The sequence below is a fragment of the Rousettus aegyptiacus genome, unplaced genomic scaffold, assembly GCF_014176215.1.
Source record: "Rousettus aegyptiacus isolate mRouAeg1 unplaced genomic scaffold, mRouAeg1.p scaffold_m13_p_9, whole genome shotgun sequence".
Lineage (NCBI taxonomy): Eukaryota > Metazoa > Chordata > Mammalia > Chiroptera > Pteropodidae > Rousettus > Rousettus aegyptiacus.
In genome coordinates, this window is record NW_023416312.1 from 104,363,392 (window position 1) to 104,423,814 (window position 60,423).

The 60,423-nt window shown below is 52.0% G+C and overlaps 2 protein-coding genes, 1 non-coding gene and 1 pseudogene across 9 annotated transcripts; 3 read left to right on the plus strand and 1 right to left on the minus strand.

The window, feature by feature from the left end:
- Nucleotides 1–2,944: 2,944 nt before the first annotated feature.
- LOC118608254 lies at nucleotides 2,945–3,062 on the plus strand (annotated as a pseudogene).
- Nucleotides 3,063–4,096: 1,034 nt separating this feature from the next.
- DLG3 (discs large MAGUK scaffold protein 3) lies at nucleotides 4,097–51,457 on the plus strand. 7 transcript variants are annotated; one of them, XM_016132618.2, is made up of 20 exons: nucleotides 4,358–4,794; nucleotides 7,890–7,940; nucleotides 8,365–8,489; nucleotides 8,685–8,854; nucleotides 9,128–9,264; nucleotides 9,555–9,699; nucleotides 10,175–10,334; nucleotides 11,889–12,045; nucleotides 12,426–12,528; nucleotides 29,700–29,814; nucleotides 41,082–41,258; nucleotides 41,481–41,556; nucleotides 43,806–43,851; nucleotides 45,268–45,309; nucleotides 46,448–46,498; nucleotides 46,983–47,084; nucleotides 47,352–47,524; nucleotides 47,899–48,008; nucleotides 48,291–48,382; nucleotides 49,382–51,457. In XM_016132618.2, exons 1-20 carry the CDS (start codon nucleotides 4,438–4,440, stop codon nucleotides 49,486–49,488), a joined length of 2,496 nt encoding a protein of 831 aa, XP_015988104.1. In that variant the 5' UTR covers nucleotides 4,358–4,437; the 3' UTR covers nucleotides 49,489–51,457. The 7 variants fall into 7 exon arrangements, with proteins under 7 accessions (XP_015988105.1, XP_015988104.1, XP_015988103.1 ...); XM_016132616.2 differs by lacking the exon at nucleotides 43,806–43,851 and adding an exon at nucleotides 42,261–42,360 and having other exon boundaries at nucleotides 4,361–4,794; XM_016132619.2 differs by lacking the exon at nucleotides 45,268–45,309 and having other exon boundaries at nucleotides 4,097–4,794.
- On the plus strand, nucleotides 31,658–35,782 carry LOC107503832. The gene is given in 3 exon segments (XM_016132623.2): nucleotides 31,658–32,185; nucleotides 32,389–32,422; nucleotides 32,425–35,782. Coding segments are annotated over 3 exon segments (963 nt in total). The 5' UTR covers nucleotides 31,658–31,750; the 3' UTR covers nucleotides 32,919–35,782.
- Nucleotides 49,102–49,220, minus strand: LOC118607884. The gene has a single exon (XR_004952905.1). It is a non-coding gene; the product is annotated as a 5S ribosomal RNA (ribosomal RNA).
- Nucleotides 51,458–60,423: the final 8,966 nt, after the last annotated feature.

The following is a 60,423-nucleotide window of genomic DNA, read 5'->3' on the forward strand; positions in this document are numbered from 1 at the left end:
CACTTGATCCTCCTTGCTGTCCCTTGAACAAGCCAGATGCACTCGTCGCCCAGGACCTTCGTGCTGGCCGTTCTCTGGCTAGGAATGCTCTTCTCAGTGATGCCACCTTGATAAACCTATCTAAGGTGGCCTCTATTCTAATGCCCAATTTACAGTACAGGGTGTAGAGAAATGAGATAAATGACACCATGGGGGGGGGACAAGTCCACTTCGTATTCTCCAAAAAGCCAGTATCATTAATTTAAAAAAAGAAAGATTGCTAGTTCTGGACCCCGCTGGAGGAGACCCACTTCTCCCTATTCCTCCTCCTAAAACCCCTGACATTATGTATAAATCAGAGATAAAACTCTGAAAGAAGGAGTTCCTAGCAGTCCAGGAACTCTAGTGACCTGAACTCACGGTGCTGAGTTCCCCAGGATTCCGTGTTGACGCATGAATCCTGGACTTGGTGCTGGGAAAGGAGCGGCCTGGAACCGCCAGTGGGTGCTGACCAAAAAGCCTCAGTGAAAGCCTGCCTCTAGCCACAGGCCCACGAAACAGGAGGCGTAGCCTGACAGCGAACTCTCAGACAATAACCACTCTACTGCAACCGAATGTCATGGAAAAGCCTCCAGCACCGCCCCCCCCACACACACACACAGCAGCAAAGGCCAAGGAGAGATGCAGACTCTCCCTCTCATCGGCTCCTCCCTACACGGTGACAAGGTCTCCCCTCCCAACCTGGTGGCATCGTGTGCCAGAGGAAGCCTGCTGGAGAGTCAGGACCTTCTCTCCTGCCCTCTCCCTTCTCCCCTCGCTACTCCACTCCTCGACCACCCTCACCCCCACCCATGGTCAGTAGAAGCCACCTGGGAATCAGGAAGAAGGCACTTCTATTCCTCCCAGCCAGGGAAGTGTCAGCAGAGAGCTGGAACTCCCAGCCCTGCCCAGGAGTAAGTAGGAGCACTTGCTGGGGGGTGGGGGTGGGTATCAACCGATGCCAAGGGGAGAACTGGAACTTCTACCCCTGCCTGGCAATAACCAGGCAGGCACCCCTTCCATTGGTGGCAACAGTGTCAAAGAAGCCTACCAAAACCAAAGATTTAAATACGTTTTAGAGTCTCATAACATTATATTCAAAGATGTCTAGGATGCAATAAAAAAAATCACTCATCATACCAGGAACCAGGAGACTCAACTTGCATGAGAAATAATCAACAGATGCCAACTCCAAGATGACAGTAAGTTTTCAATGATCCAACAAGGATTCTAAAGAGTCTAACATTTTATATATACACACACACACACACACACACACACACACACACACACTCATATATGCGTATATATATATATTTAAATGAGCAGTTACAAATAAGGTCAAAACAAATGAAAGGAACAGAAATAGAGATACAATGAAGGATCAAATAGAAATTTTAGACCAGAAGAATACAATAACCAACTTAAAAAACTCAGCGGATTGGCTCATAGGCAGGGTGGAAGAGAACAGAAGGAAGAATCAGCTAATTCGAAAGTAGAACATTAGACATTACCCAATCTGAACGACATGGGAATAACGGAGAGAAAAAAAAAACAGAACCCGAGAGAGACATGTGAGACTATAACAAAAGACCTAACATTTGTGTCATTGAAGTCCCAGGAGAACAGAAAGAGGGTGGGGCTGAAAAAGTCCTCAAGAAATACTGCCTGAAATTTTCCCTAATTTGGCAAAAGACACAGACCTACAGATTCGGGAAGCTGAACAAATCCCAAACAGGATAAACTCAAAGAGATCCATGTCAAGACACATTACAATCAAGCATTTGAAATCAAGACAAAGAGAAAATCTTGAAAGCAGTAAGAAAGAAGCAACACCTTAACTACAAGGGAAAAAACAATTTAAATGTCAGTGGATTTCTCATCAGAAACCATGGAGATTATGTAGGAGAATATATTTACTCCTACAAGATTCACGCTGAAGTATTTGGAGAAGTGAAATGAAATCAGTAACTTAAATTTAATGCTTCAGGAAAAAGTGTAGATAAATCGATACAGGAAATATAACAAGAGATTACCAGTTGTTGACTCTGAGGAAGATCCATAAGGTGCTCATTGTACAATTCTTTAAACATTGTGTATGTTTGCTAACTTTCTTTTTTAAAAAAGTTGGAGAGGGTATGTGGAGGAAAGATGTGACAAAGCAGCTATGAAACGCTAATAAGAATCTAGGCAGGAATTAGGTGTTTGTTTCCTGCTTTTCTTTTTTTCCCCGCAGCATTTATCATCATATGTACTATGTAATTCATTTATTTACTGTGCTAATTTCTGTCTGTGTTTTCTCACTAGAATGTAAACTCCCCAAGGGTAGGGATTTGTTGTGGGTTTGTGTGTGTGTGTGTGTGTGTGTGTGTGTGGTTGTTGTTCTGTTCTCTGCTACATCCCTAAGGCTTAAAATAGTGTCTGGCAGGTGCTCAATGAATCTTTGTCAAATTAAGGGTGAATTTTTGTATCCCTAGGACCTGGGTCAAGGTCTGGCACAGAGTAGGTGTGCAATGAATGTTGAATTGAAGTGAGATCTAAGTTCCGCAGAAGAGCTTAGAATAGACCTGTAGTACCAGAGTGGTCCAGAGCATCGACTCAGGGGGCAAATGGCCAGGATTTGCATCCTGATTCTGTCACTTCCAGCTGTGGCACCCAACTGTATTAATCCCTCCGAGCCTCAATCGCTCATTGGTAAAGTTGAGATAATAATAGTAGCACGTTGGTAGGGTTTCGGTTTGCTTGTGAAGCACTTAGGACATTGTAAAGACTGAAAGATTGGTAGTTACTGACAAAACGAGAACCAGATTAAGGGGGTTGAGGGGCTGGGTGAACAGAGGAAGGGATTAAGGAGTACAACATGGCACTTAGAAAATAGTCATGAGGATGTGAAGCAAAGTTTAGGGAATCTGGTGAATAATATTGTTCCTACGGCCGCACCACCCTGAACACGCCCAATCCCGTCTGATCTCGGAAGCTAAGCAGGGTCGGGCCTGGTTAGTGCTTGGATGGGAGACCCCTTGGAATAACAGGTGCTGTAGGCGTTTAAAATAAAATAAAATAATACTGTAATAACTATGTACAGTGTCAGGTGCACACTAGACTCATCGGGGGGATCACTTTGTCAGTTATATAATGTCTCACCACTATGCTGTACACCTGAAACTAGTATAATATCGAATGTCGATGTACTTGAGAAATAAAAAAGAAAGAATGACAAAAAGATAGAGTCTTCGTGGCCTGTCACCCTTCCTCCACACCCCAGCAGGCTGAGCCAGGAAAGGCTAGCCCCTAGCTCAACCCTAGCCTTGGGCTAGTATTCTCAAGTTCTTCTTCAGCCCCCCGGAGCGGCTTCTCGGACTTAGACCTCTTCCTGCCTTTCCTCCTGTACTGGACAATCTTTCCTCCTGGCATCCTGAAGCGCTTTCCGCCATCCTGACCACGGGGGAGTGGAGGAGACGGGGAGCCTGAGGGCCAGGGACAAGAGCTTAGAGCGTTCCTTTCCTCCCGTTCCAGGCTTCATGCCCTCGCTGGTGATGGGAGCAGGTTCAAGTGGGAGGTCGCGAGCGTTTCAGGGCCTAGAGGCTCCGAGAACAATAGTCCGGAGGAGGCGGCGCTGCGGGGAGAGCAACCCAGTCAGCTGCCCTGCTCCCCGAGCCCCTGTTCCGAGAGAACGCCTGCCCAACGTCCGTTCCGTCCGTTCTGCCGCCTCAAGTCTTTACTTCTGGTGGCCCCAGCTCCGAGCAAGCCCAGGGACCCATTGAGCATCTCCCTGCAAACTCCCTCTTGGAAGTGGGGTGGGGTGGAGTGGGCGGCAGATGCGCTGAAATTGAGGATACGGGGCACGAGGTCAGGGGCCGAGCTCGCCCGCGACCCCAGCCCCCTGTCCCCGTCCTGGGGTCGGCTGTACCCCAGACATCTGGGGAGCCGGGGCTGAGCGAGGGGGCTCCGCTGCCTCTGTTCCTTTAAGGAGCCGCTGTTTAGCATTCCTGCCGCTGCCGCTGCCGCTGCCCGACTCTGCACGCTGATTGGCTGGAATCAACTGAGAAGGGAGCCAGGGAGAGATGCTCTTGACTCCACTCAGATCCATCCCGGGGACCAGTGCAGGAGCGGTCCTCACAGCACCCAGCCTCTGCCCAGGCTCCCGCTTCTTCTTCACCACTGGGCCTCGGCCCAGGAGCCACGACGGGCGACACGGAGCCGCCAGTGCTGGAGGGGGAGCCGTGGGTGCGGGGCGGCGTGGGGGCAGAGGCCCCGGGACGCCCGCCCGGCCCCAGGCCCCGCTCCGCCCGGGCGCCCCCACGGGTCCCCCCGCCTTCCTGGTCCGAGCAATGCGAGTGTGCCCGGGAGCCCGGCGGCGGCGGCGGCGGCGTGGAAACCGGCGTGGGCTGGGGGATCCGGGCCGCAGGGGGCAGTGCCATGCACAAGCACCAGCACTGCTGTAAGTGCCCCGAGTGCTATGAGGTGACCCGCCTGGCCGCCCTGCGGCGCCTCGAGCCTCCGGGCTACGGGGACTGGCAGGTGCCCGACCCCTACGGGCCAGGTGGGGGCAATGGAGCCAGCACAGCTTACGGAGGCTACAGCTCGCAGACCCTGCCCTCGCAGGCGGGGGCCACCCCCACCCCCCGCACCAAGGCCAAGCTCATCCCTACCGGCCGGGATGTGGGGCCAGTGCCCCCTAAGCCAGTCTCGGGCAAGAGCACCCCCAAACTCAACGGCAGCGGCCCCAGCTGGTGGCCGGAGTGCACCTGTACGAACCGGGACTGGTATGAGCAGGTACGGACCAGCGGAGGTGGGGGGTCGGGAGTGGGGTCCAGCGGGGGTTCACCCCAGGCGTTCGTGGGGCCGCGAGCCACTGGACCCCAAGCCCTAGCGTTGCAGCCGGGCCAGGAGAGGCGGTGGGAAATGTGGGTTTCCGTGTGGCTGTTTGGGGGTCTCCGTTCGGAGGGGATCGGGAGGAGCCGCGTGTGCCAAGGGGCGAAGGTATGGCGGAGGGGCACATTTTCCTGTGTGGGGGAGTCGGCTCGTCTCAGCGTGGGGGTTTAGCGGTGTCTCTGTGTCTGGCAGGGGGCGGGAGGCTCTGCGGGGGCCGCGTGTGGTGTGTCTCCGCGGGAGGGGAGGGGGGGCACGGCGCTGTGCGTAGGGGGACATGTGTGTGTGTGTGTTGGGGTGTGTGGAGGACGGCAACAGAGCGCCTGTGAATCTATGTAGAGCCCATGTGCCCGGCTCGCTGAGCTTGATCCCTGGGTGCCACGAGTCCCTCTCCGTCCCAGTCCCTTTGTGTGTGAATGTGCACATGGACGTGTGAGGATGTCTCTGAGCGTGCAGGTGTCTCTGTGGATGAGGCTGCAGGGGTAGCCGCGTTTGCCCGTGCATGTGGCTACATGTATGTGTGTGAGCATGTGGCTGCAAGTGTGTGCACGCATGTGCATGTGTGTGTTTGTGTGAGAGGCGCTTGACAGGCAGGGGAGAGGAGGGGGAAGAGGAGAGAGACACGTCCCAAGCAAGGCTGAGAGGCTGCTGAGGAGGACGGGCTCTTTGTCCAAGCAGCTCTGAAGTCGGTGTGCGCCGGGGGTGGCGGGGGTGGGGGCTGAGGCAAGCTCCCTCCTCCAGGGCAGCCATGGGCAGCTGCCCTGGTGCGCCAACTGGCCCCGGTAGGGCATGTCCCCCTGAGGTCCCCCCAGATGTGGGAGGACTTGGCCCCCCAGGCCTGACTCGGCACAGCTTGGGAACCCCTGGGTGCTGGGCACAACTCTGGCTTCCACTCCCAGCCTGAACTGCCAGCTTAGAAAATGGAAGGAGCATCTGTGGGAGAAGCAGCAAAATGGAGGCTGGGCCGACAGAGCCAGGTCCCTGGCACGCATGGCGGAGGGCCTGTCTGGTTCTTCAGCTCTGCAGCCCCCAGGGTAGGCACAGATGAGGAGGTTTTGCTGTCCGGGGCAGGTGCCGACTGCCCCAAGCTGGTGACCATTCTGGCCGCCTCTGTCATCCTGTGGGGATAGGATGTGCTCTCACTCAAAAGCGAAGGTGGGGACTTCCTGGGGAGAGGTGTCCTCGGTCTGGCCTTCTGTCTGTCCCGTGTCCCTTGCCTTGGCCCCTTGCCCTCTCCAGCATGTCCTCCTTCTGTGCCTTTCCTCTCTATCTTGGGGTCCTATCCTCGCAAACAGTCTCTCATGCTTGTCCTGCTCAACTGGGAGATGGGTGACAGTTCCAAGGCTGGGCCAGTTGGCCAAGATTTCTCAGCCAGGGCTGATCCCTGGATGGCTCCAGGCCCTGGGAGCAGGTTCCCTGAGGCAGGCAGTGGGAGCATGGCTTATCACATGTGAGTGCACATGGTACCCCAGATGCATGTAAGGAGCTGCATGGGTGTCCTTTTGCCTGTGTTTCTGTCACATGGTACTTCAGGCAGCTGTGTTCGTTCGGGGACTCTGAAAGGCCATCGGTTCTTCTTCCGGAGATCAGGGACCATAGTGAGGCAGCAGCTGGAGTCCTCCCACCAACTCCTGGGGCTGCAGGGCATGAAGTCTCAGGGCCATGCCTGGGAAAGGCAGAGGCATGACCAGCCAGCCCTCTCCCCAGCCCCCTCCTCTCTGCTTCTTGAAGCCAAAGCTGTGGGGTGGGGGGTGGAGGCGGGAGGAGAAAGCAGAGTAAAGTGTGTGGAGAAGCCCCCAGACTGGGTTCCCAGCTCCCCACTTCAGAGGAGGAGACCAGGGTTCAGGGAAGGGGCAATGCAGCCAGAGCAAGATGGGGGAGGGCGGTGGGGTCACCCGGGGCGAGAGGCGAGAGGGCTCCTCTGTCCTTGGGGATGATGAGAGTGGGAACCAGGGAGCAGGTGCTACTAGTCTGTCCACAATCCCGTTTTTGCTTGACGGTGGTCACGGCGTGCCCTGTCTGGGAGGCCACCTCTGTGCACTGGTCAGATCAACCCTGGATTCCTGTTCCCCTCTCCTGTGTGTCCTCCCATGACTGCTGCATGTTGAAGGCCATGGACTCTGCTGCCAATCCGCCCGTGGCCTTCAGCTTGTCCATCAGGGAGAACCGTCTCTACTCTGCTCCTGTCCTCCCCCCCTTTGGTCTGTGTGACCTAGCCGGACCCCACACAGCCCTGTCTACTGGGGAACACCAAGAGCTCAGGGCCCAATGCCTGTTTGGAGAAAACAGATGAGGACTTCGAGTCCTGCTCATGTGAGGATTTGGGCCTCTGGGGACAGCGGAGGAGGTGTAGAATGAGGGTTCATGAGGAACTCTGAAGGGCGCAACTTGCCTTTGTCCCTTGAGCTCTGCTGGGAAAGAGGATGAGTGGCCAAAATATTAGTGGCCTTGGCAGCTCACTTTAATCAGAAGAGCACCTGGAGATCTAGGTTTTAGGACCTGCTCTGCCACTAACTCCCACTGTGCCCTACGCGCGACCTGTGTCCTCTCTGGGCATCAGTATCACCATCTGTCATGAGGGGGGTCGAACAAGATGGTGACTGCTGTGTTTCTAGCTCGGACGTGGTGGGAGTCTGAGATCCCCAAGTCAGAGAGAGCTGTGGGTGAGGGGGGAGCGGGTCCCTGTCCAGATCTCGGGTGCCGCCATGGAGGCTGGGTGCAGTGTGCGTTACCTGGCCCGTTCCCTCTCTGCCACTCCCCTCAGGCCAGCCCTGCACCCTTGAAGTGAACCCCAAGGCCCTGGAGCCCGGCCTCTCCATCTCAGACAATTGACCTGAAGGGAAGCAAGGGGAGGGGTGGCCTCCTCAGGGTTGGCCTGTCCCCATCTGGGTCCCTTTGGGCTGTCCTGCTCTGTGGGGAGTCGGGGAGGAGCAGGCTGACCAGGGGACAAATGGCTGGAAGGGCAGGAGACCGAGGGAACTGCCTGTGTCTTCCCCCAGGTGAATGGCAGCGATGGCATGTTCAAGTATGAGGAGATAGTACTTGAGCGGGTGAGTCTGCTGGCGGAGGCGGGATGCAAGTGGAGGGAGGGGTGGAGCCAGAAGAGGAGAGGGCTCGAGCCCTGAGGCTGGGTCTTCATACTCAGGGGGACCAGCACTGAGAGGCCCGGGGGAACAGCGGCCCTCACAGGCCGCACCGCTGCGTCAATCAATGAACCGACTAACAAATATTAATTGACCTTGCTCACGGAGGCCTGGGGAATTGGGGAGGGGATGGCGTTGGTGAGGCCTCTACGCCAGAACGGTCAGCGCGGGCTGGGAGGCCGCCAGCTTGCTGACGGATGAGCCCCGGCCTGCCTTGGCCCCTTCGGAGGCCTGGCGCACCCGCTCTTTGGGGTAGGGGGAGGTGGGGCACCAGGAAGCCTCCCTCTGCCCTCTGAGTGAGCGGACTGGGCCCCTCCGCTCCTTTCTTCAGGGCAATTCCGGCCTGGGCTTCAGTATCGCAGGTGGCATTGATAACCCCCACATCCCCGATGACCCTGGCATCTTCATTACCAAGATCATCCCTGGTGGAGCAGCTGCCATGGACGGGAGGCTGGGGTGAGGTGGCCTGGGAGCAGGGCTGGGCGCAGCAGGGGCAGGATGGAGATGGGGCGACACCCGGCAGGAGGATGGTTCCATTCAACCTGAGAGGAGGGAGAAAGGAGCAGGAAGAGGAGAGGGGCGGGGAGCAGAGCGGAGGAGGTGGGCGAGGGGGCGGAGGGGCGGTGGCGCAGTGTCCCGCTGCCCCCACAGGGTGAATGACTGTGTGCTGCGGGTGAATGAGGTGGACGTTTCGGAGGTGGTGCACAGCCGGGCCGTGGAGGCGCTGAAGGAGGCGGGCCCTGTGGTGCGGCTGGTGGTCCGGAGGCGACAGCCCCCACCAGAGACCATCATGGAAGTCAACCTGCTCAAAGGGCCCAAAGGTGCGGCCCCCGGTGCCCGCGCCCCGGGCAAAGGCTCCTGGTTGGCACTGTGGGAAACCGAAAGGGGTGCCTTACTCCTTGCCCGACTCCCCGTTCTTGACCTCGTGTCTCACCCTTAGTGACCTTGAGGTGGCAGCCTAGTGTTTGGGATCCCTGGGGAGAGCTGCTGTGGGACCAGTGGGTCGCCTGAAAGTGGGAGGTCGGGATTGGGGTTGGCCGAGCATCCTAACTTCTCCCATGGCCTTCTCCCGCTCCCCGGTGGTCCCCGCCCAGGCCTGGGGTTCAGCATCGCTGGCGGCATTGGCAACCAGCACATCCCAGGAGACAACAGCATCTACATCACCAAGATCATTGAGGGGGGCGCTGCTCAGAAGGACGGCCGCCTACAGATTGGGGACCGGCTGCTGGCGGTGAGACAGCCTTGGCGGGGAAGCCCACATGGTGGTGGGGGGGAGTCGGGGCGCCAGCAGCCTCTCACTCTGCCCCACGTCACGGGAACTTCAAGAGCATCACGGCAGTGGGCTGGACCAGATCCCAAGGCTGTGGTCTTTTCCGTGGCCGGTGGTCCCTTACATGTCCTGCCCCCGCCTCAGGCGTCTGTGCCCTCACGGCACTGTACCCGGACCCCTGTGAGAGCGCTATTGAATTTTGCACAGAGGCCCTGTCCTCTCCGGGGTGCTAGCTCTAACGCCTCTTCCAGGTGAACAACACCAATCTGCAGGATGTGAGGCACGAGGAAGCTGTGGCCTCCCTCAAGAACACCTCTGACATGGTCTACCTGAAGGTGGCCAAGCCTGGCAGCCTCCACCTCAACGACATGTATGCACCCCCCGACTACGCCAGCAGTACGTACCCCTCTGCGCCGACCCTGGGCCACAGGCCCTGTTCCCGGTTTCCGGAGAGGAAGAAGTCATAGTCCTTGCTAAGACAGAGAGAGCAGAGGACGAGAGGTCAGGAGGACTGCGTCTGAACTCCAGCTCTGTCCCTTCTAGCTGGTGCCCTTGGACAAGTCCCTTGCATGTGTCTTTAGTTTCCTTGTGGGCCTGCCACAAGGACCACATGAGATCACGGGTGAGGAAGCCTCGGGAAGAGTGTATTAAGCTAGAGACGTGAGGGATTATTATTAGTCATGCCTTTCTTTGTAGACTGCTTTGACTTGGGGTTCAGAAAGGGTAGGAACCGTGTGGGGAGGGGGGAAAGGCCTGCGGAAGCAGCACCCCTTGTTCTCTTTTGCATCTGAGGTGGGTGTAAGGGACAGTTCTTGGGGGTGGGGCCTACGTGGAGTGGTCTCTGAAATGTCCTCTGCTTTCTGGATCGCAGCTTTTACCGCCTTGGCTGATAACCACGTAAGCCATAACTCCAGCCTGGGGTATCTCGGGGCTGTGGAGAGCAAGGTCAGCTACCCGGCTCCTCCTCAGGTCCCCCCGGCCCGCTACTCCCCGATCCCCAGGCACATGCTGGCTGAGGACGACTTCACCAGGTGAGACCCCCGCCCCTCCATCCCATCTCAGGGTGACAAGGAGAGGAATCTGTTTCTGGCTGGCCGCAGGCTTAGGGCCGTATGGTAAAGGACAGAGAAGTTTCTCGTTGCTCCCATCTCTGGGGTCTGAGGCCCTCACTCAGCCCTTGGGGCGGTGAGGAGGGACAGAGGTGACTGCAGGGACCAGTTCTACCATCAGGGGGAGTGTCAAGAGTGTGGCCCCGATCCGAAAGTGTGAGAAAGGGAGGGGTGGGGCGCTTAGGGGGCTGAGGAGGTGGGGGTTGCGGGGGTGCCTGCCCCGAGCTAGTGGCAGCACCCTCTGCCATGATCAGGGCAAATTACAGTGGAAAGCCGGCCAGCCGGTGGGGCTGGCAGGACGCGGGGAAGCTGGTGGGTCGGGTGGCCTAATAGGGACGGGCCCCGCCCCACTCTGGCTGTGGAACTGGTCGGGCAGGCCGGGGTTCCGGGGGACAGGTTTGCCACGGGGTGGGGCCTGGGAGGCTGCAGTGGGGCCGGAAAGGTAGGCTGCCGGGGCACAGCTGCAGGAGCCATGGAGAGGGCGCACAAGTTCTCGGGCTCCAGCCTGACCCTGGGCTTGGGCTCGGCCTCGGCCTCGGCCTGGAGGAGGGCTTCGCAGAGGTGGGCTTGGCCACTTCGCTCGCTGCGGCCTGGAGGGGACGCCAGGTAGGAGGAGAGGAGGGCTTGGAGCAAAAGCATCCGAGACTCGGGGAGGCGGGGGTTCCTGGCGCCTGCAACCCGGAGCAAGAAAGCAGCAGTCTTGGACTTGGGGCTCCTCGGATGAAAGATGCTTAGAGGGAGGGCGGACGGCTGGGACGGTGGGCCAGAGGCCCGGCGCTTGGGTGTCCCGAGCGCTGTCGCCCTCCCCTGCTGACACTGTGACCACCGATGCAGGGCTCTCCTAGACATGGCTACTCGTAGTCCAAGTTCTCATGTGTTCATTCCCTGTGTTCGGTTAGGCTCCTAAGCCCCTTTGGGGACCTAGGGGTTCTTTGTCTGCCACATCACCTCTGGTGGTAGTGGGTGACTATATCTGTTCTTGGGGAGGGTAGGAGCGGTCAGAGTTGGTGGGTGGGATTTTGAGCGGCAGAGCAGGCTGTGGAAAATGAAGTACGCATGCCGTGTGGACGGGGGCGTAATCGACCCCAGGGTGAATCCACTGCTCCTGACTGGCCTCCCCGCCGTGGCCTGGGGGCTGTCGCACAGGTTGGCAGGATGGAGAATCTGGGGAGGAAGAGCACCAGCGAGTGGGCTCCAGAGCCCGGGGTAGGGGTTTGTCGACCTGAGAGCGTGGGGGACTGTCTCCTGGGACGCTGACTCCAAGCCCTCGGGAATAAGGGACGGAAGAGGAACTGAAACTTGGCACTTGGCAGAAAACAGCAGCCGAGCAGGTTCCAGGAGAGAAAGGGAGGAACGCGGCATCATACGTAGGGACCCGAGTCCTTCCGCAGCTGTGGGACCTGTTCCAGGCTGGCCCTCGTAGGGGCGACAATTAACATCTCACTCGTCCTGACCCTTCGGCTCCTTCCCCACCAGAGAGCCCCGCAAGATCATCCTGCACAAGGGCTCCACAGGCCTGGGTTTCAACATCGTGGGAGGAGAGGATGGAGAAGGCATTTTCGTCTCCTTCATCCTGGCAGGAGGCCCAGCCGACCTGAGTGGGGAGCTGCGCAGGGGAGACCGGATCTTATCGGTGAGGAGACAAAGGCGGGGTGGGAGAGTGGGAGCCCTGCCAGTCGGAGGGAGGAGGGGAGACCTTGCTTTCTCCAAGGAATGCTTCTTGAGATGGGGGAAGGGCTAAGAGCTGGAGAAAACTCTACATATATTTTTAAGGATGCTCTCAGTGGGGGACAGGGACCGACACCAGACACCCTTGAGGAGGACATGAATGTCTCTTGGCTCTGAAATCTGGTTGCCCTTTGACCCCATAGAGATAATGGGGACAGCAGAGATGCCATATCCTTTGGTTCCCCTCTTAGGGGCGAGGATGGGATGTTGAGACGGGCATGCCAGTAGGCTCGGCAGAGGCCTCTGTTGCTTTTGGGGTGGCTCATAGCTCCTCTCTTTAAACAGGTGAATGGCGTCAACCTGAGGAATGCAACTCACGAGCAGGCTGCAGCCGCTCTGAAACGGGCTGGCCAGTCGGTCACCATTGTGGCCCAGTACAGACCCGAAGGTAGGAGGACGGACAAGTGATTTGCGGAGTTTATACTTGTTCTAAGTGTTGGCTTTTTGCCACCTTATGTATCAAAGCCACTTGGCCAGGTCCCTTCTAGCTTACTGCCGTCTGGGCTCCCTTTCAGACGGGGGCATCCGTCACGGCCGTGCTCAGAACCCACGGACCAGAGCTGCAGTGCAGCGGACGGCCGGTAGTGGGCAGCAGCCCACGGGAGGAGGCGCAGAGACAGGGGACGCTGGAAAAAGGGGAGGGGGAGGAAGGGGGCGGAGGGCTCAGAGGCGAAGAAGCGGAACCGGGTGCTCTGGAATAGGAGGAGGGCACTAGGTTAGAAGGACTTCAGGGAGAACAGAGCTGACCACATAAGAGATTTTGGCCCCAAACTCTGTGATGGCCCCACACTTCCCACCCCACATCAAGGGGACCACGGAAGAGCCATAAACGCGTGCAAAAACGGATGCCGAGCCCCCGGGGTGGGGAATCGCGGCGGACGCCCTCCCCGCGCGGGGGGCCTTCTTTGTGTTCTCAGTGCGCAGTCCCCGGCGGGGCGAGGGGGCGGGGCCGGTTATGCAAATGAGCGCGTTTGATTGGCTGGGGCCCGCCGAGGCCCAGGTGCCGAGGTGAGCTGCGGGCCGGCGCGCCCCAGCCGGCCGGCCGGCCGGGTGGCCATTGGCGGGTCGAGCGCCGCCCGCAGCCGCTCGCCCCGCCCCCGGCCCGGGCGGCGGGCGCCCCTCCTTCCCCCCTCGCGCGCCTCGAGCGTCTCCTCCTCCTCGGTGCCCTCCCCCTCCCCTTCTCCGCCTTCCTCCTCCCGCGCGCCCCGCTTTGTGTCCGTGGTCTCCCGCGCGGGACGGAGGGCCGGCCGGAGCGGGCGCTTTCTGTGCCTGAGACCTGGACTCGGACCCGGCGCCAGGTGAGGTGCGGCGGACGGGGGTCAGGCCCCCTCCCAGTCCGCCCGAACCTCTCTACGGTTCTGCTCTCAGACTCTTTCCCAACACTGCGCACCCCACTCTGCGCTCTTCCCCGAGGCCCGTGGCCGCGGGTCCCCGGCCCCTCGGGGCGCAGCTCGGGCGCCCCTCCTGGGGGTCCCTCCTGGGCCTGGGGAGCACCCCCTCTCCTGTCACTGGGTCCGGTCTGCGCCCCTCTCTGCCGTCACCTCTCCCCGCCGGCTCTGTCCCCTTCTCGCCCCAAGGCCTCGGCCGCGCCACAGCACCCTGAGCCCTAACCTCGGAGGAATTTCCTACAGCGCCCCTCCCCCACGCATGACTCCACCGAACCTGGCTGCCTCTGGGAGCACCCGAAGTGGACTTGGCGTCCTCAGGCCCCCCACCCCCGCTGTTCTTTGCCCCGACTTATGTCCCCTCCCGTCCTCTTTGTTAGCCCGGCCTTTGTCCCTGAGGGCTGCAGCGCCCGGCCTCCGCGGACACCTAGGTCCCGTGGGCCGTTTCCTAAGGCACAGGAAGGGACTTCTCCTGCGCAGGTGTTCTGGTTCCGTGATGATGAAGGGAGAGGCCGGGAGCCCTGTCGCCAAGCCGTAAGGGCTCGAAAGCACCTACCTTTCGCCCTTTCTGCCCTCCCCCTGCTCTGGTTCGGTACCTCAAGCCCTGAGCCCGAAGGGACAGGACGGCGGGCCTGCCCCCTTCCGCGCTAGGCTCCCGTGAGCGGGACAGACGGACAGCACAGCGTGCCGGTCCGAGCTAATGGGGAAGGGATGCGACTGGACTGTGGAGTCATTTCTCTCCGTGTTGGGGCTTCTGCGTGAACACACCCCTCCGGGGTATTGTTTTTTTTTTATGATATCTGCGTGTGCTGTTTGCTTCTCAGCGTCGAGCTAAACATCTGATTTCTATTAACCACCAGCATTTATCCATTTCGTGCCCACAGCTTTGACAGTGGAGATTCTGGGGAGAAAATGGTTTCTCTCGCGGGTGTGTGTGTAGGAGAAATTGATGTGTTTCTTTCGGTTTTGCGCTCGGACGTTAGGCACATGGAAATGATACTGTGCGTTGGTCTGCGGGGAGGATGTTGGAAACCTGTGACCACATGCTTCTCTGAGTTTTGCTGGAACGAAAGTGGTAAAGGGCCTCCCGCGGTGTTCCCTGACGTCTGAGCACCCCGCCGAGTTTACATATTGAGGTGCTATCTTATCTTAGGTCTCTAACACTTGCTAAACAAAGACCTTCTCAGGACTTAGGGACCCGCTGCCACTGCAAGCTGCTTTCTTTGCTTTGGTGAATCCAGCGGGGGGCCGAGCATGCAAAAGCTTCTTTTTCCATTGGAAAATAGACCCTTGGAGACAGGTCCAGAGGGACTGTCAAGCGTTTCGTGTGGGGCTCTGGATTTTCTTTCATAAAGTGATAGTTTTTAAAAATAAGGACTCCGCTTTGATCATTTTTTAAATATATTAAGCCCCGTTCTTTGGAAGATTGCGTCATGTGAGCATTTGCAAAACGAATAATCCAAATATATGTCTGTTGGCTAAAATGGCGGAGACTTTCCCTGTGATTGGCCAAGTAAGCATTCGTTACTTGAAATTTTTTTCACATAGAATGTCCGAGCTGGAAAGGATCACATAGTCCAGCCCGTCATTGTGCAAACCAGAACAGCGACAGGAGAGCAAGGACGTGACTTGCCTAAGGTCACTAAGGGTAGGGAGGCGGTAGAATCCTGAGGTCTACAAGTTGGGACAAAGCGTGCTTGGGACTTGAGAAACTAAGGCCTAGTTAGAGCAGAGGGACAACGGGAAAGACACTGGGGAGACAAGAGAAGAGAGACTGGGGAAGGAGCCTTAGGAAAGGATGGGGAAGAGCAGAGTGATCGCCATGGCGGCCCCTGAGGCACCATTGCCAAAGCAGTGCAGCCTTTAAGGACATCCTTCAGCAGGAGGGCTTGAAAAAACAGCTTTGATTAATTAGGACCCAAACGGTTCTTTTCCGCCCCCTCCCTTTTTTTAATGGCCAAATCCATATAGCATACAATTCACCCAATTGGGCATATGACTCAAGGGCTTTTACTGTATTCACAGAGTTTGTGCATCCATTCTTAGAGTCAATTCTAGAACACTCTCCTGACCCCTGTCCTTTTAATACATAGAGAGGATGCAGGTGTTGGGGCTTGGGGGTGTAGGTGTAGGAAGCAACTGTCCTAATGTTCTGCCCCTGGGCACTGAGGGGCTGGATGGCAGCTCGCTGGGAATGCCCTTTACCTTGACATTCTCTCATAGACCTGGTTTGCTTAATGTGGGTTAAACCCATAATGAAGATAGGAAGTGCGTCTGTCTATTTGAACTTTGTACTATGCCTAGCATGAGTGCTTTACAAGTATTTTTATGATGAAGCTTTGGAAAATATTAAAATAGAAATGGAAGTACTAAGTGATAAAGGTATCATGGTGAGAGATGTCGTTTAATAGTTTCATTCCTGATTGCTCCAAACTGTTGTGGACACAGCGGTCCTACCTATTAGCTAAAAATAGCGTGACGTTCTTGGGCATGTATAATCCTGCTTAAAATTCAAATTGAAAATTTAAACAACTGGCTCTTGGCAAAGGCTCTTTTGCAATCTATTCTAAAATGAAAGTTTTCTGTGACTTGTGGAATTGCTCCACCAGGGAAAGGATGGGCTTCGTGTTAACAGCAGTCTGGTTTAGAAAGGGTCCCCCGCATTCCCCGCGTCCCCCCTCCTTCGTGTCAGCCTCTGTTTATAAACTGAGCTGGTGTTTCTCTGGAGAGCCCTCTTGTTTATACAGTAGGACCTGAACCCCAAATCAGGAGGCGAGCCAGAAATTGGTCACTAAGGCAGCTAAACTGGGAACTGGTCCTTCGTGACCACTGTTTTCAACTGGAATGTAAACCCAGCCTCACTGGGGGTCTCGGGGGTAGGAGTTTTCCATACTTTCCTCCGTGGAGGCGTCTTCAGGTGAGGCCCGCAAGAGTTAAGGATCAGTGTTGAGATCGCTAGAGCACATAAAAGGGATGTTGCCTCGTAGCATTTAAGTAACCTTTCCATATCGCCTTCGGGAATGGAGGACATAAACATAGCCACCGCCCTATCGCAAGATCTCTCCCGAGAGCAGAGACTTCTCAGTTTATCAGGGCAAAGAATCAGGGCCCTGAAGTGCCTGTTGCCGTCCCCAAAGAATGCTAATGTTGGGAAGGGAGGACAGAGCCCCGTTGCTGCAGGCTTTCTGTGCCCAAGGCTTTGAAGGCAGCTGGCATTGTATTCATCTCTCGTCCCCCCACCCCCACATCTCGCCCAGAGCATGGCGGCGAGCGTTTTTTAACTTTTATTTCATTTTTTATTTTTTTAACTAATTACTTTTTTATGGTGACACTGGTTAACTTGGCGCGTGCTTTTTCAGCTGAATGACTGAGCATCGCTCCCTTCCAGATGGCTCCGTAAGCGTTAATCTTCAGGATATCCCTGTGGGATGGGAGGTCTTCTCCCCATTTTACAGATGAGGAAAAAGAAGGTCAGAAAGGTTGGGTGACTCGCCCAAGGTCACCCAGCCAGTAAAGGGCAGAGGCAAAATTGCAGGCAGGTTGTGTGAGAGCTCCGGGTCCAGGGCTTTCGCCGGTAGGTCACAGCCACCTCCCAGCACGGCAGAGAAGCCGTGAGCCCGCCTCCCCACGCAGATGCACCTGGACGCCGCAGAAGGCACTGCTGGGGCCCCACAGGTGCCGGAAGCCGTTAGCTAATGGCTAAAACCAACTTCCAGATGTCACCTTTTGAGGCTTGATGGCCACAAAACTCCCGCAGCAGAGAAGGAAGCGACCTGGTGGCATGGGGCTACCGGAGGCCTGAGGGAGGACCCCGGGGAATAATGTCGTGGGGGTCCAAGGGGAGCCCCAGTGGCAGTTGGTTTGCTCAGCATCGGAGATGTGCAGGCTTCAGGCCATTACTATGGCCAGTAGCATTTCTCATTTCTTCCAAGTGAAACGGGTTGTATTCATCACTCATTGTTTACGACCTTCGAGTTCGCTCATTAAGGGTGCAGTGTAGTGAGTGGTGTTCAGAATGATCAGAGTTGGGTAACTGCCACCACCCCAAAAAGGGACTCTGAACCCTTCTGCTATCTCCCCCCCAGCACTAGGCAACCACTAATCTACTTCCTGATTCTCTAGATTTGCCTACTCTGGACAGTTCGTATAACACACGGTCTTCGTGACTGGCTACTTCTACTTGACATAGTGTCATCAAGGTTCATCTGTGTCGTGGCGTGTGTCTGTGCTTCATTTCCTCTTATGGTTGAATAATATCCAATTACGTGGAGACACCACGTTTTGCTTATCCATTCATCAGTCACTGGGGATCTGGGTTGTTGCCACTTTTTGTGAATAATCCGTGTGCAAGTTCCCGCTTGGATGTTTGTTTTCATTTGTGTCGAGTGTGTAACACATACACACTTGCTCATACGCGACTCCGCGTCGACCCTTCCAGGGAAGGGCCAGGCTGTCTTCCATTTCATGTTCCCGGAGGCAAAGTGTGAGGGTTCTGCTCCGTCCCCGCCCTCTCCAACCCGTGTCAGTGCCAGTCTTTTTGATTCTAGCCCTCTTCGAGGGTGCGAAGTGCATTGTCATTGTGGTTTCATTTGCATTTCCCTGATGGCTACGATGCTGAGCACCTTTACACGGACTTACTGCTCGTCATTCAGTTTTGCCTTGCTTGGTCCCCCGATTTGATTCTCCATTTCTAGATTTACTTGAGACCAGAGCAAGACAGCCGTGTTATTAGTCATGTGATTAGAGGAACCGCGAGCATAAGGGACTAAGTTCCACTCTTGTCACTGCGCTGGAGGGGTTTAAGGATGGGGTATGGCTAATAATAGCTACAAATTCTGGCCTGAAAAAGATGGTAAGGCTCACCTTTTTTTTTTAAAATAACTTATTCACCTACCTTACAGTTCACCCGTTTAAAGTGTCCAATTCAATGGTTTTTAGAACGTTCAGACTGGCGCAGCTGTCACCGCAGTGAATTTTAGAACATTTTTCTCACTTGTCTCTACAAAGAAGTCCTGTCCCCTTATCGGTCACTCCCCATTCCCCTCCCCAACAATCCCCTCCCCAGTCATAGGCAGCCACTAATCTACTTTCTGTTTCTATAAAGTCACCTTTTCTGGCTGGTTCGTAGGAGGGGGCTTTTGTGTATGTAGCACTTTATTCTTTTTTAAGGCTGAATACTATTCCATCCTATGGATACCATGTCTCATTTATCCGGTCTTCAGTTGTTTTTTGATGTTGTAAATGCTGGTGCCTTGCTTGGTCATCGTTTCCAGCCCTTTGGGGTGGGTGTATGCCTGGGGGCGGGAGTGCTGGGTCTTCAGGTCACAGGCTTTTTCTTGGCACTGCCAGACTTTTCCCCAAAGTGGCTGCCCCCTTTGAGGCCCAGCCTGCATTTGAAACTTAGAAGAGAAAAAATGTTAGCTTCTTTCAGCATTTCCCTCCTGGGGCTGAACTTTGCCTCCCTGGCCCGGCTCCTCTGTCTTCCGTGTAGCCCGAGGCCATGGTAGCTGGGCAGGTGCTTTCATGTCCTTGCTAGATGGTTTGAGGCAAAATCCTAGGAGCTTTGGTGTTTGTAAAGCCTTGGTTCGGGTGGGGTAGCTTGATTAGAATAGCAGATGGCAGTGAGAACCAATTCTTCTGTGGTTATAGCTTTTTAGGATTTCTTTTTAATTTTCTTTTTAACTTGCCATTTATTAAAGAATCCATCATTTCCCTACTGCTTTGGAGTTGCTCGTTGAAATCTCGACTCTGATATTTACACTCTTGCTTTGTTTAAAGCGTTAGACTTCTGTTCCACGATAGGATAATCGTTTTCTTGTTTAAAATAGAGAAATAGGAGAAGTAGAATGATTGGAGTTTATCGTCACCGATATTTAGAAAATTGTCTTTTCGCTCCTTTTATGTTGAGAGAGAGAGAGAGAGAGAGAGAGAGAGAGAGAGAGAGAGAGAGAGAGTGTGTGTGTGTGTGTGTGTGTGTGTGTGTGTGTGGCAGCCATCTTGGAGGAGTAGCCAAGGCTCTAGGTTCTAGTGCTGTTTAGGGAGATGAAAGACCTTGTACATGACCTCTTCGGGCCTCAGTTTTCTGTTCTCTGTATTGAGGAGGACTGTGCAGGATGATCTCTGTTTCTTCTAACTCCAGTTCTGTGTTGGATAAAGGGAAGCGAGTTGTGAATTCAGGTTACAAGTTCCTATTTACACCTAGACTTACTGAATCACAGCCTTGAGCTAATGGCGGCCTTGCTTTAACGAGAAGGGTCTCATCTTCCCCTCTTCTTGCCTGTGGTAAGCCGTTCATCCTCTACAAATGGACCTGAATTTAGATATCTTGAAAAAGCAAAGGCCCTAGAGATTTGGGGATTTTTCCACTTGATGAAATTCAGTGATAAAAAATTTGAATAGATCCATAGAAGAGTCACATATTTTGTATAAATATGTACATTAGGGATCTGAGTACATGTCTTTCAGATTTTCTGAAAGAATAAAGAGAACTTGGCACAGCTTAGGTTAAGTTCCAGCCTAGGTTATCCAGAGTTGTTTTGTAAACACTCAGAAAAAGAAGAGGTGAGCACAGGAACCAGTATTGACTCACCAAGGTCAAATAAGTCATGTTGGGTTGGCCAGATGGCCTTGGTGGACAGGGTTACTGGATGGGTCGATCGGGGAAGTAAGGTGTATGTGGCATGTCTAGATTTCAGCGAGGACCTGGCGAGCCGCCTTTGGTCCTCTCTTGGGTAAGATGGCCAGACGATCACAGTGATGACACGTTTAAGTGGGTTCGTCTGTAACCGGTTTGAATGCTCAGTCCCAGGGGAACGTGATCACTGAGCTGGAAGCAGTGTTTAGATTCTTTCTGCCTTTGTACTTGGGCCTGTCGTGGTCATTTTGCCTCCCCGCCCCCCTCCGATTATAGTTATTTTTCCCTGGATGTAAAAAGTATTACATTTATATTTGTAGACAATTGGAAAATATAGAAAAATGCAAAGTAAAAAAATTCAAAATCACCTGTAATCACCTCCAGAAATAACAACTGTGTGTATTTCCCTCCAAACTTTTATACTATGTCATGTAATCTGTATGCATCTCTTTCAAGACTGTGATCATTGTATTTAAACAGGTTTTTATCCTTTCTTTTAACTTAACATGTCATGATTCAAATGGTTTTTAATAGTTAAATAATACTCCATCACGTATGTGCCATAATTCATGTAACTGTTCCCTTACTGGTGACCATTTAGGTATTTCCAGTTTTTTAAATCTTATAAATAACACGTTGATGGATATCCTTGTGCAAGGCATTTTGTGAATCTGTAATTGTTTCCTCAGAATGAATTTCTCAGAGTGGGATTATTGAGCCAAGGGGTATGAATGTGTCTTTAAGATTTTTGACATATTTAGCTAAATTGGTCTCCACCTTCAACAGTGTGCACTTTGAGATCCTTGAGAACATGGAATATTGTTTTTTAAAATCTCTGCAAATTTGATAGGTTAAAATATTATTTCATTTGTATTTTGTTAATAATTGAATTGAACGTTTGTGTGTACGTATGCACGTGTCATTGATCCTGTTTCTGTGAATTGGCTCCTCATGCCCACTTCCCTGTTGTGTTCATCAGTTCTCGTTGATGTGAAAAGGCTTTCATGTAGTTCGAATATTAATTCTGTCATATATGTTGCAGCTTGAATATTAATTCTGTCATATATGTTGCAGCTTGAATATTAATTTTGTCATATATGTTGCAGTTTGCAGTTTGCTTTTTTATTTTATTTCGATTTACCGGTTTTTGTTTTTATGACGTGAAATTTATCAGCGTTTTCTTTTGTGTAATTTGCTTCTGCCCATTGGTTTGGAAAGGCCTTCTCTACCCTGAGAGCAAATAAAAATACATCTCTGTTTTATTCTAGTTATTTAATGTTTGTTTGTTCGTTTGTTTTGCATTTAAAACCTTTACCTGCCTGGAGTTTATTTATGACACAAGGTAGGATACTACCTCATTTTTGCTCCAAATGTTTAATGAATTACCTCAGTACCGTTTATTAAATAATCCATTTCACTACCGCTTTGAAGTGCCAACTTTATTCCACGCACACACAATTTGGATTTGGGGCTGCTTCTTCTGTAACATTTTCCTCTGAGATTATCAGGTACTGAAAAGTGACCACAGATGTTTTGACAAATAGCAGGAAGCGGCTTTCCGTTGGTCCCGTCTTCTGGTTCCTTCCACAGCAACTTTACCCCACAGAGATTCAGTCGATACCCCGGTGAAGCCTGTCCGAGGGTTCGCGATCCTGTTGGAGTGACTAACTACTGTGCACACTTGAATATAGACTTTCAGTCGACGTGGTAAAACCTGGAAATTAGTTTCGTGACTATTGCAGCATCTCTGTTAAGTGGGAAAGGCCAGCTGCGAACAGGAGCACCCTCTGGGGTGGTTGCAACTTACACTTTGGCTTTTCGTGGGAGTGGGAGGGGGGAAGAGGGGGTAGAGTAGCCGAAGGCGTCATTACTCTCGCGTGCGCATGCGCTGGGTGAAATCTGATTGAAATGGACAAAAGGCCGGGTTTGACGCTTCTCCCCTGATCCGCTGGTGATCGCTGGTGATCGGGACGAGGTGATTTGCACCCATGGCCAGGCGTGTGGGTGACTATGTCCCAGCTCCATATGAGATCGAAGCCTTTTCTCATCTGCTTATTTTAGAGCCGGCGGCTGAGTGTGAAGAAACGCTTAGGAGCCGTAGTGCTCCACCCGCCCCGCCCCCTGCGTCCTCAGCAAACTCGTGGGGGACACGAACGTCCAGTCACGAGGGGGACACTGCAGCCTTTCTGGTGTGCTGCTCTGCTGCGTCGTCTTGTTTTCCGTTCCATTCCCGCTGTCACCATGCCATCCAGAACCCAGCAATGTGCGGTCGGCTGAGGAAGCACAGTGCAGGGACCCGAACCATGACATCGAGGTTTCTGTTCCGGGCTAGTCACAGTTCCAAGCCCCTCGCTCTAAAAGTAGAGCCTAAATTATTTCTCTTCAAGTAGTATTTGCCCATTTTGACGCCTGTTTGGCACCTTTCCGCCCTCTCACATAGTCTTAACAATTTTTCTTTTTGCCGTTTCTGCCCAATTATTTATTTTGACCCAAAGTTTAAGATTATTTGTGGATGCGAGGGTTTCCGTCTTCTAGATCATATTTAAAAAGCAAATCAGACTAGTCCTGTCTTTGATTCCTTATGGACCTCCCCCCGATTTGGTCATAAAATCTTAATTCTGATAAAATTAGAAGGGACCTGAGCAATTGTCCAGCTGTAGAGGTGTCAGATGCTTTAAATAGCAGGCCCCACGATTGGAAAGTAGGCCAGGTAAAAGGCTTCGATATCATTTTTAGAGGGACAAGTTTGCGATTCCTAGAAATGTGATCTTTGGTGACTCATGCACTGACCGCAGTCTTCCTGAGGGACCGCTTTTACCTTCAGCTCCGTCCACTTCCTAAGAAAACATGAGCTATGCTGTCGCGACGGGTGCTTGTCATTCAGACATCGCGTGGAAACCTAAAACACAGGTCACGCTCATCAAAATCCGTGAGGCCCTCCTGAGGCTGTCACCTCATTTCCACCCAAGTCCTGTGCGTTTTCATCACAGGTGATTCCTGTGAGCTCAGGGCTGCTCAGCAACGGCAGATCAGGGCAAAATGTGTTTAAGATGGGAAGACCTGCCTTCCAGAACAAATGAGCTGTTGGGGAAGCTGTTGACTTCTTTCGAGTTGGTAGCCAACCCAGACATGTGCTATTATCCAGGCCTGTCTTCCCTATGCAGTATTTGTGTGGGACTCAAGGTCAGGAAATTACATTTCTCTTTTTTACTTTATTTGCGTCTTCCCATTGTTCCTGCCACGGTGGGAGCCTGAAGTCCGTCAGCGAGTTGCCTCCCCAGCTTCATTGTCATTTCCAGATGTGATAGGCATGGCTATTATTTTTCTCGTATTTTCCTCTTGTATCTATCTTCATTGAAATCATCTCTACATTTTCCTACCCAGAATCAAATTGGACCACACAAACTTTCTATGGGTCGGCAAACTGAGGCCCTTTTCAGCTTTTCCAAATTAATGACAAATGTCAGTTTTTATTCTGAGGAGACAATTTTTCTGTCAGTGGGAAGGTGGATGGATTTGACGTGTCAGCATTTTGCAGAAGTGGTTTGTGGTTTTTTGGGTCAGTTTTTAGCATTTTGGGGGCGGGAAGGAGGAGAAAGTTTGTCTTATTTCCTTACATTAGTTGCTGAGGAGCTAGAACTTGAGAATTAGTGTCCAGGTGTGTCCTGCCAGATCTTTATGGCGACTTAACAGTCAGTAGAAGTTTGTTGACTCAACAGGAGTACAGATTGCCATGCTAAACTTTGAGAAGGAAACAAAAAGCCACATCAAAGAGCTTATGGTTGTCTAAAGGAAATGACATCACAGGTGCTGGGTAGTAGATTTTAGAGGGGAGAGGTAGTGGAGGGTCTGCAGACCACGTCAGATGAAGAACATTTAAGGAAAGAATTCTGTACCCTGAGGAAGAGAGCACTTGTTTTGAGGACCTGAGAATAGAGGCCATTCTCTATTATGGACTCTTAGGAAGACATTCAGGTTGTCTTTGGTCCTTTCTCACCCTGTATCCAATGAGATGGGAATGTGTATCTCTTTCTAGATCCAACAGATTTCTTGATTCTTGCCCCCCATGCTATCTGAGGGTGTCAAGGTCATCGTCCGTAGTAGTAGACTAGGCTCCTGGTCTGTTATCTTCATCCTCTATTCTATATTCCATTCTCAGAATCATCTTCCCCCAAACCTACTTCTAATTGTTTCACTTTTGTATTTAAAGGCCTCGGTGTCTCCCATAGCTGGGTAAGAAAAGCTGTATCTGAAAGTTGCCTTCTGGCCCCAGCCTTTCATCGGCTTTCCTTCCCCTGTTTGCCCTTGACCTTCTGCTCAGTGCTCTTGGAGCCTGCTGCAGCTTCCTTTCCCAGCTTTCTGGCCCTTAAGCTGTCCCTTCGAATAGTTATGAAGAAGGGAACCTACCGTGTTTTATGTTTAGACACCAAAATTAAGATCAACTGGCAAAAGAGGTAGCCCTCAACCCAAGAATTCTCTCTGGAATAGTGTCTCGTGATTAAAGCATAGGGAGCCTCGCAGCATCGGGCCTGCTTGAGCAGAGGCCGGAGGCTGCCTGCTTAGACCGGAACTGGGGGGCCTGGGCGGAAGCAGAATGCATGGTTCTCTGCCATTGAGAGACATAACCCTACCTGTAAGACCCAAGCATACTGTTCCCACAGCAGCCAGCATCACACACATACACGATCGTGTCATTATTGTACTCAGAATCTTTCAGTGACATCTTCCCATGACCGTAGTCATAAGCCTTTTATGATGGGATGCTCCCTGGTCTGGTCCCCTGCCAGCACCCTCTTACTTGCCTGTCGCGCAGACATTTCGTACCTTCACATGTGCTGTTCCTTCTGTCTGGTTTTCCCACCCCTCTTACCTGACTAACTCTTCATCCTTAAAAGCCTAGCTTAAATGTCACTTCTCTGGGGACACTTTCGTTAACACCTCCCGCATCCACCCACAGTAGGTTAGGTAGGTCACCCTATTAGTTTCTCTACCAGCATTTGCTTTGTAGCACTTGTCACTATTATAATGAAAATTATAATCAAAGAGTTGTTTCATGGTTGTTAATTTTTAGAAACTCTTTGATTACCGTTACATACCCAGAAGCTCTCACAGTGCATGACACACAGTAGACATTCAATAAATAAGTAAATGAATGAATAAAACTTCTGGGATGAGGAAAGAAATGTGGCGAAGGACATGTAGGATGTTTAGTGTCATCAGGCAGGGGAGAAAATTCCAGGAGGAGGTTGTAACAAACAAGGTAGGGACAAACAAGTAGTTGCTGTGAGTTGTTATAGATACCAAGTTGAACTCGTAGGAAGGCTTTTCAAATAAGAATGTAACCTCAGTACAGGTTTGGGGAGCCTGGGGGCAGATGGCCAGTTAGAGTAGGACAGCAGTGGGCCAGGGAATAGATGACACATTGTGACCTCGATCAAGAGGCAACATCTACAGTAAGACACTGAGATGAAGAAAAGAAATAGACGCATCAAGGAAGCAGTTAGGAAAAACGCTTCGATGAGCCTCAACTTTGCCTTTGTCTGTTTTAGAATATAGTCTTGGCTTTACTTTGGCATAACCAAAAGGCTAATCGAAGCGTTTTTCCCCAAACAAAAGGTCACTCTTCTTGAAGATAAGTTCTGCCTCCACTTCTTCAGAAAGAGAGACGTTGCTGGAAGCTTTAGAACAGCATTTTATCCTGACTTCCAGCAAACAGCCTAGTTTCAGAATGTAGGGGTTCAGTTTGGAAGTACAGATCAAATTTTTTTTCATGCGAATACAATTTGACCCTGCAGAGGCACTTCTAGAAATCTGTGCTATGGTAATGCTCATATGTAGTGCAGGACTGACGTGACATTAAAAATCGTTAATAGTTTAAATGTCCATCAGTTGGGGTATGACCGATGTTTGCGTACACACCCATGAATCTGTGTGAGTTGTGCGTGCATGTACACAAACAGTGTATACAGCTGATCCTTGAAAAATGCACACACAGTGAAAAATCTCCATGTACCATATGACTGCCCCCAACTTAATTTCCAATAGCCTGCCTTTGACCGGAAGCCTTACGGATAAATAACAGAAAGGGTCGATGAACACGTGTTGTACTTTATGTGTACCGTATAATGTGTCCTTACAAGAAAGCCAGAGAAAAGAAAATGTCGTTAAGGAAATCCTAAGGAAGTACATTTACATATTCACTGAAAAATAATTCGCGTTAAAAGCTGCGTTGTTCCAGCATCAGTCTGGAAAATCTGCCCTGGTTTACCCGAGGGGAACGATACAGGAACGTCTAAAGAAATTCAAGATTTTATTTAACGAATCTTGTGCTGCTTTTATAGTCAAAGAAGTGTAAACTCGCCAGCTGTCTTTGCAGGCCCATCGGCCAGAGGTCTCCGCGGCCCTTCGCTGTGGGATTTGCGCGTGTATCGCCCAGTTTTTCCCTTCCAGCCCCCTTCCCCTGCCTTCCCTTCGCTTCACGCTGCAGGATGTTACGCGATGGTAAAGAAATGCGGATCCCTCCGCTCAGTGGGTCGTGGGTTAGTGTGTCTGGGGTGCAGGCCTGAGCCCTGATCTTTCCAGGCACCCCAAGGGCTCGGAGAAACCCTGTGTTCAGGGGAACGTTGGCTAGTTGTGCCCCTCCCCCTGGCTTCCCTCCGTAATTAGCAAAGGGCACAATGTTGCGATGACTCACCCTGGTGTCTTTGTGGGTCACAAATGGTTGGGTTCATCCGAATTGGAAAAAAAATGAAAAAAACAAAAACAAAAACGCAGTGGGCCTGAGACTTAGTGATCAGTGTTGTTTCTGTAACATGGCGTCTTTGGGGGGTGGCCTTTTGGGGTAGAAGCCACTGCGCGGGGCTTCCTGGGCCGTCACTTCCGCCGAGGAGGCACCTTTCAGCGGTGGCTCCTCAGTTCCAAGTGGAAGGGAGGAGGGACCTTGGCCCCTGTGAGGTCTCAGCATTCAGAGGCCTTGTGCTCGAAACTTCTGACCTTGGAAAATGATGCCTCTAGTGTTAGAGACCAGGTGGTTTCTTAAGACTGCCCTAAAGTTTATGCTTAGGATTGTTGTCTTTGTTATAAACAAAGCCTGTTAATCAGACGCCCACTGTGGGTTATTAACATCTTGAAAGGGTGTTTAAAATACATATATCCCAAGTGCTCCCAACAATTAACCTTGGTAAGAAAGTGGATGTGAATCCTTGTTAGCGACCTTTCCAAGCCCTCTGTGAAGCCACAGCCAGCAGTTCAATAACCCATTAGGTTTATTAGTTTGAGAACAGAAGCGTCGACTTGGGCACAGTTTTCTAATTTGCTCCTCATTTACCCAACGATCATTTATTCAGAGGCTACTGTGTGCCTAGTGGACGTTAGGTAACTCTACAAATAAAAGCCAGAGACTGACGAGCAGCTGCAACGCTGAGGGGATCATCTGAATGGGAAAAAAACTGAAGAAAACACAATGTAATAGACTTGAAAGCTTAGCATGTAGAAAACAGAAAATGGATCCCTTAGAGCGATGGCCTTGTTCTCTGTCCGTAGTCTATTTTAAGTGGGCCCTCTGGCCCGGCATTATCAACCTTGGATTAGGAGCTTCGAGGAAATGGTGGTTTGGTGGTTGTTTTTTTAGAGGATTTTTTTAAGAAACGTAGTTACTAAGCAACTGCCATGACCTGCTGCTAAGTCGGAGTTCAGCAGGCAAGTCAATTCCAGAGAAGGGAATACATAAACAACTTGCAAGAGGGGGCATCGGCTCAGGCAGAGATGGGGTGTGTGTTTTTTCTGGGTTCAATGCGTCTTTCTGCCTTTTCCTCATCTTCTCCAGGAAAGGGCCACCTGGTCAGGAACCTCTTGGTCTCGCCCGATTCTCCTCTTAGCCGGTGAGCGCGAAGGAGGGCCGCCAGTCCAGGGCTTCTGTGACAGAACAGTCACCACCCTCTACCTTTAGATTAGGACACTTCATCGATATTGTTCATTGCCTTGCAACTCTCAGAACAGGGACATTGTCCAGCTGCTGACTCCTCCCCCTCCCTAACATGTAAATGGGTGACTCAGTGACTTAACTGCTTCCTGTCAGATTTCAGGGATGGGGGACGTAATGAGGACAAATCACCATAACACCAGCATGTGCTCAGTGAAAGCACATGCATTTAACATGGCTTCCTTGGTACCGGAGTGGACACACAGAAACTTTGTTGGGGAGAGGCTTTTTCTGCGGGTTAGAACTCTGCACCACCCCCCCCCCCCCCGCCCGCAGGCTTCTGGCATGTCCCTTTATACCCAGCTGAAGGTCAGGTTGCTTTGCTGAGGGAAGGGCAGTGTCAGGTGTTGGAACAGGTGTTTTGTTTTCTGCTGGTACAGTCAGTCACAGGGACTAGATGGGGGTGCTTCTTGCCAGCCCTCTGGTGCATGAAAATGCTTTTGTGGAATTCTCTTTCCCTGGAAATGTGTTTGTTTTTTTTTTTAAAGCAGTTTCCCAGCCTTCAATCCCTAGTATAAATTTTGACTTCCTTTAAACTCAGCTTGTCATAGTGAAGTGTGCCTGCTTTCTACCATTTCCTCAGCCTGTGCCTTAGGTCAGTCATATTTGATGTGGCAATTATAGACCTGGAAAATGCTGGTTAAGACTGTATGTGTGTGTGTGTGAGAGAGTGCATGTGTGTATGTGATAAACGTGAATATCATATTTTAAATGTACTAGAAGAATGTCATAGCAAAGCAGCCCTATAAAACGCCTTTTATGAATAAAGTTGTATTGGCTAGAGTTAAGTTTTCTATATCAGCTTTTCTTCAATTTGGCATAAACATGTAGTCACCTTTTCAGAGTGACAAGGTGCTCCGGGCTGTCGTGATGATGTCCGTGGGCCTCGAAGCTGGCCATGGACTTAGGATGCCACCAACTAGGTGATTTGGGAGGAGAGAGAGAGGGGTTAGCCGACTTCTAGGTTGGGGAGAAAAGTTATGTTTTAACGTTTAATTGTTACAGAGGCTGAAGACCCTGTTTGATAAAAGGGAACTAAGTCAGGAGAGGAGGGCTTTGTGATCTCCTCATCTGACCGTGAGGTGTGTCTGTTTTTACCTCGGCACAGAGTTCCAGTGCCCCTCAAAAAACGTCATCTAGAAACAAGCCGTCTGCCTTGGCTAACAGCAGTACCACGGCCGCGGGGCCATCTGTTCCCCGCAGTCCACTTTTTGGGAGATTCTCCCTTCCCATCTGCTCTCCCCAGGCCCCAGCGCCCGGTTGAAAGACCTACTGAGGCTTCTCTGGAGCCTCCTGCCAGTTGTTATTTTTTTAAGGATCAGTGAGATTTCAAGGCAGATTAAAAGCTTTTTTCCACTCGCTAGGTCCAAATGTCCTTTCTTTTTCAGGTGTAGCCTTTCCTTCTGTCTCTGTCCCTGGAGGAGGGGCTCCGCCCATGAAGCAAAGATGGACTGGGCTGGCTCTGGCTGTTCACAGGCCCAGTGGCCTCTGGCTACTGGGCCAGCGGCATGCGGGCGCGGTGTGGCTCGGCTTCATTCTTTCCCCTGTCTTCCCGACAGAGTACAGTCGCTTTGAATCGAAGATACATGACTTGCGAGAACAAATGATGAACAGCAGCATGAGCTCCGGGTCTGGGTCCCTCCGAACAAGTGAGAAGAGGTCCTTGTACGTCAGGTAAGGCACACCGGGAGCAGCAGCCAACCCAGCCCTTCCTGTTTGCCCAGCGGGGCAGGGAGCGTGTCCGCCCAGCACCGAGACAACACCGTGCACTTGGTGGTCACCATCCCCTCCCTGTCGCGAACGGCCTTCTTCCGTTTAGCTCATGGGTGACTCAGTACAGGAACATTTCAGTTTGCTCTGGTTGTAAAAGCCTCTCGGGTGATCGTCAGCATTCAGATAGCGCTTGTGTGTCCAAAGTACTGTGCTTGCAGTCTGGGATTTGAGGGGGACACTTGTCCCCAGCCCTGGTCACGCATGCACAGCGGATGTCAGGATGTGCACCCGAGCGTCCCAGCTCCTGTTGTGTTCTGGTGCCGGTCTCTCCAAAGAGCTGGCAGGTCGCCGCAGTCTTGCTTTTTGAATAGTTTGCTCAGTCCCTGCTGCAGTGACCTGCTGTGCCCCTCCCAGGCCATGGGACCATGGGACTATGGGACATGGGACGGGATGGTGCGCCTGTCGCAGGGAGGGTGAGTGGAGGGAGCCAACGCAGTGTTTGGGGTGTAGTGCTGCTGAAAGCATTCCGAGCTGTTGTCCTTGGCAGAGCTTTGGACCCCTGAGGCCCGTCGTCACACTTTGCCGGTCCGAAGTGCGGAGGTCCCGGGGGTCGGAGCGCTCTGTGAACGCCGCAGATTCTCGGCAGAGCTGGACAGTCCCTTCCCCCTCCCTGGGCTTCTTGGCCAAAGTCCAGCAGTTGGGAGGACTGTGTTGCGTCCCTCAGGGTTCAGACCCTTGGAGAAGGAGCTAGTGGGGTCACTCTCCAGAGCTGGCCACCTCCCTCGGTGTGTGTCCGTACTCAGTGTGGGGTCGTGGCAGACTCCTGGGGTTAACTTTTCCTAGTGGCCTCTGCTACAGACTGGGAGTTGGGAGGGGAGGCCACATGTGCTAGTTGCCTGGCAACGTGTCAAGCGCTCCGTCCTTGGAGTCTGGGATGATGATAGCGAAGCGCCATCAAGGCTAATGGCAGCTCTTGTCAGGGTGCTGGGCTTTTTGCTCCTTCCTCAGTCACTGGTCCCCAGCCGTGCTGCAGGCCGTGGAGCCCGGGGGACCCGTTCTGGGTGTTTTCGAAAGCGAGCCCTCAGCTCGACTCGTTGTGTGCTGAGAATCGCGCTCTTGGCATTTGCTGTGCTCACCTCCCGCTACGCAGCGAGGAGAGCGGCAGGAAGGCTGGACTCGTCACTGCTGATCTTGCCAGTGTCCTGTTTGCTGTCACCGCGCCTTCGCTCTGGGTCGCCCCTCTGTGACTCGGTGCGCACCGTCCCGCAGATGTGGCACTTGGTCTGCACGGGCAGCGCTATCCCACAGTGCCCTTGGAGAGGAGAGCTTTACTTTTAGACCTCCTCCCTGTCCCCGCCCTGGGCTGCAGCCCTCCCCGCCCGGGCACCCACCCGGCACCCCCTCCCATGGCCCTAGGCCCAAGGACATTCCCTGAACTCTGGGGAGGGGCTGGGGACCCCAGTCTCTTTGGATAAGTTCATCCAGTTCGTACCACCTGCCCTTAACCTTGTCCAGGTGACACGTGTTTCCTCTGAGGAAATATGGGTTACAGTGGTGAACGCGCGCGATCTCTGCACTTAAGGAAAACGTGTTCCGGGTGAAGCAGCGGCCTGAGTCCCTGCACGCGGCCTGCCTTGGGCCTTTCGACACTTCCGTGTCTTCCGCATGTAAGCGTGTTCAAGTTTCTTCCAGTCTTAACAAGGAAAACATGCACTTGACACCCATAGTCCCTTAATCTTTCATCTGTCCCTCATTCTGCTCACCACATCTGTCCGCTGTGTGCCAGGACACACTAGTTCCTCGAGACGCGAATGGTCTTGTACGAACGGCCAGGGCTTCGGGAAGCTTCGGGATGTGGCAGGATTCGACAGCAAAACTGCTCTTTGCTGTGTGATTAATGGCATTTATGGCAGAGATGCCATTTCTTCGGATCACCTGTCTTTCTGTAGTAGGAGACGGGCACATCTTGTTGGCTTGGTGGTTGGTTCCAAGCAGCTCCAGAAGGTTCCGGAGGAGCAGAAGCCCAAGTCCCTGCCAGGGAGCAGTGGCGCCCTCGCAGCCGCCAAATGCAGTGACCTCCGCCCCACGCATGTTTCCACGACATACCTGCCTCGTGCTGTCAAGGCTCTTCTGCCTCGCCAACCATTGCTCAGCGCCTGTCACTGGCTCTGTCCCTGAAATGGCCAGGCCATTCACTTTCACAGCCTCAGATTCTGTCACCGTCTCTTTCGTCAACCCCAGAGCTGTACAGCAGACACTTGCTGGACAAGGCGTGAAGTGGCATCTTCGAGGGGGACCCGTATCACCTCGTATCCTCACATCCCATACTGAGGTGATTGCACCCCGTATCCCAGGGACAAGGGATGAGAGCCATGGCCGTCCGCCAGCCAGGAGCCTTTGCCATCTACGGCAGCTCTCTCCCTCGAGCCTACTGCTTGGGTGCACGGGGTCGCTGGTTGTCCCAGGGGCGCCGAGACACAGGGCACGAAGGCCTGCGGGGCCCGCCACATTCTCAACTCCGGCCACGTTGTCCAGCACAGGGCACCATTGGACATCCCCGTGTCACAGTGGCCATCACAGTCTGGTCACCACCCTACGAAGGAGGTTGCGCTGGGGCATCTGGACTCTTCAGGCAAGAAAGTCAGTCAGAGGTGTCAGCTCGGCCCTCAGAGGTGGCTGGAGCACACTTCTCGTCACCAAGCAGGCCCGGTAGCGCGGCTGCCCTGAGCCCAGGCCGCTGCTTGGGGTGCCCGACTGTCCCCCCGACATGTGAGTTTCTGCAGTGGCTGAAGGTACCAGCAAGCTCGTGTCGCATGCTTTACTCTGACAGCATCGGGGGTGACGATAATTTCCATCTTTAACAGCCAAAGCAGTTTACGTCCAGGGCTTCCAGACGGCATGGCAGTGTTCCCTCTGGCGACTCTGGAAGTGCTGCCCCCGGGTCACAGGCCGCGAACCTGGCTCATGCCTGTGCTCGCAACCCCTCTGCTCCAGTGTGCGCTGTGAGTCTCAAACAGGTACACGTGTGGGGCGACTGTCCCTTGAAGGCCCTTCTAGCTGCATAGTTGTCCTCTGAGGCCTGGGACTTTGAGGTGGACCAAGGGGGACAGTGCCCCTGCCCACTTTTTGCGTTCCCTGCCTCGGGGCTGCGCTCGCCCTCGCGATGATCCGTCTTCTGTCAGCCTGAGCACTCAAGTTGGGGCTCTTGGGTTGTTCTTCAGAAGCTGCTGGAAATTTTATAGCTCTCAGCGTGCTTTATATGAAGCAGACAAGAGGGGCTGCTTGCTTCTCAGGCTGTGTGTGCCGTTTGTCTGGTACTTTCTGTCTCAGGTAGCTGAGGCCACCATAACCACCACGGACTGGGTGGCTTAAACAGCAGACATTGTCTCACGGTGCGGAGGCTGGACAGCCAAGGTCAGGGTGCTGGCAGATCCAGGTTCTGGTGAGGGGCCCCCTTTCTGGCTTGTAGATGGCCGCTTTCTTGCTATGTCCTTATGTGGCCTTTCCTGGGTGTGTGCAGGGAGAGGGAGAGAGAGGCAGGGAGGGAAGGAGGGAGGGAGGACTCTTCTGTCTCTTCCTCTTTTGTCCCTGAAGGACACTGATCTCACAATGAGGGCCCCTCCTTTGTGATGTCCTCTTAAGATAATCACTCCCAAGGCCCCACGTCACACTGGGGCTTGGGGCTTCACCATGTGCATTTCAGGGGACACAAGCATGAAGCCTACAAAGCGTTAAAGCACAGGGGGAGAACACATGGCCTTTGTCCTCAAAGGGCCTCCCCTTCAGCGATATAAAAGATTTAAAAAACTGCAAGACTTAAATAGCGATCAATAGAAAATGTGAAGACAGGTCAGTGCTAAACACAGTATGAATCTGGAAGAAGGAAATTTGGAGTGGGCAAGGTCACAGAGAAGCAGGGACTTGTGTTGGGCCTCCGAGGAGCTTCCTGCACGAGGGGACAGGCTGAGCCTCTCATGTAGACAGATGGCGAGAGCCACAGGCAGAGCTGAGTGCGGCCCAACAGCCACTTGCGTTGGAGGCTGAAGGGCTCTTGTTTGCTGCGCTTTGACAAACCCGCCTGACTGGTTTCCTTAGTGCCATCCGTCCGCATTCCTGTGCCCTGTGCGCATGGGCTCCATGGGCTCGGGGCAGCTGCGCCAGGGGCTTGTGATTTCTCTGGATCTCGCGGATCTAGACCTCACGAGTCTGAGTCGGAACTGCAGAGACTTCGTTTTGTTTTTTTTTTTAAAGATATATTAACAATGGTTATATTTATATAATGAATGATTTTTAACTTCAGAAAAGATTTTCTCTGCAGTCCCTAAATAACAAATCATCATATGGACAAAAAAATCATTTAGCATGTAATTAATGTAACTTTCTAGTTATGTTAACATTTACATCAATGGCTAATATGCAGATTAGAGAATGAGCCTTATAAAAACCTTTCTGACGGTACACACCTTACCTCTTGAAGTATTTTTCTTATGTCTGAGATCTGCTGTCCTTATGTGTCCTTAGAACTGTGAAGCAATCCATCCTTTGAATGGAATCTGAAAAAAAACTCTAAAAAATAAAAATTTAGAAAATAAGATTGTTGTCTAGCTTGGCATTGAATATTCAGAATTGTCACTGTCACATTAGTGAACAGCCAGGCTGCTGGGAAGCAGCGGAACTGCTCTTTCGTACCCCGCTTCTTGCTCATGGTATTTGAACCCATGCTTGCAGCTCGCTGAAATGCGCAGACTCACGAGCGTCGTGCACGGCGTTGCCTCCCGTAGAGTCAGCGGACTGAGTGAAGTCCCAGAAGGAAGCGTGCTCAGGTCGGTAAGGCCACCATAACAAAACACCACGCTCCTCTCACACGTGTGCACAGGAAAGCTCGCTCGTATTCATTGCTCCTCTGTGGCCCTGTTTCTCCTTTTGGGTGACCCACCATGGGGTCTTGAGAAGCCAAATGGCATAAACAGGCTCCAATGGAAGCCAGAATTTGTAAGGTCAGAGGCCGCCAAGGACGTCCGCACATCCCAGGCGGGGCTTAGCTGCTCTCTTCCCGGCACTGACTGTACGTAGACTTTGGATTCAGGCGCAACAGTAAAATATCTGAAGCCTTGTGACCTCACACGCAGCACATATTGGTTACATAGAGAGAGAGACACGAAGTGAACCCAGTGAGCCCCTCTTCGGTCCATGACTTTATCCTAGTTTTTTTTTCCAATTACAGCTGACATTTAACATTATTTTGTGTTAGTTTCAGGTGTGCAGCATAGTGGTGAGACATTTATATATCTGAGGCAGTGATCCCCTCAATGAGTCTAGTACCCATCTGACACCGTACAGAGTTATTACAATATCACTGGCTATATTCCCTGCGCTGTACTTCACATCCCCGTGACTATTTTGTAACCAATTTGCACTTCTGAGTCCCTCCCCCTTTTCACCCAGCCTCCCCGGCCCCCCTTCTCATCTAGCAATCACCAGTTTGTTCTCTCTATCGATGAGCCTGTTTCCATTTCGTTTAGATTGTTTAGATTCCACACATAAGTGAAAGCATATGGCGTTTGTCTTTCTCTGACTTAACTCCACTCAGCAGTTTACCCTGTAGGTCCATCCATGTTGTCACAAGTGGTAAGATTCCATTCTTTTCTACCACTGAATAACAGTCCATTCATTAGATCTCGCGTTTCCTTTATCCATTCATCCACCAATGGACATTCGCATCGTTTTCATATCTTGCCTATCATAAATACTGCTGCACTGAACGTCAGGCTGCATCTAGCTCTCTGAATTAGTATGTTTGTTTTCTTTAGGTAAAGACAAATGCAATTACTGGTTCATAAGGTAGTTCTATTTCTAAGTTTTTGAGGACCCTCCAGACAGTTTTCCACAGTGGCTGCACCCATTTGCAATCCCACCAACACTGCACGAGGGCTCCCTTTTCCCCTGCATCCTCACCAACAACACTTGTTGTTTGTTGATTTATTGATGGTGGCCATTCTGACAGGTGTGAGGTGATATCTCCTTGTGGTTTTCATTTGCATTTCCCTGATGATTAGTGACGTTAAGCATCTGTTCTTACGTCTGTTGGCCATCTGTATGTCCTCTTTAGAGAAACACCTATTGAGGTCCTCCGCCCTTTTCGGAATCAGATTGTTTGTTTTATTGCTGTTGAGTTGTATGTGTTCTTTATAACTTTTAGCTACTAAACCCTGATCAGATGTATCACAGGCAAATATCTTCTTCCACTCAGTATGCTGTCTTTTCGTTTTGTTGATGGGTTCCTTTGCTGTGCAAAAGCTTTTTAGTTTGATGTAGTCCCAGTTGTTTATTTTTTCTTTTGTTTCTCTTGCTCGAGGAGACATATCCAAAAAAAATATTACTAAGAGGAGTTTACGGCCTGTGTTTTTTTCTAGGAGTTTTACGGTTTCCAGTCTTACATTGAAATCTTTAATCTATTTTGAGTTTCTTCTTGTATATGGTGTAAGAAGGTGGTCTGCTTTCAATTTTTTTTTACTTGTGTCTGTCCAGTTTTCCCAGCGCCATTTATCGAATAGACTTTACCCCACTGTATGTTCTGCCTCCAGTGTCATAGATTAACTGGCCAGATAGGCGTGGGTTCGTTTCTGGGCTCTCTGCTCTGGGGAACTGCACAGACTTTGGCCTGGTGATCTGTTTACTTTGAGTGGATTACATTCCTGCTTTCCCATTGGGCAGCGAGGTCCCAGCCGAAAGGAGGATTAGGCCCAGTGCTTCAAAGCACGTGTGTCATCCCCGTGGGCAGGCACTCAGCTCTTCGGGGCTGCCATCTGAAGGTCACCACTTAAACATCTTCGCAGACCTCTGGCGACACTGTCTCCTTGGGAAGACGGGCAGCAGCGTTTACAACTGCCACGCTGTAGCTTGGGAACTTTGGCCCGCAGACCGAGGTGTGACTCGGCTCCAGATCGCCCACGTTGCTTTTACATGCCACACGGGCCCTGGGCCACGCTCCACAGCCTGCTCCTAAGATAAGTCAGTCTTCCTCTGGCCTAGCCACGATGCTTGCCAAGTGGCAGGAGACCGCAGGGTCTGGCTCTCCTTGGCTTCACCATGGCGCATGGCTCACACATTCAGGGCAGGCTGCCCGTGCCAACATTCGTCAGCTTTGTTCCCTCCTGATGCTGTGTTCCCTCTGCCCTGACAGGCCCTTAATTGAGGTGGGACCAGGGCGACAGAATGGTTCATTATGGGTGGGCAGGAGGGTACGTCCATGTTGTGGACAAAGCCACTCCTCCATCCTCACCAGGCCCATCCCGACGCATTTGTAACAAGGTGCCGGTCCCCGTCACTTCCTTGGGTTTCAAGGCTGTTTCTAAGAGTCTGTCACTGCTAGGTGGCCACATTTTAGCATGTTTCTTAAAGACCTTACATAGTTAGATGGTATTCAAAATTTCTTAAGGTCTAACGTACATACTTTTCTTGATTACACGGAATATATGTCATTGGAAAGGTGGTTTGACTTCCCTGCTTGGGCCTGAGTGCCCGGCACAGCCAAACGTGGGCAATGCCGACTCCGGCAGGGTCCCCTCTGGCCAGAAGGGCCTGTCCGCATCTCTCTTGAAACCCTGAATCTTCATCGAGGCCCAGTTCAGAAGTCAGCATGTCAGCATAGCTTCTCCAAGCTGGATGTCGTCTGTGCTCCTCAGTGCTCCTAGGTCTTTGTACCTACAGCGTGCTCCGTCGGCCAGCCTGCCCCACAGGGCTGGGGACATGTCGCTTCTGGATCTGCTGTCTGTGGAACACCACACCCCACACAAAGTGGTCTCAGTGAGTATGTAAATAACGGAAGAAAGGTGCTTTCTACATATAGCCAAGTGCAGCATTAGCTTATTATTTTTTAAACATGATTGTGACTTAAACCTCATGACATTTTTCTGAGATTGAAGATCCCGGGTCTGAAAGTCACCTACCATACAACTGTGCAACTCTGGACCTGGTTTGCATCATCTGTGAGGACATTTTCTACCTCAGTCAAAGCAAATTTCAGCAGGAAGAGAGACAGCAGACTTAAGAGAAAATCCGCACCATGGATTTGGAAAACAGGTGTAGATGGTGGCTTGAGCTGGAAAATCTGTGGAGAAGATGGAAGGAACTTCCTCGATGAGTAGCTAGGACGTGGGACAGGATGTCTGCCCCCAGGCTCCAGGGCCCTGCAAGGCTCTTTTCCTACTTGCAGTTCTGATAACAGAAAAGGAAATTTTGTTAATTTGTATTTTACGTTCTCAACTGAGAATGACCTTTTAGTTTGGAATTTCAAACCCAAATATCATGCTTTGACAAAATCATCATTTAGAAAGCATTGTCGGCTCTGTTGTTCAGTATTTCTCATTCACAAATTCATCAAATAAAATCCAGACAGACCTGGGCACAACTTTTTTTGGGGGGAAATTGCCTTTTTTGCCTTGTTGGCCAGGCAACATAGCATAACAATACCATAACAGTAAACAGTGGCCTTTTTTCTAAGATATTAAATATGGTTTTTCTTCTTTTGTGCTTTTCGTATTTTTCAAATATTCTGTAATGAGCTTATATCATGTTAACTTTTTACTTAATACATGTGAGTAGTTTAAAGTCTCAAATATTATAATAACGTATACAAAAATATTAATCCGTCTCCTATTCTCCTCCTTTCTTGCTCCACAAAGGTAGTTTCAAACATTTTCACAGTAAGAAAAAGAAACAGTACATCTAAATAGCCCTCTATGTGTTAAATATTGGAGCTACAAAATAAGAGAGACATAGAAATATAATCAAATAAAAAAAAACAGGCATTTTTTTTTCTGCCAGGACAGAAACAATAGAAAATGTTTATAGAAAAGGAAGGGTGGTCATCTAAGGACACCATTTCTGTGATAATGTGATATGACTAAATTAGGGGGACAGGGAACAAAGGGTTGGTGAGCGCTACAGAGCAGTGGTCCCCAACCTTTGTGGCACCAGGGACTGGTGCTCCTATAAGAATCTAAGGACTGATGACCTGAGGTGGAGTTGAGGCGGTGATGCTGGTGCTGGGGAGCGGCCGCAGATACAGGCGAAGCTTCTTCGCACACTGCCCAGTGCTCTCCTCCTACTATGCGGCCCGGGTCCTAACAGGCCACGCATGGACCAGTACCGGTCAGTGGCCTGAGGCTTGAGGACACCTGCTATAGAAAACCGATATGTAATAAGATGTAAAACAATATCAAGAAATAGCAAGAAGCAGAAGTTATTTAAAAATGTGTTAGAAAATGGAAAAAAAAACAGGTAAAATATTTGAAAGCAGTTTCTTTTGAAATCAACTTACATTTTTTTGCAAGTTGTGAAAGGAACACAAGCCTGTGGTTGAAAAACAGAGCAAACAGCACCGTTTGTGACGTGCAGTGGGAGCTGCTGGCATTCTTGTCGACTTGGACCTCTGCTTATGTTGTTGTCACTTGCTCGGATTAATGTGTTTTAATATCGTGTGGTGTCAGGAATTCATCGTGGAAGTAATCTGGTGTATTAGTTTTATCTAAATATCAGATGTTCAAAAAGTTCGCAATAACTGGATCCCCAACATCCAGAAAATGTGTTTACATCCACTTTAGCATGTATTCCGGCTTCTTACTGCTGTCGCCAAAAGTGAGATGCTGAAATCCATATCGGATCGTCCCTGTTACGTTTTCAACTTGGGGCCAGTAAGCTCTCCCTTCTGATCTTCTGCAGCCTCATCCTAAACTCTCCTACTTCGTTTAAACATCTTCCTTCCGTCCTTCTGAAACCAGTGCGCGCTTCATCCACATTCTGGTCTTTTCCTTACTACACTTGTTTTGATCTTTGAAGCCCATAAGGACAATTAGTGGTTCTCAGTGTTGCTTAAAGCAAAGTCTTCAACCATGGCAGTCTTTGCAGGAACGTGTGACAGAATGCGTCCCCTGCTTTAGGAAACGTGGTTTTGAGTGCAGTCCCGATGCCCTCAGGTTCGGTTTGGTCACAGAAGTTGGGCGGAACCTCAGGACGGAGCTTTCAGTGTGTGAATCGGCAAGGCAGATAAAGGGCTCTCATCGGACTGGGCGTTTCTACTTTCAGATAATCTGACAGAGATTTCTTAAGGATTCTTCTCAAGGAGTTTAAAAAGCGGACAGGTGTTTCTCACCGCATGGCCTGGCCAGGTCCTCAAGGCCTCTCGGTCCTGCATGGGGGAAGGTGGTGGTGAGTTTTACTCGGCAGCTTCCTGCCCAGCTCCAGGCGGAGGCCTGAGTCTTGGGACCAGGCCTGGCGACTCCGCGAGGAGCGACCCCATGGACGGGAGCGGTAGAGCTTTCGTGCAGGTGAGTCTGCGCCCTGGGCAGGTGGCCAGGTCAGCAGTGCATCCTGAAGGACGGGACTCGCGGCTCTGGGGTGGATTCGCCTTCATGTGGCCCCGCTCCTGTTAGCCCGTTACATCTGAGGCCAGACCAGTGTTCCTCAGGTGCTTTTGATGTGTCATGTGTCACTTCCCTCCTCTTAGATCTTCAGGGGCCACTGGACCAGGTCTGTTCGAGGCCTTTACTTCCTACCTCATTTCCTGTGAGCGCCAGCCACAGCCAAGCTGGCCACATCCTTCTCCTCAGCTGCTTTCCCAGCTGCCCCCACCTTCCTGTCCCTGTGGGCTGTATCCTACGTCACTTAGGTGTGCAAGTTAGGTCTAATGATTCTTCCTCCACGAGCCTCTGCTTCCCCCTCTACACGAGTGAGTGACCGCGCGAGAGAGAGGGACACGAAGGGAGGGACGTAAGTAGGAGACCTCTTCACAGGGTCTCTTTCAGCTTCGTGCTCACGCAGGTACATGTCAGCCCTGTCATCTTGTCTTCCTGCGGCGCTGACCACCCCAGAGTGCTCATCATTCGTGCTTAGCACCCTTACGTCCCATCTTCAGCCGCGTTTTGCAGACATGTCTGCAAGCAGAGAAAGGCCACTGGCAGCGCTAGCGTAGCTCCCCAGCATGTGGCTGGACAGGGAACTGTGGAGTGTGCTCCACTTCAGACTTCCACCTGTGTCCAGAAGCTGGGCAGAGATGGGACTCGTGAAGATGTCCACTTACGCCCCTTGCTGGGAGAATGAACTCTGGGAGGGGGCTCGTGTTTCCAGCGCCAGGGCTTCGGGTGGCCTCTGCCAACACTGTCACAGAACCAGTCTCTGGGCATTCAGGCTGGCAATGGTGTCACGTCCCCTTTCACTGTGCATTTCAGGGCCCTGTTTGATTATGACCGGACTCGGGACAGCTGCCTGCCAAGCCAGGGGCTCAGCTTCTCCTATGGTGACATTCTGCATGTCATTAATGCCTCTGATGATGAGTGGTGGCAGGCAAGGCTGGTGACCCCACATGGAGAAAGTGAACAAATCGGCGTGATCCCCAGCAAGAAGAGGTGAGTTGTCAGCGTCACAGAGAAGGTTCCCTCGGCCCGCCCAGGCCACCGGTTTCTCTGGCCTGTCCCAGAGCAGCTGTGCTTCATGTCCCCTTTGGGTAGAGAGGTCACGCTCAGGACCTTATGACTCCATGAGCCAGAAGGTGGCCACGGTGCCCGCTGCCACCCAGCGCTGAGACCGTGCACTGGCACCGACAGGACTTCTTTCTGACTCCGAAACAGGGTGGAGAAGAAAGAGCGAGCTCGATTGAAAACCGTGAAGTTCCATGCCAGGACAGGGATGATCGAATCTAACCGGGTACGTGGGGGTCCCCAGGGCAGTCAGCCAAAACGTGGAGAGGAGTGAGAAGCTTGCGGTCCGCGTGCCGGATAAGAGCACTGGGGAGCACACGACAATGCCTCTGTCGCAGGGCGCTGGGCTGTCCCATCAGCATACTGACTGCTTTTCCGAGAGCAGAGAAGGGGGCACTCAGACCCCACTGGCTCTTGAAGGCGGACCGTCTGCAAGGTTGGCTGGCTCGGGGCACGCGAGGCCTCTTGTGTGTTTCTCCCGGGCCTCGTCACACAGCCGGGAAGGCCCACCCCGGAGCTCTGCCAGCCTTACAGACCAGGCGAGGCCCAGGCGCTCTTCCCGTTCACCCCTGTTCTTCTGTGAGCTTCGCAGGGCCAACGACTTCCGGCGCGGCAGACTCTGTGCTTATCAGTGGCACCTTAGGGCATGTGTCCAGGAGGCGACAGTGAGCTGTCTCCTGTAGGAAGTGCCAGTGCGTGCTGTGAGTCTGGGCTAGGTAGACACTTCTAACATCCCGCCAACATTTTCCTGTAAACATAATTTTCCTGTGACATCAATTTTCATTTAATCTCATAGACTCCATTTGTGAAAGAAGGTCTTTTATTTAGCGCACCATTGTCTCCATTTTAGTTTGTCTTGCATGCTTTAAAAGCCATTGTTCTGTTTTTTTTCTTCTGTCCTTCCCCCTCCATCTTCATGTTCTTTCACAGTCGATCAAAACGAAACGTAAAAAGAGTTTCCGCCTCTCTCGAAAGTTTCCATTTTACAAGAGCAAAGAAAACATGGCCCAGGAGAGCAGCATGCAGGAACGTAAGTAGCAGCAGGGCACACAGAGCAGCCGCCCACAGCTGCACCCTCGTCTTCATCCGCACCTCCCGCACGGGGACACTGGGACAGATTGTGAGTGTGTGTGTGTGTGTGTGTGCGTGTGCGCATCACTGCTTATTTGCAGAGTCAGGGTACAAACTGGTCTGCACAGAGAGACGCTGCGTCTTTTTGTCCAGCTCCTCCGAGAGGATGTCGGGGGCTCTGAGCTGCCACGGGGTGCAGGGCAGGCCTGCTGGGATGCCCCGGCCCTGGTGTAGTAGTGCTGGTGACCGGCACTTCTCAGCCACGGCATCAGGTTCGGAACCGCGTTCTGGGGACTCGGTGTTGCTGTCCCAGCTCCCTCCTGTCACATTTTCTCTCCCTGACTTCACTCATCTGTCAGGGAAAGTGCCTTTCCTTCGATGTGCGCCTTGCCTCGGGCCGGCTTCCTGAATGCCACACATGTGCATCTGCACACGGGATGTCTGGTGGCTGTAAGAGTCTCTGTCATCCCAGAGTGATTCCAGAGCCACCTTTCAAAATAAAACCCTTCCTGCCTAATAGAAGTGACACGGAAGGGGGTTAGTCAGTGTTGTCCCAGTAGAGATTTACTGAGACACGTGGAGCCGCTTTGCTGGAGGCCGTGCAGCAGAGCTCGACCAGCTGAAGAACCAGTGTAATCCCGAGACACGCTCTTCCTGGGACATATTCCCCAGAAGTGAAGGGTCGTGACCCTGACCTTAAACACCAGGTCAGGCAGGCGGAGTAGTTCTCGTGCGGCTCATGGTGAATTGTGAACCCCTCCTTTCCTTCCCCATGAGGACGGGTCTTGGGGGTCCTGAGCTGTTGGGGCTGGCTGTAGCTGGCTACTCCTGCTAGGCCAGCCTGGTTCACAGTCGTGGTACATGTAGGTCATTGCCACCTGGGGTGGTGGCTAGTTGGTACAGGGGCGCCCCCGTGCACACAGAGGCTCTGCTCACGAGCAGCGGGAGATGGCGTGAGGCGGGATGAGAGCCGAAGCCACGTAGCGCTTACTCTGTGCAAGGCGTGCTCTCTTGTGCTCTGCACTGGGGGGAAGCTCCCTGGGGGGAGGGTGACTCTACCTGCCGTACGTAGGTGTTTCAGGGAAGTGGTGCATTCAAGGGCAAAGCCGAGACCCGGCTCTAACTACGGATGCGGTCAAAGCACGTGCTGCACGCCTCGGACAGGGCCCGCGGGCCGGGCACCACCTCGGCCAGGCAGCAGATCGGGCAGCAGGCGGTCCCAGTGTGTCATGTGACCTGGGGCGTTCTTTCTATGGCGAAGCTGTTCGCATCACTGTACTTCTGTCACCGATGCTCACCTGCTCTGTGTTCTCCCTCCCCCTGTCTTTCTTCTCTATTTTCTCTCTTCCCCCCAATTCTTTCCCTCCCTCCGTCCCTCTTTATCCTGGCTGTCTGTGAAATCAGGACTTCCCTGGGTTAAGTGACGATTATTATGGAGCAAAGAACCTGAGTAAGTCTAACTCGCACCCCAATGACTGTATTTCTGGCACGAGCGGAGATGCTGGGTCGGGGTGCAGGGCTGTGGGTGTGGGTGGAGGGTCACGGGGGGCAGTGTTTGTGAGAACTCCGACGCCACAAGTTGCTATGAATGTCACACTTTTGTTCTTGATCCTGGTGCCCTACCTAATACAAGCCTGTCATTCATGTCTGTGTTTTCCTTTTGTACCTTGAAGTGGTGGGGGGCCATCTTGGCATCCCACCCTCTAAGTGGGGTGGGCAAGAAGTCCTTCTCCCGAGTGACCGGTCAGGTCATCGCTAGGTCGTTGAAGTGAGGGGTGCCTGCTGACTGGAGTCTTCTCGCAGGAGCATAGCACTAAAGGACTGGGCCTCAGAATCGGCCGTTTCAGTCCGACTGGGTGCAAGATGCTGTGAGGCCCTTTACCCACCATGCACCTGGGCTCTCCTGGCAGTGTTTGCAGAGCGGGCGCATCTAGTGCATTAGCTCAGGAAAAGCCTGGAGTGGGCAGTGAAGGGCCCTGGAGGACGGGGCCCTAGCGCGTGCCCGCTGTGGCAGGGGCGCACACTCTCCCCTGATAAGTGCTACAGGTAACAGGGCTTCCTTGGGGGGCTCAGGAAGTAGCCACGGGTACCAACTCACTAGTCCTTCCTGGGGGCCACAGCATATCACGGTCTGGAACAGTGTCATCTTGGCTGAAACGAACAGTGTCTCTCCATAGTCTGTCGTGTCCATGTTTCACCTTCATTCGCCTCGTCCCTCCCGTGAGCGTGGCTGCTCTGCCCGTGTCACATGCGGGCAGGTCGCGGCGGTCTGAGGCGGGGCGGCTGCCTTGTCCTCCCGCTGTTCTTCTGTGTCGTCTGTGTTTTGACGTGTCGTCTGCTGGTGGGCGGGGGGCAGTCCCCTCACTGCTGAGGCCACAGCGTCCTAGGTAGTGGTGGCTGGATGGCTGCCAGTCCCACTGGATGGTCACAGCGTTAGCCCCTGGTGACTGCTTAGCCTCTTCGCTTGGCACAGCACACAGTTCCATAGTTCAGGGCTTGTCAGGGGAGGGAATTCAAGCGCAGCCCAGTCCCTGGACTTCTCTTTGCTACGGTCACCTCTCTTTTCCTCCTGGTGGCCTCGGGAGGCACATCTTGAGGGAGTTGTCGACCGCCTTCCAGGTCAGTTCTTTGGACGCAGACGAAGAGGCTGGTGCCACAGAGCGGGGGCGCGGGGCTCGAGCACGAGGTCGCCAGGGGTCAGGTCTGGAGCTGTGCCTCCCGCTTGGTAGCTGGATGTGGCAGGTCTCCTGCGGCCTGACTTGGTTGGCAGCTCAGTGTCTCGCTCCTGGAGCATTTGAGTTTTGTGCCATGTGTGACCTCTCAGTGGTGTGTTCTGAATCAGAGTCTCTTTCTTGTTGGCTTGCAGAGGGAGTGACATCCAACACCAGTGACAGCGAAAGCAGTTCCAGTAAGTGTGTGTCATTCTCCCCCATGTCACGTAGCTCCACTGTGTGTCCCCACCATCCTCATTCCAGCGTCGCACGGCTACCATTGTGTTCAGAGGCTACTGCTTCTTTTAGCCATGTACACTTAGAGATCCTGGAGATGCTGTGGCCATTTTGTCCTGTGTGGTGGGGATTAGGCTGTGGATCGCAGGAGAGTAGAAGCCCTGCAGGTCTGCTTGGGACCCGGCTTAAAAGCAGCCCCGGGGCCCTGGGAGGGGGACCTGCCAGCGAGGAAGTCCCTGGCAGGGGGCACGATGGGCGGCGGGGGCCGCCACTGTGTCAGGTTTGCTACGGGGGCAAAAGGAAAACGGCTCCTGGGTGAAGGCTTGTTGTCCTGGCCTTTTCATGGGGTTGCACAACCAGGCAGTTGCCCGGTTTTCCTTGAGCGATCCCGTGGCCAGGCCAGACCCCGCAAGCAGGAGCTGGGGCTGCAGGTTCTGTAACATGTGCCCAGCGGCCGTGGCCTCAGAGGCCCCGTGCAAGCAAGCAGGCCTCCGGGGCCTAGTGCAAACACTGTGGCCTTCCCCAGCACTGCCGCCAGCCCCTTTGGGACCTCTGGGTGCCCAGCTGCCAAGTGGCTTGGCGACGGCTCCAGGAAAGGCTCGCCATTGCGAGGATATGAGGCGCTCTCGTGAGAAGCGAGCAGCCCCTAGCACTCTCTTGACGGCACTGAGGACCTTAGCCCAGCCCTGTGCCCCTTTTCTGATGCTTCTTCCAGTGAAGTGGAGAGTTAGGCTGCAGCTCTGGGGACATGCACAGGTGTCAATTCCCGTGTCTCTACACGGAGGGCCACGGCCGGTGTGACTCTTACAAGCACAGATCCTGAGAAATCGGGGTGCTCTTGGATGGGGGCTTCATGTTTTCTGGGCCACACCTCTTTGCTCAGCTGTCTTTCCCTGAACGACAGGGCTCAGGCTCCTGCCCCTGTCCGAGGGGCGGGAAGGGCCACCTGCGCTTTCTTGCCAATGGGGAGCAGGCGTCAGCAGGCGCCACTGGACAGGCCGTCTTTGGGCAGAGGTCAAGTGAAGTGGTTGTTGGAGGGAGACGAGGACGCTGGGAAGCACATTAGAAAGTGCTAACGTGTCTCCTTTTTCATTGCAGAAGGACAAGAGGATGCTATTTTGTCCTATGAGCCAGTGACTCGGCAGGAAAGTAAGCCCTTCTCTGACAGTCTTACCTCCCAGCCAGTGTTGCGGTCCTGGGGCCCGACAGCAGCGGGCTCTGGTGGCAGAGGAGGGAGCGAGGGAGGCCTTCTACAGGCAAGGGGTCCTGCGTCCACTGGCAGGGCACCTTATGAAGGCTGGGGCAGTTAACAAGGATGGCTGAGGTCAATTTCAGTGGGTGTGGCCGGTGCTACAAGGGGGGTCCTGGTCACCTCCCTTTGGTGGCTGCTCTGAAAGCACCCAGCTCAGCTGCTGGAGCCCACGCACAGACACCTCTGGATCTGTGGCAAGGGGAGATGCCTGAGTTTAGACTTGCCTTGGCCTTCAATACTGATGGCCTTGTGATTAAAAGCCTGCAAATGGCTACTGGGCCAGGCCTTGGCAGTGGCTCCGGGGCCTTGGGGTTTACACAGACCAGCAGGAAGAGTGGGTGGTCAGGGACCTTGCTCACACACCGCATGCTCTCTCCCCAGTTCACTACGCCAGGCCCGTGATCATCCTGGGCCCCATGAAGGACAGAGTCAACGATGACCTGATCTCAGAGTTCCCGCATAAATTTGGATCCTGTGTGCCACGTAAGCGCCCAGGAAGGCTTCGGGCGTGGGGGGTGGGTGCCCCGGGACTTGCTGCTGTGCTGTTTCATGGAGAGTCTGGGGCCCCCTGGCACCCTCTACCAAGCCTCAGCCCAGGAGACACCACTTTTGCTCCGGTTTAAGCGAAAGCAGAGAGCCACCTGCGTGTGGGGCCTGGTGCTTAGAGGAGAGGTGGGCCACAGCCCCGGGTGACAGGAACGAGTCAGCCCCTTGGGACAGGGCTACACAGGGTTCCCTTTCTTCCTCCAGACACGACCCGGCCGCGGCGTGATAACGAGGTGGATGGCCAAGACTACCACTTTGTGGTGTCCCGAGAACAAATGGAGAAGGACATCCAGGACAACAAGTTCATCGAGGCGGGCCAGTTCAACGACAATCTCTACGGGACCAGCATTCAGTCAGTGCGGGCAGTTGCAGAGAGGGTGAGGACAGGAAATGGCCCCAAGGATGTATAACATGATGTTCGCTGGGTCCTCAGCCGCCTGGCGCAGGGACCACCAAGGGCACTGCGGACTGAAACCCTGCGTGTCCCCAGCTTCTGCTCGGAGTTGTCTGCCCGTCTCCTCCATGCCATTCACCGCAGGGTGTCCCCCACCTGAACAGGGACCACTCTGCAGACCCAGCCTTTCCCGGGTGGGAGGAGCAAAGCGTGGAGCTTGGGTGCCTCAGGGTGGTTTTCTCGGCCTCTCAGAGCGGCCCCCGGTCTCCCCTGGGTGGATGTCTGTGTCGCCCAGGGTAAGTGCCTGGGGTCGGGCAGGCAGGGACCGGGCCGGCTGATGCGCTTGCGCTCTTTCAGGGCAAGCACTGCATCCTGGATGTCTCCGGCAACGCCATCAAGCGGCTGCAGCAGGCACAGCTGTACCCCATCGCTGTTTTCATCAAGCCCAAGTCCATCGAGGCGCTCATGTGAGTATCTGCTGAGACTCGGACCCTGCCGGCTTGGGGAGGGCCCCGGAGAGGAAGCCAAAAACCAGGTGATCGGCTGGGCAGGTGTCAGCCCCAACGGAAGCTCAAAGGGACTTCTGCACCGTGGCGCTGTCACCGAGGGCGCCTGAGTGGAGTGCCCGTGTGCGTATTCCTGGGTCGAGCCATGGGCCACTCTTAGAGGGCAGCTGGGCAGGTTCTCGGGGAGCCGGGAACAATCCCTTTTGATCAGAACGGGGATCCACTTCCTCCTGTCCTTGGCAGGGAAATGAACCGACGGCAGACGTACGAGCAAGCAAATAAGATCTACGACAAAGCCGTGAAGCTGGAGCAGGAGTTCGGGGAGTACTTCACAGGTAAGAGTCCCCGCCGCATGGCCCGGTCGGGTGGGGCCGGCCAGCACCTTCTGGAAGGCTCTCCGTGAGGCTCAGACACTGTGCCCAGGGTTTCTGGGTGCTTTTGAGCTTGGCCTTTACACAGCAGTCGGGTTGCCTGCCGCCGGCCTGCGCGGTGCTGCCTCAGGTCCTTGGCTCTTTCTGTCCTGTGCCCCCCAGAGTGCGGGCTCCCTGTGTCACTTTGCTACCCTCCTTCTCACCTCCCACCGAGATCTGGTCCTTGATCTCGGATGTTTTAGGGGCAGAATAAATGTTTGTCAGTGCTGCCGCTTCCGTGGTGTGGGTCAGGTTGTCCATCAGCATGTGCGCGTGTGCACGGACGGTCACCCGCTTTAGAAGGTCAGTCCCCAGCAGCGTGGGAAGGTGTCCGTGCCTTCTAAAGTGCAGTGACATACCTGTGCAGGCTGGTGCTGGGTGACTCTAGCTGCTGATTCCACTAGGTTAAGCGGGACACGGTCCATGCTGTACCCTCGCCCCCCGGGGTTCTGGAGCTCCCGTCACTGTCAGCATCCCTGTCCTTGTTTGCCGGGCTGACCTCGAGCAGATGTGACGGCCCCAGGAGCACCGCCTCCTGCCAGAAACTGGCTTCCGGAACCTTCTCTGCCGGTTGCCAGAGAGTGACACGAACTGCGCGTCCTCGCATCTGGTGGCGCTCAGGAAACAGTTTTTTTTTTTTAAACCGCCTACAGCACCTGGTCTTCCTAGGTGGTCTCCCATCCAAGTACTAACCAGGCCCGACCCTGCTTAGCTTCCGAGATCGGACGGGATCGGGCGCGTTCAGGGCGGCGTGGCTGTAGACAGGAAGCAGGTTTGAACAACATATTTACCTGTTTGCTGTGACTTAGTCTCAGCGTCTCAGAAGCCAACCTTGAGCCCTGCCTAGTGTTGCTGCCCCCCGGGACCGCTGAGGTTTGGGGTGCTCTGGGCCACAGTGATGAGTCTGTCTTCCTCTCACTTTAGCCATTGTACAGGGTGACTCACTGGAGGAGATTTATAACAAAATCAAACAAATCATCGAAGACCAGTCCGGGCACTACATCTGGGTCCCGTCCCCCGAGAAACTCTGAAGAGCCCCTCCAGGCTTTCTCTTGTGAACAGAAGAAATCAAGCCCCTCCTCCCTCCCTCGTCATTCCTGTCCCCACGGGGAGAACAAATGACTACTGTTCTTGTCCCCTTTTTTAGATATGTCAAAAAAATTGAGTTTTCTAGTCCTGTTCTGTTTTTTTAAATTTTTGTTCTGTTTGAGTTTCTTTTGGGGGATGATGCCATCTCACTCATCATGTGACTGTGCCCATTCCTGCATGGCCCTTTCCCGAGCACTAGCACAGGTGCAAGTCCATCAGAGTCATTGTCTTCATAACAATCAAGCAGAAGCGAAGCGAAGCGGAGGACTGATGGGATTTCACTCTGGACCGCGGCGCGGCTCGCGGAGCGAGCTCGGCGCACGTGATGAGATGCTCCCGGCATTTCTACCTACCTGTCCTGTGTCATGCAGCTCGGAACGGTACAACGTCACGGTGACAGAAAGTATCTTATTTATACATAGATATATATATGTAATTTATATAAAATATATAGAAATTATTATATATATATATTATACACTCTCATATAATATATATATATCACACACCTTTGGACTAGAAAATCTATGGAGACTTCATCAATGGTACTGTGTTATTAGAGAAACGCTTTAATTTTCATATTCCAATCAGATGGCATCTTGTGTCCCAGCTGGTTGGGGAGGGATTGAAACTGGTAGGACGTGCTGTACCAAGGGCACTCGCATTTGGTCATTCTCCTGAGAGCGGGGCTTTCCCCTGGGAGGCGTCAGCCGGGGGTGGGGCTTTTGCCCTGGGCCGAGAGGGTTGGAGACTTGACGCGGAGCAGCTGCTGCCCTCGAGGGGCGGTCAGTCCTGTGTGCGGAGAGGGAATGGCTACCGATGCTCCATATTAAATTGCCTATTGTTTTATGCCACCTGATGTGTCTGCATGAGAGGTTTCCTTTTTGTTCATTTTTAAGCTGCTGTTAAACCAAAACCATGTTGTGCTACCGTGTCAGCCTTTTCATTATTCCAACTTTTACTTTTACTCTTGAAGCGAACGCGTAGAATCAATTCGGCAGTGTTCTAAAGGGCGCGAGCTCGCGCATGACCCAGGAGGGAGAGCCGCGTCCCTCTTGCCTGCGACATGCAGGCCTCAGCTGACGCTCCTTCATGGGGCCTGCGACAGAGACAGGGAGCCACTTACCTTCCAGTTCTGTGCCGGGACATTAGGACCGCACTGGGCTTGGCCAGCCATGTCACGAGAAGTTCGACTCGGTGTCCTCGCAGCTGCTTCACAGGCCCGGCCCCTCCCCCACAGCTGGTAGTGACACCCTCATGTTGTCAGTCCAAGCTGGACAGCTCAGATGCGCTTCCTGGTCACGTGTGAAACCCTGTGACCCTTTTGCAGAGTCACACGCAGTAAGTGTGGTCAAAGGAGTTTTTCTCTGTCCACAAACGCGGGTGCAGGTGTGGCTGGGGCCCCACCCACCGAGCCCCTTTGAAGGCACCTGCCTCCTTCAGCTCCACGCTGGAGGTGTGACGCGACAGAAGAGTGTGGGTGTGCTCGGCCCCCAGGGCTGAGCCTGCTGTTTCCTAGGCCCCTGCGTTACGACCTGTGCGAATGACGCCACGTCGAAGACACTAAGAACTACCAGCCACATTTAGGAAATCTGGTGACAGTTGTCCTACCAGCATAACGAGGCTAACTGTACACTGGGGCTGTGAACGAGGGTAAAGAGAGGGCAGCGGCCTCACCTGCGCGGTGCACTGAGCTGAAGGCCATGAACGATAAGGCACCAGCCATTGTGGGTCTGGAGAGGATGGCGTGTTGGCTCCTCTGATGTAAGTCACGTCACTCTGGATGATGCCAGCCCTCTACCCGTCCCACGGAACGAAAGCAAAGACTCAGAGCACGCATGACACCAGTTGGTTTACCAGTGTTCCTTCTGAGGGGACATATATTTTTAAATAAACGATAGTTGCAATGAACTGTGGCTCGGAGACCTTGAAGTAGTTGACAACGGAGGGGTGGGGACATGGCAGTGGGAAAAATGTCTCAAACTTTTGTTTGGGGACCAAGAAGGTATTTAGTGACCACCAGCTGCCTGAGTCAGGTATTTCGGTTCCTCTAACTCTACATGGTTCTAGACTTCTGTAGTCATAGCCGACACTTTGAGAAAGCTATACATTTGGTCTTCCACCCCAGCCCCAAAATACTGCCTCGAGTAGCACCACGAGCTGTGTAGGGGTCACCACATCCTGGGTGGGGAAACGCTGATATTTTGTCAAAAGGTACCCAAGAGAGGAGATGCCAGCTGCAGCAAAGAGGTCCGTTAGAGAAAGCAGGGGCTGTACCCCAAACTAGTGTGTAAGTTGTGCCCGCCTTCTGTACTCCACTAGCTTCATCGGCGAGCACAACTTACACACTAGTTGTGCTCGCCGATGAAGCTAGTGGAGTACAGAAGGCGGGGGACAGGGAAGAGCCGGGGGGAGCATCCTGAGCCAGTCAAGGTCAAAAAACGATTGGCTGAAAAGGGACAGAAAGCTTGAGCAGAAAGGTCACTACTAAGGACAATGTAGATCTTTCCACAGGAGCTGTCAGAAAACCCTGTACAGATGAGCCAAGTGGGCACCCGGGGCTGGTGGCTTTGTCAAGGCCGTCCCACAAAATTGTCAGATGCCCGGTGAAGCCCAGCCAGGCCCAGCAGTACTGTCACCTCAGTAGTCCCAAATTGTGTCCTTCAACCTTGTCCCCACCTGGGATTTCACGGCCTCCATTCTGTCAATCCTCTTATCCAGTCAGTTCCCCGTCACCTCTCGGACATTTATTTCATTGTCATTGCAAATAACATCCTGAAGCTCCACAGCCTCTCTCTTTGCCACACTTGGACTCTTTACTGCCCTCATCTCCACACCCGCCTTCCCTCAACGCCTCTTTGAGAGCAGACACCATCCGACCCACCTTCATAACTCCAGCATGTAGCACGATGTCGCACATGGTGGGTGCCCGGAGAGACACAGACGCACTGCTCTGGCTCGACCAAAGCTGTGGTGAACGCGGCTTTCTGGGGGCGTGTCACAGAGCGCTTCCATGCCGGAGTCCCAGCACCCTGCCACTTCCTCTGAGATCTCATGCCATGAGCTACGGCTCTTTCGGGGCCAACCACTTCCTTCCAGCTCCTCCCCCGGCTTTCACTCTCGCCCCTCACCACGAACCGCTCTGTTCGCCTTCGCTGACCATCCATTCGCTCATTCAGCACAGCGTAATGGAACGTCCCAGAGCTCTCGAGGTCTGCCATGACCTCACAAGCATGACATTCAGAGGCCCCGTTCTCAGCCTACTGTCACGGAAACGTGAAAACGCCATGTCCCCGCTCTCACCACTGACTTTGTTTCTTTTTGGACCACTTCGCTTCTCCTTGGCTTTTCACTCCCTCTTTCCCATTTCCCAAAGGTCACCATTTTCCTACTCATCTAGGTCCAAAATCTGATCTCTCTCTTTTGGCCATCATATCCAATCTACCCCAAATCGCTGATTCTTTGTAATGCCTTTCAATTCAGTCCATTTTCATGATCACCGCCCCGACACTTGGAATAACGACAGCCGTGGCTTAGCGAGAGCATGGTGATCGGCACCGCGCTTGCTGCTGGGAATACAATGGGAAATCAAGTGAAGACAGTCCCTGCTCTCGAGTACCTTATAGTCTGATGGGGGGAGGGCAACAAACAAGTAGAGTATTAAGTGCATTATTACACGTGATGCTAAATGCTATGAAGGAAATAAATAGGATGTGGTCACAGAGGATGACATAGTGAGGGAACCTGCTTAGAGAAGGTGCCCAGAGAAGGCTCCTCTGAGGAGGTGACAGGTTGAGATGTGTAAGATCAGTAGTATCAGCCTGCTGGAGGAGGGGTGTGGGGTGTGGGGTGTGGGATGTGTGGGAGGGAAGTATTTAATGCCCTCCATTGGCCTCAATCTGCTTTTCCAACATTATCTCCTGTCTCTCCACAAACCAATCTAGGCTACTTGCCTTTTGACTTGCGAGCAAGGCCTGTCTCGAATGTTTCTAGTCTTCGTCTCTATGAAACCCATCAAGTTCCAGCTCAAACGTCATTTTCCACGATGACGTCACTGGTCACCTCCCTTCTTTTGCATCACTCTGGCAATTTATACTCTGCTTGCTCTACTCTTTCTTGCATGGCAGCTATTCATGATGTACTTCAACTCGATGAAAAGCTGGAAAGCTGGGATGGCATCCGTGTATCTCTGTATCCCTCGAAGCAGCTGATACATGCTGGATGCTTAATTATTGATTGTTGAAATGAACTTCCGCTTTCCAGACTTTACTGTCTTGACCTAAAACCCAGGGAAGTTGTTCATGTGATCTCTAAGGCCTCTCGTATTGATGATAAAATAGAATTCTAAAGGACACGTGCTGTTCTGACCCCTCTCCACGCAAAGACAGTCTGCCTTTTGCAAATTTTAAGTTCATAAAAACAAATGGACAGTGATGCAGATGCCATAGAAGGCTTAAATACAGCTGTTAAAGAACATGGCACAGGAGCACATTAAGTTTATACGCAATTAAACATTGCACGCAGATGGGCTAGGTGCTTGCTGTGCGGGAGCAAAGGATCCAGAGGGGACATGTGGGCCCCATCGGATGAGAAATTCTTTTCCTACCTGGAGGATAGGAGTCCAGGGAAGCTTAAAATAGCAGATGTGATAGAAGAGGGTGCTGATTCTGAGGACAAAGGAACAGCACTAGGGAAATACAGGGATGGACGTGGCCAACGTGCCACCAGATGCCCTTGGGGAGTGTTCAGGTGCACCACGGCAGCAAAGAGTTTCTGCTGCTAGTTCCCAGCAAGAGCTTTTAAGATGAGTGTGAAAGGGTGATGGTCCCCATGGGGACACATGGAAGGGAGGCGAAGCAGGAGGTATTGAAAGTGTCTCAGCTCCCTGCAGGGGATGAGGTACCTGGTTTGTCTTAGAGCAGTAGCTGGCTGTGAAGCGCAAGCTTTCCGACTTCCAAATTTTCTTAAAAGATTCATGAACCACCTCTCTGTTTTGGCTTGTCAGAGAGGCTGAGGCATTATTTCTAAGCAGAATAAGGGGGAAATCTTTTAAAAAAGAAAAAGACAAAAGAAACCAGGAGGTAAAGGTAGAACGACCCTAAAAAGTCAAAAGTGCCGCTGCTAAGGAGAGGAATGGCAAAGGAGACACAAAGGACTTGCTCCAGGCTGTGCCAGTGTCCACCCCACTGGGGTTGAGTTGGCTCATTTTAGAGAAGAAATAAAAAGAAACGAGAGAAGGTAAAAGGGAATAAAGACCAGGCTCACGACCACGAGGAGTGTAAGAACGCCAAACAACAGACATGGTAAAAAGCCCCGTGCCCCTGGAGCTGCTCGGAACAGGTCTCCTGGAGAACGACAAGAGGGGGTCAAGATTTAGTAGCCTCAGGGGAACATATAACCCTGTCAGACAGCAAGAGCTGAATCGTAATCACAAACTTTCAAAAGGCACTTAGTATGTGTCAGGCATCACTTGAAGCGCTTTGCGTGCATTTAGTCACCTGCTCTCAAACAACCCTGTGACTGTTGTTATAGACATACTACGGATGAAGAAACCTGAGGCATGGACAGGTTAGGTAACTTAACCAGGGTTGTACACCTATGTGGAAGGACAAGGATTTGAACCCAGGCAATTTGGTCCCAGGGCGCATGTTTGCCACTGTGCTGTGTCGCCTCGTCCAGCTCTTCCCACTTCCCTTCCCGGGATTTCTTTGCAGTCCGGCTTTTGCCCTCACCACTCCCCAGAAACTATGCTCTCAAAGGTCGGTATGTCCAAGTCACCAGATTTTAAAGCTTCACAGACCTCATACTCAGCAACCTCTCTACCACATTTGATGCCATTAAAACATTCTCCCCACTCAGAGTGAAACTTTTGCATCATCTCTGATTGTGTATCTAAGATAGTCCTCACATTCACCAACACTGTTTTCATGGCTATTATCCCAACTTAATTCTTCATTATTTTCATTCATTCAACAAACACACACATAGTTCTACGTGACAGGCCCTAGGGATATAATAGTGGGCCAAGCAGATCTCTGTCCTTATAGAGCTTACTGTTGAAGAGATAGCCATTAAATAAATAATCACACAAATAAATATATATTTACAAACTGATAACTGCTGTTAATGAAAATAGAGGGCTTTATAAAAGGGTGAAATAAGGAAATTATAGCGGCCCCCAAATTTTTTTCTCGAGACTCTCCATTCTCCAATTTACCCACAATTGCCCAGAGTAATATTCCTCAAGTCTGTCTCTGACCTTACCACTCCCTAGCTCTAATTCCTTCAATGGCTGACAGAATGAAGTCCAAACTCCTCAGCTAGATATCCAAGATCCTCTGTAATCTGGTTCCGACCTGACTTTTTAAGCTTTTTCCCACTGCTCCCCTTCAAGCACTTTATGCTACAAATAAACTGACGCATTCACTGTTCCTTGTCCAGAAAGACTGCGCCTTTGCCTTGCTGCTGCTGCTGTTATTATTACTATTTTGCTTGGAATACCCTTCCCTTCATCCCTTATATCCAAATACTATATACATTATTAAAATTCGGTTTGAACTCCACACAGCGTCTCCCGAGCCTTTGCTTTGGAACCTCAGCACTTTCCCCCTACTTTTATAGCATTCATGTTCTATAATAGTGTAATCACTCTAATGCAATAAATGTAAGCCTAACCTCTTTATCAGACTATAAACTCATTGAGGGTAAGATTTGGGTCTACACCACAATTATTTATTGACTGAATGGACAGATGAATGAATGAATGAATGAATGAATGAACAAATGAATAAATAGGTGAAAGTATGGTTGGTGGCTTCCTGATCGACGACATGGAAGGGGCCCTAAGTATACAGACATAATATATTTTCTTTCATCATGTATTTTCATTGCGGTTCAACAGAGAACTGTAGGAAAGCTGGTTCAACAGAGAACTGTAGGAAAGCTATCAAATCAAATGCTGCCCGTTTCCACCTTCTTCTACCTCTTATTCTACCAGTGTACCTCTGTAGGGGTGAGTGCCCCCTCCCCCCACAGGAGACATGGAAACCGTCTCCAAGGACTATGAAGCTGTGGGCAGAAAATTCAAGGACTTGGGAAACCAGGTGGTGTTTTCTTCTTACAAAAGAAAGTTGGTACTTTGAAAAAGAATATATGGAAGATGAAATGACTGCCTAGAGAGATGGAATTTTAGATTAGCAATTGTTTTCTCTGGGCTATAGTTTAAAATACTGAATTGCTTGGCTCTTGGCTAGGGACAGTTCTCTATGATCATTGGGGAAAATGTGTTTACCCAGAGCCTTGCTGATCTGATAACAACTTTAAATTGAAAATGAAGGGGAAGGGAGAAAAATGCCCTGATAATATTGTAAAATCAATTATCGTGGATAATACCAAATGTGACAAAAACAGTACTGGAAGAGGTGCTCATTTGAGAAGCATATGAACTTAGGCCCAGGGCCAAAGGAATGCTGCACGGCCAGGAGAAACACCAGAGAAGCTGACCACAAGAATTCAACCACCTCATCACCCCTTACACAAAAATGCAAAAACAGCTGATTATTATCTCCCTTCTAACCATTTGCTTCCATACAGATGTGGAAGCCACTATTCAGCATGCACAGTCGATCAAGGTTTGACCGCAATATGCCCTTCCCAGGGTGGCCATAATGAGCAGCCGCCATCTTGCCCCCACAGCGCAGGCGCGAACACAGTTAAAAGGCATTGTAGCCAGTAAAAATAAGTCCTCCAGGCCACCATATGGGAGTCTCCATCCTGGCTGACTCCATTCACCCAGCCCAGGTGATACCCTGAGAGCCTATCCCCACAACATGCGGACCCACCCAAGTCGCTTCCAGTGGCTTTTCCACACAAATAGTCTGTCTTGGCTCCTGCTGCAGATTTTCCTAAAACCTCTCAAAAGTCTACTGTTCTTCAAATAACCGAGGTATTGTCTTACCTTTCTACTTGCTATTCCCTCTATCTGGAATGCTCTTTTTTCAGATACCCACATAGCCAAATCCTGCATTTCCTCAGGTGTCTACTAAAACACCACCTTCTTACTGAGTTCCTCCCTGGTCACTCTATTTAAAATATCAACCCTTCAGAAGCTTCCGGTCAAGATGGCGCAGTTGGTAGATGTTGAGCTCACCTCCTCTCAAACAACTAACAACTAACAAACCTCCTCAAACAAACAACTAACCTACAGAACAACCATCGATGAAAATCGCCTGAAGTCTAGCTGAACAGAAGTCATATAACTAAGGACACAGAAGAAGCCAACTCCAGACTGGCTCTAGGAGTGAAGGAGATGGAGAACGGGCTGGTCCCACACTCGTGTGTGGCAGTTAAAGGCGAAGGATCCCCAGAGGAGCGAGGGGTCTCAGCCCCACACTGGGCTCCCCAGCCCGGGGCACCACCTCCGGCTGTGAAAACCCGTGGACACTATGTCTGAGAGAGAGGATGGCTGCATGAGTAGCAGACACTCCTCTTAAGGGCCCGCATGGACTCACCTCTGACGGACTCGCTTGCTGAGCTCCAGCGCTGGGATAGCTGCTTGAAAGGTCTCAGGGACACACGGGGAGGAACTGAGTTGTCTGGCTTCAAGACGAGGGCTGGAGGGGCAGCTTTCGCCCAGACAGAAGTGCTGGCAGAAGCCACTCTTCCTTTGCTGAGACCTTGTTCCATCTGGCGTGCAGGCAGCCCCCATACCTAGTCTCCATCAACCTGGCTGACACCACTCACCCTGCACAGGTGATTCCTGAGATCCCGCCCCCTCAAGACGCAGGCCCTCCCAAGCTGCTGCCAGTGGCTTTTCCACATAAACGGCCTGTTTTGGCTTCTGCTGAGGACTTTCCTAAAATCTCTCAAAGGTTCACAAGCAGCATCTGGCCTCGGCATGCCCTGTACTTCCCGCTGAGCAGCGCCAAACCCGGCACTAGCAGCAGATACCTCAGTTGGCTGCTTAGCCTTTCCCAGGTGTATCTGAACCCAGCACAGGTGGCACCTATCTGCAGATCACTTTGTAGGCCATACCAAGTAGCCCAGGCAGGGCACAGGCCGCAGCTGACCTTGGACTACAACAGAGCCCCACTCGAGAGGCTCCAGAACCAAGACACTCAGTGGCCAGCTTCAGACCACACCAGAGCACCACGCAACCACCTCCACAAATGACACATCCACAGAGCAGGCTGGCCAGACACCAGAGCCCCACTAACGAGAATCCTGCTCCAAAGGCTCAGCCCCTGCACAGCGGCTCCTCCACTGTAGTCACGGCCAGTCCTCACAGCCAGTCAGCCCGAGGGTCAATCCTTCCCAAAGGTGTGCGAACAGAAACCAAGGTTCAATTACAAAGAGGGCACACACAACTCACACAAGGGATGCCCCAGGATCACACAGCTCAGGCGACCAGGGAGACTGCACCACTGGGCCCCACGAGATACCTACTAGATAAAGCCACTCTGCTAAGACTGGGAGACATAGCAGTTCTACCTAATACATAGAAACACACACGGGGAGGCAGCCAAAATGGGGAGACAAAGAAAGGATAGAATGAAGGCGTCCCCCAAATGAAATAACAGAACAAAGCTCCAGAAAAAGCTAAACAAAATGGAGATAATCTACCAGATGCAAAGTTTAAAACACTGGTTTTAATGATGCTCATTGATCTCAGTGAGAACTTCAACAAAGAGATAGGAAACATAAAAATGGAGATAGAAAACAATAGAAACACAGAAATGAAGAATATAACAACTGAAATAAAAAATACACTAGAGGGAATCAACAGTAGATTAGATGAAGCAGAGGACTGAATAAGCAATTTGGAAGAAACGGTAGCAGAAAACATCCAATCAAAACAGTAACAGGAAAAAAATCCAAAAAAATGAGGATAGTTTAAGGGGCCTCTGGGACAACATCAAGCGTACCAACATTTGCATCATAGGGGCACCAGAAGGAGAAGAGAGCAAGGAATTGAAAATCTACTTACAGAAATAATGACAGAAAATTTCCCTCACCTGGTGAAGGAGACAGACACACAAGCCCGGGAAGTGCAGAGAGAGTCCCAAGCAAAAGGAACCCAAAGAGGCCCACACCAAGACTCATCATCATTAAAAAGCCAAAGGTTAAATACAATGAGAGAATCTTAAAAGCAGCACAGAAAAAAGCAGTTACCTACAAGGGAGCTCCGATAAGACTGTCAGCTGATTTCTTAACAGAAACTTTGCTGGCCAGAGAGACTGGCACAAAATAGTCAAAGAGATGAAAATCAAGGACCTACAACCAAGATGACTCTACCCAACAAGGCTGTCATTTAGAATCAAAGGACAGATAAAGAGCTTCCCAGTCAAGAAAAAGCTAAAGGAATTCATCACCACCAAACCAAGAAATGTTAAAGGGATTTCTTTAAAAAAGAAAGGAAAATAACATAAATATGAATAATAAAATGGCAATAGTTAAGTACCTATCAATAATCACTTTCAATGTAAATGGATTAAATGTTCCAATCAAAAGATATAAGGTAGTTGAATAAATAAGAAAACAAGACCCATATATACACCACCTACAAGATACTCACTTCAGATTAAAAGACACACACAGACTAAAGGGATGGAAAAAGATACTTCATGAAAATGAAAATAAAAAAAGAAAGAAACTGGGGTAGAAATACTTATACCAGACAAAACAGACTTTAAAACAAAGGCTATAACAAATGACAAATAAGGACTCAGTGATCCCACTTCTGAATATTTATCCGAAGAACCTCAAAACACTACTTTGAAGGAACATGTATATCCACATGTTCATAGCAGCATTATTTACAGTAGCCAAGATATGGAGGCAGCCTGGGTGTCCATCAGTTTATGAATGGATAAAGAAGA

Coding starts and splice junctions, on each gene's coding strand:
- DLG3 (XM_016132616.2), top strand. CDS start 4,438: ATGCACAAGCACCAGCACTGCTGTAAGTGCCCCGAGTGCTATGAGGTG. Junction 9,265..9,554: donor TTGGGGACCGGCTGCTGGCG/GTGAGACAGCCT, acceptor CGCCTCTTCCAG/GTGAACAACACCAATCTGCA. Junction 46,499..46,982: donor GCCAGTGACTCGGCAGGAAA/GTAAGCCCTTCT, acceptor CTCTCTCCCCAG/TTCACTACGCCAGGCCCGTG.